The following is a 72,089-nucleotide window of genomic DNA, read 5'->3' as shown; positions in this document are numbered from 1 at the left end:
TATATGTTAACATCGGATTTTGATGCACATGCAACATGAGAGCTTAAGAGTAAAATCATTATGTTGTAATACATCTCACATATCATACATCATCCCTCTTGTAATATCACATTATTTTCCAGTTACCTGCACTACTGTGTAAATCTGAGCCTTATGAAGTTCATATTGTTACCAATATATTCAATATATGGCGAAAACATAATCTAAGAAGAGATTTAACCCTTTATAGGGCATTCATGAAAATACCCTTTGAAAAAGCACTGGAGTGTTATTGGGGGGTTATTACAAGACTTTAGACTTTAACCATAATTGCAATGTACACTACAAAAATGTGTTTCTTACTTAATATTTTGTCTTGTTTCTAGTCCAAATATCTACAAAGTCTTAAATTAAGAAGCATTCTCGTCTTGTTTAAAGAAATAATGTCAAAATTAAATTGAGTTTTTCCTTTAAACAGATTATTTTGCTTGTTTTAAGGGAAAACTCAATTAATTTTGGCATATTATTTCTGAAAAGGAGACTATTTCTTGTTTGTTCAGTTCAGGGACCACAAGATTTCATCTCTGTTATTTGCAGTTGATGTTGTTCTGTTGGCTTCTGTGAACATGGATCTTCAGCATGCACTGTGGCAGTTTGCTGCCAAGAGTGACGCAGGTGGGATGAGAATCAGCACCTTCAAGTCCGAGGTCTTGGTGCTCCACCAGAAAAAGGTGGTTTGCCATCTCCAGGTTGGAGGAAAGTCCTTAACCCAGGTAGAGGAGTTCAAGTATCTTGAGGTTTTTTTCACAAGAGAGGGAAGCATGAAACGTGAAATTGAGAGGTGGATCGTTGCAGCAGCAGCAGTAATGTGGTCGATGTACCGATTTGTTGTGGTAAAGAAGGAGCTTTGCCGAAAAGTAAAGCTCTTGATTTTCAGTCAATCTATGTTCCTACTGTCACCTATGGCCATGAGCTTTGGGCTACAGAAAAGCAGATGAAAATGAATGAATGAATGAATTGAGAAGTTTTCAATATTTGAACAAGAAAGACAAAAACTCAAAGAAGCACCCTTTTTGCAACATAATCAGTTCTGTAATCATTGTTCTTCACCCAATAAAGGGTTAAACAGCCTTACATAGCTCAAGTCAAATATCGAACACATGTGCAGCTAACAAAATCTCTGCTGTTTTCTGTTGTGCTGATTCAGAACAGGCCTGACAGTGAGGAACTACAAGGATTAACTTGTGTTTTCATCGATGACCTTTATATTCCCTCACAAGTTTCCTCGTCACATGGGCATGTGGATAATTAATGTAGTATTTTTTTGCATAGTGCAGCATAAGCTAGCGGCGGTTTCTTGCTACCGGGCTTCAGAGCTGATAAACCCACCCTGGCAGGAAGGCATCGCTATCCTCCGCCGCTCTGCTGCCAGACTCTGGGTCTTGTGGAGTCTAATGGGGTGGTAATGTTGGGTAAATGTTTCCAGCACACATGTGCCAGCAAGACCAAAACTCAATTAGCTTTGCTCCGTTCTGCAGTGTAATCCAATGTGCTCGGGTTTTACACTTTGAATGCAATTACACCTCTGACAGCCGCTTTCTGTCATTTCACTACCAGAGCAGCGGCTGAAAATCGAGTGCAGTTGCTCTCAAAATGATTTCTTTCTTTTCAAAAATATTTTGTATGTAAAACCAGTTACAGCTGGTTTTGACGACTCTCAGAAGGTCAATCAAAAAGAACAGTACGAGGAAGTAAAATGATTGTTTTTGAACGTCTTTACATCTCCTGGTGTAACTCATGGAGCCTAAAAGGAACATACAGTACAGTAGTAGTGTAGCAAACACTGTAAATGCTGGGTTACACACAATCGATTTGTGTTGAGACAACATGAAGGAATTAAGTTAACTTATAGTTTTTACAAATTTAAATGGGGCGACACTGTGGCTGAGTGGTAAGCACTGTCGCCTCACAACAAGAAGGTCGCTGGTTCGAGTACTGGCTGGGTCAGTTGTCTTTTTTGTGTGGAGTTTGCATATTCTCCCCGTGTTGGCATATACATACAGGCCTGATTGGTGGATTGCTGCACAGATGGTTGACCTTCTGTATGGTTCTCCTCTCTCCACAGAAGAACACTGGAGCTCAGACAGAGTGACCATCAGGTTATTGATCACCTCCCTGACTAAGGCCCTTCTCCCCCGATCACTCAGCTAAGATGGCCGGCCAGCTCTAGAAAGAGTCCTGGTGGTTACAAACATCTCCCACAAAAAATATGGAAAAAGTGAAGCGCTACAAATACTTTCCAGATGCACTGTAGATGGATAGATATATGTACAGATGGACAGATGGATGGATGGATGGATGGACGGACAAAAAGATAGATAGGTGGATGTATGAATGGACAGATAGATCGATGGATGGATACATGGATGGACAGTTGGATGGAGAGACAGACAGACAGATAGACGGATTGCTAGATGGACAAATGGATTGATAGATAGTCAGACAGACGGATTGATAGACAGATGGATTAATTGATAGACAGACAGACAAAACTGAAAAAATAGATGCAGACAGTTAAAAGTGTACTCATCAAATAAAAGGCTTTTTTGGTTCATGCTAAACTAAAAGAGTTTTAATAATGTACACAAAGACTGCTTCGATTTCTCCAGCAAAACTGCCGTTACACTACACAACTGCACGTCACCTCCCACTGACAGGAGCCTGAGTATCAGCATTGTGGTTTCACATTGGGTTAAAGGGTTCCCTGGAGATACACTTACCAGTCTGGCTCTGGAAAACTCAGGAGCAGCGACGGTCAAAGCAGAGACAGAACATCCTGCAGCACTGCTGAGTCAGTCTGTGTATGTGTGTGTATGTTGGTGCTGAGGGAGTGAGATCATTTTGTTGATGTGTCTTTCTCTCTTGTTCATTGTTAGTCGAGTCCGCCAGGGAGGGAGGCTTTCCAGACAGGAGTAAGTAGTTTATATGAATTGATGAGGAGAGTTATTTGTCTTTTATGCTTCTTCCAAAGTTTGTTTCTCATATAGCAATGAGATATTGCAAGCTCGGCTCCAGGAGAGCAAAACAAGCCTTTAGATGAGGAGTGGGCTGGGAAATGATACAGTGAGAACACATTACTGTAGACTTCAGGAGAAGCACTGCATTATACAGACCAAAAAACTCAACAATGTCTCTGGTGGATAAACAGCTTGGTTTGCAGGTCTTAGCTAGTTTGAGCTGCTTCCCTGAGGTAAAAAGTACCAAACATACGCTGTAACCATTATACAGTTGAGGTCAGAATCATTAGCCCCCCTGTTTATTTTTTCCCCAATTTCTGTTTAAAAGAGAGAAGATTTTTTCAACACATTTCTAATCATAATAGTTTTATAACTCGTTTCTAAATAGCTGATTTATTTTATCTTTGCCATGATGACAGTAAATAATATTTGACTAGATATTTTTCAAGACACTTCTATACAGCCTAAAGTGACATTTAAAGGCTTAACTAGGTTAATTAGGTTAACTAGGCAGGTTAGGGTCATTAGGCAAGTTATTGTATAACGATGGTTTGTTCTGTAGACTATCGAAAAATATATACAGCTTAAAGGGGCTAATAATTTTGTCCTTAAAATACTATTTAAAAAATTAAAAACTATTTTTATTCTAGCCAAAATAAAACAAACAAGACTTTCTACAGAAGAAAAAAATATTATCAGACATACTGTGAAAATTTCCTTGCTCTGTTAAACATCATTTGGAAAATATTTTAAAAAGAAATTCAAAGGGGGCCTAATAAATGTGACTTCAACTGTATATATCACACTAAGTCTTTAAGATTTACTTAAAAAAAAAATCTTTGTAAGAATTTGCACTAACCGGCAGCATGGTGGCTCAGTGATTAGCACTGTCACCTCACAGCGAGAAAGTCAATGGCTCAAATCCCAGCTGTACCAGTTGGCGTTTCTGTGTGGAGTTTACTATTCTCCGTGTTCGCGTGGGTTTCCTCTGGGTGCTCCAGTTTTCCCTACAGTCCAAAGACATGCGCTATATGAATTGCATAAGCTAAATTGGCTGTAGTGCATGAGTGTGTGTGAATGCATGAGTGTTTCCCAGTACTGGTTTATGGCTGGAAGGGCATCCGTTATGTAAAACATAAGCTGGAAAGAATGAATGAATTTGCACCAAATTTCACCAAGTAAATTTTACTATCTTATGTCAGGTACAATTAACTTGTCAACATCATGCAAAATTTACGTAATGTTTAACCTAAAACTTCTAATTTAAATAGGTAAAAACGTATTCAATATCTTTAAATTTGAGTCTATATTTATAATAATGTCAAGTTCATGTTTTAGCAGAAGGAACATTGCTTTAATCAATTTAAATAAATCATATGAGTAGGCAGACAGAATCTGCTGACATTTTTTACTATTTCTTCACAGAATTTTGTAAATAAATCTGTCAATTTATGCAGAATGACTTTGGGAGTATCGTAACTAAAAATTTAATATATAAAATAAAAAATAAGACCTTTTTAACATTTATTTAATGTTAACAATGCAAATCCAATTAAATCCACTTATTTAGTAAACAAAGCAAGTCTCTCATATACTGTAATATACATCTAAAAGACAGAAAATATGACTTTACAAACTGTATTAAATGATATGAACATTTACATATTAGTCAATAATATTACTGAAATCAACTAAAAATCGCACATTGTGAGCCGAGCTTTAATCTGCACCTTGTGGTAAAATCGCAAACTCTGTTTAACTGGCAGCTTAACTCTCCAGTTTTTACTGAGTTTGCAAGATGGTGAGCTGTTCTAAAGTGACTGAAAGCCTCCGACAGCAGGTTGTCCAGATGAAGACCAAAGGGATGAGCCTTCCAGCCATAGCAAGAGAAGCCAATCATCAAATCTGTGATTTCGAGAATACTGCATCTTTACAATGTCAACAACTCATTCACTTCCCATAAAAAGTTTGGTTGTTTGACAAAAGCACAAAAGAAAAGGAAATTGTGGAGAATCTCAGTGGACAATCACATCAATACTGCATATCTCAGCACATGCGTCTCAACATTTAGAAGAATTTCGACTGAAAGTGCTTTGAGTGACCAAAGAATCAAAAGACAAGATGTCATTTGTTGAAGAGCATGGTGATGTTGGGTGGATAAAATGTTTACCCTCCTGCGAAATTTTCATTATTTTAAAAATATTTCCTAAGTGATGATTGAGAGAGCAAGGACATTTTCACAGTACTTTCAGTTATATATTTTTTTATATATAATTTTTTTTCTTCAAAATATCAAAATCATCAAAATATATTTTTTGCTACTTGTTCAAACAACTTAATTAAAATGAGCTGAATCAACAATTCTTGAGTTTTTTTTGGATTTACTAATTTTTTTTTAAAGTTAAGGGGTTGCAAACAGTTTATTTGGGCTGAATTTAAGTAAGTTGAACATTACTACATTGTTGGGACAACATGAAGAAATTGTGTGGAACCCAACATTTTTACAGTGTATATTGGATACACTCAAAAAAATAAGTTTGCTCTTTGTTCAAACTACTTATTTTAAATAAGCTGAAACAACATAATTCATGAGGTTTTTTTGGGACAACTTAACTGTTTTATGTTCAATCCACTTTCTAAAAACAAAAAAAGTTAGCTTAATTCCTTCACGTTGTCCCAACACAAATTGATTGTATGGAACCCAGCATAATTACAGTGTATATTGCATTTTTAAGGTCAATATTATAAGCCCCATTAAGAACTATTTTCCCAGTTGGCTACAGAGCAAACAACTGTTGTTCAATGACTTGCCTAGTTAACCTAATAAACTAGTTAAGCCTTTAAATGCCTCTTTAAATTGAAAATTAGTATCTTGTAAAATAACTAGCAAAATACACTCACTGTCCAACTGCACGTTTACGCAAATTTCTAATCAACCAGTCACATGGCAGCAACTCGATGCATTTAGACATGTAGACATGGTCAAGACGATCTGCTGCAGTTCAAACCGAGCAACGATTTAAGTGACTTTGAATGGGGTATTGTTGTTTGTGCCAGATGGGCTGGTCTGAGTATTTTAAAAACTGCTGTTCCACTGAGACTTTCATGCACAACCATCTCTAGGGTTTACAGAGAATAGTCCGAAGAAGAGTAAATATCCAGTGAGCGGCAGTTCTGTGGGTGCAAATGCCTTGTTAATATGAGAGGAAAATAGCCAGACTGGTTCGAGCTGATAGAAAGGCAACAGTAACTCAAACAGCAACTTGTACAATGAGCCATGTCATAAAGAGCGAATCTTCTCAGACTGGTTTCTTGACCATGACACTAAGTTCACTGTACTCAAATGGCCTCCACAGTCACCAGCTCTCAATCCAATAGAGCACCTTTGGGATGAGGTGGAATGGAAGATTTGCATCATGGATGTGCAGCCGACAAATTTCCAGTACCTCGTTGAATGTATTCCACGAAAGATTAAGGCAGTTCTGAAGGCAAAAGGGGGTCCAACCCGGGACTAGTAAGGTGTACCTAATAAAGTGGCCGGTAAGTGGATTATGGTCATCATGGCACACACAAAATAAATGAGTTATTAGAAATTAGTTTTAAAACAATTATCTTTAAAATCTCCTTTTCCTTAAACATCACTTGCAAAACATTTGAAATAGAATGAAAATTTCCCAGAAGGGATAATACTTTTGTTTTCAATAGCCCACACAGTCCTTTTTCAGGCAATTATCAGAGAAAGTGATGAAAATATTTGTCCTTCTCACAGTAAAATCCTTAAAACACGCTTGATGAAGAATGTTTCATGCTTGCTTTGATTTCATATAAAGCAGTGTCTCTGTCAAGGAGAAAGATGTATAGTTCCCGCACTAAACAGCTGCAAAGCCCTGTTTTGAAAAGTAAAGAGAGACAAACACACCCTCCCTGATGCATTTTTTATCCTCCAACAGTGTTTTCATGTGGTTTGATCTGGCAACAAGTTCACAGTTCTTAGAACCTCTGTTTCATACTAGGCAGAGTCCCAAGATGCCGAAGTCTAACAAGAAGAAACCAAAGGGTTTCTGGCATCGCCTACAACACAGACCTGATTAAAAACGAGGACAAAGACAACGTGAAATGCTACACTCTGCTACAGCCGCCAAAATCAACGGAAGATTCTGGTAGTCAAACAGAGAGAGAGAGAGCTGTTATGTGGATCAAGAGTAACGTTCTACAGCGCCTTCAGTCAATATCTCATTGCTAATTGGGAAGCTTTATCTCCGCAAACACACATTAGCTCTCTGTCTTTATTACTCAGCTTCAGAGTCATTATCATCTCTCCTCATTGGCTGTTAGCGTCTGTAAAATATAGCTATAGCAATTTCGATCCTCTATCTCTCTTTGGTTCATTTAAATTGAAGCAGGACTCACAACCCACTTGACTTTGGTAATGGGACTGCTCAAAAGCTTGGGGATTTTATAATGTTCTCTTTTTATTGCCAAGACTACATATCTACTGTCTGCTCAAATATATGGCGTAAACGGTAACATTGTGAGAGTTACAGTTCTGATAACTGTAATATTGTGAAATCTTATTGGAGTTGTAGTTCTAATAACCGCAATATTGTGTAATTTTATTAAAATTGAAGTTGTGATGACTGTAATATTGTGAAAACTTATTAGAGATGTAGTTTTAATAACCGTAATATTGTGAAATTTTATTAGAATTGTAGTTCTAATAACCGTAATATTGTGAAATGTAATTAGAGTTGAAGTTGTGATAACTGTAATATTGTGAAATTTTATTAAAGTTGTAGTTCTGATAACTGTAATATTGTGAAATTTTGTTAAAATTGTAGTTCTAATAACCGTAATATTGTGAAATGTATTTAGAGCTTTAGTTCTAATAACCATAATATTGTGAAATTTTATTAGAATCGTAGTTCTGATAACCATAAGATTGTGAAATTGAAGTTGTGATAACTGTAATATTGTGAAATTTTATTAAAGTTGTAGCTCTAATAACCGTAAAACTAAAATTTATTTAGAGTTGTAGTTCTGATAACCATAATATTGTGAAATTTTATTAGAGTTGTAGTTCTGATGACCGTAATATTTTGAAATCATATTAGAGTTGTAGTTCTAATAACTGTAATATTGTGAAATTTTATTAGAGTTGAAGTTGTGATAACTGTAATATTGTGAAATTTCATTAGAATTGTAGTTCTAATAACTGTAATATTGTGAAATTTATTAAGAGTTGTAGTTTTAATAACCATAATATTGTGAAATTTAATTAGAGTTGAAGTTGTGATAACTGTGATATTGTGAATAGTTTTAAAAAGTTGTAGTTTTGATAACTGTAATATTGTGAAATTTTATTACAGTTGTAGTTCTGATAACTGTAATATTGTGAAATTTTGTTAGAATTGTAGTTCTAATAACTGTAATATTGTGAAATTTATTTAGAGCTTTAGTTCTAATAACCATAATATTGTGAAATTTTATTAGAATCGTGGTTCTGATAACCATAAGATTGTGAAATTGAAGTTGTGATAACTGTAATATTGTGAAATTTTATTAAAGTTGTAGCTCTAATAACCGTAAAACTAAAATTTATTTAGAGTTGTAGTTCTGATAACCATAATATTGTGAAATTTTATTAGAGTTGTAGTTCTGATAACCGTAATATTTTGAAATCATATTAGAGTTGTAGTTCTAATAACTGTAATATTGTGAAGTTTTATTAAAGTTGTAGTTTCGATAACTGTAATATTGTGAAATTTCATTAGAATTGTAGTTCTAATAACTGTAATATTGTGAAATTTATTAAGAGTTGTAGTTTTAATAACCATAATATTGTGAAATTTAATTAGAGTTGAAGTTGTGATAACTGTAATATTGTGAATTGTTTTAAAAAGTTGTAGTTTTGATAACTGTAATATTGTGAAATTTTATTACAGTTGTAGTTCTAATGACCGTAATATTGTGAAATTTTATTACAGTTGTAGTTCTAATGACCGTAATATTGTGACATTTTATAGGAGCTGAAGTTCTGATAACCATAATATTGTGAAATTTCATTAAAGTTGTAGTTCTAATAACCGTAACATTGTAAAATTTTATTAGAGTTGAAGTTGTGATAACTGTAACATTGTGAAATTTTATTACAGTTGTAGTTCTAATAACCATAATATTGTGAAATCTTATTGGAGTTGTAGTTCTAATAACCGTAATATTGTGAAATTTTATTCGAGTTGTGGTTCTAATAACTGTAATATTGTGAAATTTCATTAGAATTGTAGTTCTAATAACTGTAATATTGTGAAATTTGCTAACCACTGAGCCACCGTGCCACCCTAACTGTAATATTGTGAAACATTACTAGAATTGGGATGTGTTTTTTAATGTCATGCATTCTAGTGTTGTCAAAGCAGAAGTTTTGTAAAATGTAACATCAGACAGATGTGTTCAATTTAATGTGTCTTGCTGAACAAAAGCAATTCCTTTAATAATTATTTAGTCTATAAATCATATTTTATAATCTCATTTATAACTCATTAAAGTCAGTTTGCAGATGATTTATTAGTTAACGTGCATCCTAACGCTTTTATTAAATTACAATTCTTTAAGAATTGTAAAGTCTTTTACAAATAAATATCTTTGACATGAATAATATAATGCACATCTCCAGTTAAAAATATAATGCTTTATAACATGATCTGCCCAGCCAGGGTTTTGAATTTGATTGTGCGGGTTAAAAAGGCATTGGCGGGTTGACAGAATTTAGGTGGTTTTGAAACATAAAAGTTATATGCAACTTTCTCAACAAAACACAACTGTGTGCTCCTACTCCATTTAGTTAGTAGTGACCAGTGCATAGTGCAAACAGCGTGGGCCCACCTGCAAGAGGAGGTGAAGGAAAGTTGTATCAAAATCTCCCTGGACAAATTTGACTCCCCTTCGCATGCATGCGCATCACACGTCGCCTGCAGTTAATCTCAAAGTGGTTTACCATTATCCTTTTATCAATCTTTTTTTTTTTTTCGCAATTGACAGCAAGAACAGAAAATGAAGTGTTGTCTGATTGACAAGCAGCACCTTATTATGTTCAAAATAAATTAAATGTCTAATAGGAAGAATTTATACTCTATTTCGAAAGTAAAACATACTCTAGTAGGTAGTGTAATCTACACAACATTAGGTGCAGTGTGTGGATGAGAGGGGGGCAGTGTTTCGATGAGACCTGGTTATGTTGTGGTTCTCTGACTGCTGGTGTTGGTTGCTATATGGTTAAACATCATGATAGTTAAAGTAACTAGGTTAATTTCGATTTAAATAAATTAAAATTATACAAAATATTAATCTAATATTTTGGACGTTTTTTTTTTGTGAGTTTGGGCGTTTTTAGACAGCGTTTGGGCTGGAAAAAGTCAGCTATATCTGGCAACATTGTGCCCTGCCCATGAAAAGAATTTACTTTCTGCCACTTCCACAGGAGAAAAAAATTACTCAAAATTTTTTTTCACAATTATGAAAAAAACACTTTTTTTCCCCTGAAAATGTTAATTTTTTTTAAAATTACCAATTACTTTTTGCCACAGGAGGGAAAAAAAAGGGTAATTTCTCTTAAATTGTACATTTTCCCCTATGAGAACTTAAAAAAAAATCTAATTCTTTATAATATATTTATAATTTATATTTTACAATTCAGTTTTTGTTTTCTTAATTTTTTTCTCCTTTCAACAGCGTCGCTGTATATTCTAGAAAAATAACTTAATTCGAGCATCAGAGAAAAATAAAAATCGGTCCCGCACACATGCGGTTCTCGTCTTACTGTACACTTCACTTCAAACATTGCTTTACATCTTATAAACCCAACCAAGCCTTAAAAATCTGGACCACCCCTTTACAATTGAGAATCCTAATTCTCAAACACTCAAATCCTAGAAGGCTTTCACAATTCTGCCTTTTCCTGTCATGAGTTATTAGATTTTTCAGATTTTTTTATGCAATAAACAATGGGCTAAAGGAAGACCAGTCCTAGAAACTGCAATAAATATCAACTCAGATTGATATTATCAGTTTCAGATTGTCAATCAATATTTAAACCACATGAAATATCCTATAGCCATATACATAAAGCACACACACACCTGAATCTACAGAAAAACCACAGAGACACTAGTAAAACCCTGACGTAAAGATGCACAACTCAACCATCTTCTGCTCCAGTGTTACACAAGTGTGCAGAAACAGATCTACACTATTAGCAAAACACCATTGCATAAGCAGGCGTTATCTCCCCTTAGTCAAGCTGCCAACTGATAAAGCACATTTGAGAAAGAGGGCCTGATTTGCAGGGCCCAAAGCACTTAAGGTTCAATACCTTCCATTCAAAACATCTCCATCTCTGAGAAGAATTCACAAAACACGCTTTGCTTTCCCAATTGGTGGAGATATTTTGAAATCACTTTCAAGGATTTTTGTTTTGTTTGTTTTCTCTGGCAATAGCAAAGTAATGTTTTTCTTTTTTTCTCTTTTGTAGGCTACAAAAATGGGAGTGCAATAATATTCTGGTAACTGGAACAGGGTTTTATGATTCAAAAGGCCAGTTTAAGGCCCTCAGGAAAAAAAGGGACAAACATTCATTACCCTTCAGCTTAGTCTCTATTTCAGAGGTCGCCACAGCGGAATGAACTGCCAACTATTCCAGCATATGTTTACGCAGCAGATGCCCTTCCAGATGCAACCCAGTATTGGAAAACACCCACACACACTACGTACAATTTAGTTAATCAAATTCACCTATAGCGCATGGGTTTAAACTGTGGGGGAAACTGTAGCACCCAGAGGAAACCCACGCCAACACAGGGAGAACATGCAAACTCCACACAGAAATGTCAACTGGTCCAGCCAGAACTCGAATGATAATGATAATGCAACTAGTAATAATAAAAATAAATACAAACAATGACAATATCGATGAATGATGATGATGATAATAAGAATAATCAGAAAAATGAATATCTAAATTGTTTTCCTGAAGAATGAGCTGGGGGAAAAGTCAATTAATCAAAATAATTTTGGTGAGAAATAAGTTTATTTTACTTACCCATTGGCAGATAATTTAGCTCGTTTTAAAGAAAACACACTTAATTTGGACTTATTTCTGAAAATAAAACCTTATTTTTACTGTGCTGTGCAATAGATGGTGAAAAAGGAAAAATAAAACACTTTGGTGGAGGTGAAAACAATAATTATATCTGACGAGAGCGGCTGATGTAAAATTGCATGACTGGAGAAGCATCAAGTACCTAAAGGTTACACTGATTCATCAGTGATGGCATCTATTTTAAGAAATTAATATTCTGATTATTAATAAATTCTCATATCTGAATGATAAGAAAGATTAAATCGGCAGCACATCAGTTCCACCTGGTGGGCAGATAGCAAATATAAATACATCATCTTCATTCTGTTGTGTCAGACGTTATTGAGGAATATTTTTACTATGTATTTACGATAGATGGATGGATGGATGGATGGTTGGAATAAAGTATAATACAGAAAAGAAGGCATATAGACAGCTAGGCAGCCAGCCAGGCAGACAGACAGATAGATGGATAGATAGGTCTATGAATGGATAAATGGATGGATGGATGAGAATGCAAATAGACAGACAGACAGACAGACAGACACACAGACAGGATGGACTGACAGACAGACAAATGAATGGATAGATGGATAAGAAGGCAAATAGACAGACAGACAGATAAATAGACTGATAATAAATAGATACATAGACAGATAAGAAGGCAAACAGACAGACAAATAGACAGACATAAATAGACAGATAATAAATAGATAAAGAGACAGATAAGAAGGCAAGTCGGACAGATGGACGGATGGATGGATAGATAGATGGATGAGAAGGCAAATAAACAGACAGACAGATAAATAGGCAAATAGGATGGATGGATGGACGGACGGACAAAAAGCAGATAGACAGCATTTATAAGTTTAAGTATTTAAATAATTTTAAAATGTACATTATTTTAATATTACAATTATGTGTGTACATTTGCATGTATAGTCTTAATAATGTGAAACTGTTTAGAAAACTGACATAAAATAAATTCAATATAGAACAATATAAGTATCCTAATAAATCCATTTGATTTGTATTTTATACAGTCATGTTTAATTTATTAATATTTTACATGCTTTAAATATTTAAAAATGAAGATTTTTCACATTATGATTTTAATGTGTGTTCCCTACAGAAAGTAAACAAAGAGAGATTTAAATACTTATTATAATACAACCAGAATTTAACTCTAAATTAGCAGTCAGATCAATATTGTTGCTTTTTAAGAACTCGACTATGACAAACCAACCCTTTATATGAGTTTATTGACATATATACAGCATTAGAACAAATCAAACAACACCAGATCACTAAAATACAGCATATCCACAGAAACAATTGAAAGTAATATTATCCATGGTAATGAAATGTATGTTATAAATCAGCAAAGGCACTTCGTCACAGGTCTGAAATAAACCTGCTTGCGTTTGATAAGACGGGTTATCGCAGAAAGGCACATGAAGAATTTACTCATCTTGCATGTTGTTCCTAATAATAAACCCTCATGCTTGTGTTACTTTGGGAAAAGATCAAATATATGTAATATATACATTACGTACTTCATACTACATAACAGTTTCTTCCAATATGACAGGAAAAGCACAGGCTATACCGAATGACTCGAGTACAATATTTAGAGTTATGAAACTTGTCAACTTTTTGTCACACTTTACTTTCAAAAACGATGTTTCAAAAATGTAAACTGAATGATTTGTCACAAATTACATCATTTTATTTCAGCATGTTTACAAGAATAGCTACAAATAAACAAACTAAAAATATTAATAGTGAAAAAGGAGGGAAATAATTGTGCACCAAGTATCACAGGCAGAAGGACTAACAATCCATTTTTCAGAAACATCTACCCATTAAAAAGATCAATTATTAACATATTATGCAGCCCTGAACTGTTAAATGGAAAGTTCAGCCATAAATGAACATTTTCTGTTAATTTACTGTCATCCATGCTATGCATTAAAGGTAATGTTGTTTCACTTAATTAGACCTCAACGTATCATCAAGAGCCTCAGGTATTAATTATGTTTTGCTTGTGTATGTTTTCTTTTTTTTTTATGTCAACCTGCCAAAAGCCATTATAATTCATAAATATAATATATTGAGATAACGAACATGCATGATATTGTTGTTGTGGGCACTTTAAAATATCTTACATAATTCTTTATCATTTTAACTTTCATAGTGCGTTTTAAGAATATTCAGATTGTTAGAAATGTACTGGTGTTCATAACAGAACCAAACGCTTAAGACTTAATAGCAGGGTTCCCACTCTTTCATAAACAGCTAATTCAAGGACTTTTTAAAGCACCAATTTCAAATCAAGCAGATTTGTAATTCACACCATATGTGCAGCATAAGTAGTGCCATTCTTTACTGCACTTCACATTTCACTTACATTTAATATTTACATTAAAATACCAGAGTAATGAGGATGTTTTGAATGTGTTATTTTCAAAAATGTAGACCATGTTCAGTCATGTTCAAAGAACTTTAATCAAATTGGTTGAATTCAGTACTCCTAATATTTAGGGATGCTCAGATCGATTAGCCAGAGATTGGTATCGGCCTATAATCACATTTCATCACTCAATCGGTACTCGCTGATCTGGCCGATCTCCTGAACCAATCATAAGTGTTCGTTTAAGAGTTTAAAAGCGGAGGAAAACGCACGTGCATGCTCTGGGTTATACATCCACAGCGCTATAACACGTGAGCAATGTTTCCCAATTGTATTGTTAGTATTTTTTTTTCCCAATTTTTCTTATAATCTATTTTATCTTTTATTTTTTGTAGATCCTTAATTTATTCTCTTAGGTAAGGCGAGATCTCGTACATAGAGGCAAAGTTAAATAAAGTTTGAAACATCAGAATCTGTAATTGCTATCAGCCGATCACCATGACAAGGAATCAGCACTAAATATCAGCAGCAAAAATCCTGATTGGAACATCCCTAGTAATATTCAAATGCGGTTTCTGAAATATTGATCAAATGTGCATCATTCGTCATAGTTTTATATAAAATTTCAATCTAAGATTAAGTTACCAATTCCTCTTTTGTTCCTCGTTTTGTTGGAATTGTTAAAACACCATAAACAAATTTCAAACTTAATTGAAGCACTTTTAAGAACCTACACTGTAAAAAATATCCGTTAATTAACAGGTTCCATATTTCATGATTTACAGTTTTTTCTCTGTTTATTTATGGTTGTGAATTGTATTATGGATGTTAATCTCTGCTCTTTCAACTTTTGATGATTAAATTTAACTGCACAATTTATCAAAGTGACTATTAATAAAGTTTTAGTTTTTTAAAACAACATATTGTATAAGAAATAATATATAGAGAATTCTGTGAAATAACATAAAATGTACTGGCAGTTTTTTACCAGGTTTTTGTATCATAATTACAACACTAAACCAGAAAATATATCACAGTATATCACCGTATATAGTATATTACACAGTATATTAGACAGTATATTATACTATTAAAATGTTAAAAATGTCAATAAAAGTCACTATTTCAAAATGTTAAACATCAACATTTGTTGGAGAAAAGATTAAGGTCCCACAACGCAAATAAAAATCATGAATAAATAATAATAATAATGATAATAAAAAATTATGAATCACAAATTATGGAACATTTACAGTGCGTCTTTGCTTTTAAATACTTTCCAGATCTTTAATCTATTGAAATTTAAGTACTTTTAACAAGAACCCTGTAAAAAGGCTATTTATTTTGAAACATAAACATTTTTACATTGTTAATCTGCCCTATTATGTCCCCAGAATACAGATCGAACATGTTTTGATTCATTACAGGCTTTTGTTTGTTAACACTTTACAATAATGCTTTATTTATTAACATTAGTTAACTAAATAGTCTGTCAATGCAGATTAAGGCATTTGCTAATATTAACTTATTATAAACTTATTAATTAATGACTGACTCATTAATAGTGTGTGTGTATATATATATATATATATATATATATATATATATATATATATATATATATATATATATATATATATATATATATATATATATATATATATACACATAACATTTACTCTGAGCACTGTACAGTAAATCAGCACACTATAATATAGAGTTCTTTCTGTTATCGTACCTGTTAAAGTAACACTTTTGTGCATCTTATATGTCAATATTGTTATTATTATATTGGTATAAAAGCTTCATCCGTTACTTCAACAAGAAACGTTAATACATCATATGCCTACAGTAACACTTTTTAATGGTACATGGATATTTCATGTAATCCCCAATGGCCACCGCAGTATCAGCTAAAAAATCTTTGTCAGATCTTGAAAATGTCACCTACATCTTGGATGACCTTGATTACTAAAAAAATATTCAGTTTTGGCTAAACTATCCCTTTAATTTATATTCAGTTCTAAATATTGCTCCACAATAAAGTACCATTTACTTAAGCATTTACAAACGGCAAAAGAAAAAGCTAGATTTATATACCAACGTGTGCTTCAGATGGATTGGCAGCACCATATTCTTTTAATTTGGATCAGCGATTAATATTACAGCAAAGTCTGTGGTTATTGGCAGTGTTAGAGAGCCAGGTCAGTGTGTGTGTGTAGTAAATGTACTGGGGAAGGGTGTGTCAGACTGGGCTTATCAGCTCAATACAGACCTTAAAGAGCTCTAAAGAGGACATAGAGTGAAGACGAGCCCCTGTTTAAGCCCCACAGCCCTCTCTCCCCACAAAAAAGTGCTTAATCTAAATTAAATTGAATATTTTAGTATCTATTGTACAAAGTATCGAAGAAGAACCTGATGTTGAAATGCTATTACGGTTTAAAAAAAAAAGAGAAGGTAGAGTAGGTTTCTAGCAGCAGTTTTTTTAATGCATATTTGTATTCGTGGCTTGGACCACATGGTTGATGGTCTGTAAGACAGTTTATTTGCTGTACTTGAAATGTGTGGCTATAGGTTTGTGTAGCCTAATACCTGTTGAGTGGTGTGGTTACTTTAATGTAATACAAGAGCTACAAATTTTGATTAACAGCCCTATTGAGTTTGAAATGACATCCCTTAAGGCCCTGATATACTAATTTTGAATACAATCAGGCCAAAAGAAGTTCATTTAGAGCACTTAAAACAGACAGCCAAAGCAAGTTTTCTGGAAAAATTCAATCCAGCTGGATTAGAATTCCCATTGGCCACTATCAATTACACAAAATGTAGGTGTGGCTTCAGTTAAATCTGTCTAAATCAGACAGTCGCAAGTAAAATCATGCATCAGAGAGCTTATTTATAGTATAAATTAAAACCAATTCTCACAGAAAGCAATGACTTTTAATTTTCTTTACTATTAAATTACTTTCATTAAAACAGTTAATTGTATAAAGTGATAAAAGTGATGTGTCAGGAGTGCAGAGTTTGTGCAAGCATATTCATATCACTATGATTGGATCTTTTCTTAACTGCGGTTTTCTCACCACTGTCATGTTCTCATTTTCTCTGCTCTCAGCAGTGTTGTAAAGCCATTTTAAAGTTGGTTTCACGCCTAAGCCAAGACTGACACCGTAGTGAATATATCAGGGCCTTTAAGAAATGAATTATTGAGGGGACTGACAACTCCGTATAGGCAAAAAATAAAATAAAAATGATCTAAACTATTTTCTTGACTTATCCATCATACTGTATGTGGGAACACAGTGGCTGCTCACTTGAGAATCACTTCAATACAACAACTTTGTGCAACTGCGTTTTCTCTGTCTTCATGTTATTGGAATCAATGGATTTCACCCAGCAAAAATATCATTTTAAAACTATAATTACAAAAGAAGACATTTTGAAGAATGTTTGAAACCGTAGTAGAAAAAAGTATAAAATTCAACGATTACTGGCTTTCAACGTTCTTCTAAATAGCTTTAACTTCACTTTAGCTGAAGAAAGCAACTCAAATAGATTTGGGACAAGCAGAGGGTGAGTAAATTATGACAATTGTATTCACTTTTGAGCAAACTATCCCTTTAATAAAGCATACAGTCTTATGCAAATGTTTTCCCACCCCTGATAATTTTCATAATTGGAACGATGTACAATGACATTATTAGCAGCAAGATGTTCCTGGAGCTTTTTGGAGGTGGTCTGTGGTCTGTCTGTAACCATTCTTCGTTTTTGCCTTTCAGATATTTTTTCTTGGTCTAGCACATCTTTACTGCACAAGAACTGTTCCTGTTGCCTTCCATTTTCTTACTATATTTTGACTATGAAGATAGAGACTTTAAACTTTTGTGATATCTTTTTGCATCCTTCTCCTAATTCATATTGGAAAATAATCCTAGTTTTTAGGTCATTAGTAAGTTCTTTTGAGGTTCCCATGTTGCTTTTTTCTGGTTCACAATAAGAAGCACAACTAGCAATCTGCAATCTTAAACATCCTTTTTCATGATTGGTTGCACTCCTGTAAGGATTGTTAAGGTTCACTGAGTCACTCAAATCAATTTCATGTTGTTTCAAATAAATTTCATGTCAACATTAGGTGACTACAGGTTTTGAAATCCACACAAAAGAGAGGGTGCCCAAATATTTGCATAGCCAATTTTTCAGTTTTAATTTAATTTCACACATTTAATTTAATCTCAATTTTCATCTCATCCAAATTTTTGCATAAGACTGTATAGATCAGTGATTCCCAATGCTGTTTCTGGAGGCACACCAACAGTACATATTTTTGGATGTCTTCCTAATCTGACCCATTTATTTCCTGTTTTAGAATATCTTCTAATGTTCTGATGAGTTGATTCGGGTGTGTTTGACTAGGAAAAGGTTGAAAATGTGTACTCTTGATGTGCCTTCAGGCATAATGTTGGGAAACACTGATATAGATACTACTTGAAATGTTAAAAGAAATTTGTAATTGTTAATTTTAAGAAATGATTATCTTAAAAACAATTTTAAGCGCATCAAGTGTCAAGACAAGCTGAGACTGGAAATCTAATGATAAATGGCAACTTTTACAGTCGATAATGTCACGTGTCAAATTACCAAACGATTTAAACAGACTTTAGTGTCATTTCTACATTTTGTTTTTAAAATACATGTCACATCGAGGAAGGCATTGTGCCGAAACGTTTGTGTCTTTAAATAACCCAAAGAATGTAAAAAGAAAAAAGAAAAACAGTACGAAGCAATTACTTAATGAGTGCGAATCATTGCCTTTTTGAATATTTTTAAAATACGTGTCATGGCATCATATACTTTTGTTTCTGTCCATGCAATTTGTTTAAATGTACCTACCAGACCTAAGATTAGTCACCAATGCTTTTGTTTTAGATGTGAATTGCCTTCGATCATGCCATTTAATGGTTTATGGAGATTGTACCATTTCTCACACAACACAAACATGGGTATTTGGAACAGGTGAGAGAGAGAGAGTCTCACCCACTCAAGCTTAGCTGAAGTCTCGATTTGAGAAAATGACCGGAGCCACAAGTGTCCACAGGTAGAGCCCTAAACCCAGCCAGCTGGAGCAGATCTTCACCCACACTGCAGGCATCGTGCTCTGCATGGCCTGAGTAGTTGTGTCAGGTCTAAAGATAGATATGGGAAAAAAGGCAGAACAAATTAGCAACATTTAGACCAGTGGTTTTCAAATATCTTTTGTTTAACACACCTGATTCAAGTCCGCCTCACACCGTGCATTTTTTAATAATCCTAAACCACTGTAGGATGTCACACTATAAGATCTCAGTTGTTGTTATGTCAGACTGAATGACAACCAAACAGAAAAACGCAAGAAAACTCACTTTGACGTCATCCATTAATCTGACACGATACCTCACGGCAAACATAAACAAATTGTAGTGGCAATTTGCTGATAGTGTGCCTGAATAATAAAACCAGAAAACAAAAACTGTTTTGACATTTTCCCCACAGTGATTTGAAGTTTTTGGGCTGATTGCATCATCAGATTCTGGGGGAAAATTTGATCGCGAAGGCCATTAAGCAGCTGACGGTGAACATATAAAAAATACGATCAAAGACCACAGACTTTAGAATAACAGGAATCTTTTGGGATTTTCCAAATTTGTCTCAGATGACCAAATGGTGACTGAAATCGCAGAGTGTGAGCAGGGCTTGAGACCAGATCATTAGAAGAGAGTTCCAAGAAAGGAACTGTGTTGAGATTAGGCATGGGTCAATAACCGTTTTCAAGGTATACCACGGTTTGAAAAAGTCAAGGTTTTAAAACCGCCAACATTTTCGGTTTTACTTTTCCTACGGTATATGGAAATTTTTTTTTAATGTTTTTATTTCTTTATTAATTTAGTAAAGATGCCATTTTAAATTGTAAAGAAATCTCTTTTTTGAAACTAATGGAGTTAGCAGACATCAATAATTTATTTGAATTATTTAGCCTGTTGAATTATTTATACTGTTTCTCAAAATAAAATATATTGGCTGCGTCTGAAATCGCTTACTATTCAGTAGGTACTGCATTTGAATTTAAATATACCACTTTAAATATATTACTACTTAGAAAAGTTCGTTCTATACAGTATGCATGTGAGTGGTATGAATGGAGCTTGGGCGTACTACATCCACCATTTTGTCATCATCACATGACATACTTGTGTCAGTTGCGCTGCTTCACTCCCATTCATGAATTCTCTCGTGGTGCATCATGGGATAGCGTAGCATCCATCGGTTCTCAGCGTAATAGTAAGTCATCTGGGTACTTCTCGCATACTGTTTTTTAAATTCTATAAATTCAGACATATTACTCGGCTCGCATACTGTTTTTTGCATACTATATAGTATGGAAGTATGCGATTTCTGATGCAGCAATTGTGTTCAAATCGGAAAAAAAGTTTTTGCTTCTTACCGAAAAATTTAAAAAGAATATATTTTAGAGCAGTAATCACAATACCGTGAAACCGTGATATTTTTATCCAAGGTTATCATACCATCAGAATATTATACCGGCCCATGCCTAGTTGAGATCGGACTGTTCCCTACATAGTGTTCACTGCTCTCTTCCCCCTGAGCATGAGAAATTGGCGTAAGATAACTTCATTAAAAAAATAATAATAATAATAATAACAAAATAAGATTTAAGCTACACAACTCTTTGCAGCATTTTCAATTATTGGCAAACTGTGATAGGTGATTTAATTGTAATAATGTGATAAGTCTCTTTCAATATCCTTTGAATTTAACATGTTTTCAAGCTAAAATTATGGTAGAATATCCTGTGATGTCTACTTCGCAGGGCACTTATAGTCAAATAGATCCAAATTCTGATACAGTAAGAGAAATATATAAAATATGCATAGCTGGGGGCTGTGTGGATCAGGATTGAGAGCCACTGATTTAGACCACCATTATATTCTAATCCTTGTAATTGTATGAATAAATGAACAGTACAGGCCTGTATGGTTATGGTTGATAAATCATAATCATTTTCATTGGAATAATCTTCATCTATTTAAACTGTGACTGGAGAAAGTAGTGGAAAATGTAATGCCTTAGTTGTTTTAACAGGTCTGCAGATGGGAGGAAAGTAAAAAAAAAATATATATATATATTGACCTCAATTATGTTAAAAAATACCAGTGCAGGCTTCAAAATTTCTTCACATTTCTTCAAGATTTGTTCCACATAACTTACACTCATAACCATTGCACTAATATCTAATATTAGCCTTAATATAGCACATAATCATTCCACTACACCGCACATACCCATTTCTAAATGTGCATATACATTTGTAAATGTGTGATATACATGCGTATCTATTTGTAAATCCTGCTTAACAACCTGTAAATTATGTTTATTTATATTTGCATAATCCTGGTTTTTAATAACAACCTGTTCAATATGTTCATCTACCAGTAAATCTCTGATTATAGTCTATTATATACATCCATTTGTAAATATTACCCATAGTTTTCTTTATCAATTGGACTTATATCTACATCCTACCCTTGCTGCTCTTGCACTCCTGGTTAGAACTATTTTGTTGTCTTGAGTGGCGTGGGCAGCTAAAAACATTTGGATGTTTGTAGAAAAGGCCTTTTGTACAATGCAATGATATCGTTATTACGGATGCAACGATTAGCCGATTTCCCAGTTAACTGCGCTTTAATTCGTCATGGTTAGTTAATCGTAAAGGCTTCTCTAAGCCGCATTTCTGTTGCACGGAACGAAACTGCTGCCGTTAAACAAAGTTATGCCAAGTTGCCAACTGTGCGCTAGTTTAAAGTTCCAAGCTTGTACACTGAGGCCAATATGCACACAAACCGGATTAACGATAGCAGTGAGCCGTTCCCAGATCACGTCTTTTCCGTGTGCAAGTTTGCTATTACTAATGTAAGAATATATGGCAATATGCAGGTGCAAGCGGAGCAACGCAGTAGAAACATCTCACGCCGTAGCGGTGACAGTCGTGCGTGCCTCAGTGCAATGTAAACAAAAGATATGTTAGACGAATTATTATTAAAATGATTATGTATGTATGAACGCAGATGATAACAACACTTAATCTAAACAGATACTTAGCTAATATAAAGCTTAAATTTTCATTAGACATGATAACCGTGAAACCATGATTATTCTTCAGACGACATAATCATTCAACCAAAATCCATAATTGTATATATATCTGTTATGCAGTTCAAAACATAACACATGAACGTGTCTGAATGTAGAAGAAGCCTACTTAAGCAATGCACTGCTTTTGTTGTGCTCTGAAATACAACATTTGAATTTGTTTGTAAAAAAAGCCTATATTGTACAATGCGCTGTTATTATGTAGTTTCAAAATACAATATATTAACATTTTAATGTAGAAAAAGCCAATGTAGGTGTCTTAAGGAGCAAAAATACAACATATGGGCTCTTATATGCTGTTGTGTCATCACTCATATTGCAAGTCATATCTCTCCAGCCCTTCGTTTGGGATGCTTTTCATGAACTGGCCCCCATGACAAAATAATTGAATAGCCCTGCTTTGAAGTATGACAGGAGAGTAGTTAAAATTATTAAGTACAACAACAAACACTTACTTGTACCAGTTAGTGAGAGTCATCATGATGTAGAGAGAGGCCAGGAGGAGGTGAAAGTGGAAGAAGGAGTAATTGTATGTGACGCCATCTTCTTCATTATCCACAACACGCCGCAGACCGTCTTCACCCACCTCCTCTCCTCCAACACCGCCTTTCCCCTCCTCTGTCTGCATAAGCCTGTTCACCTGAGCATTACTGGATGATCGGATGCTGAAGAGAGAGAAGACGACACGTGGACACTAGCATGACACTGATGTTTGCTTCCCTCACATTCATATTTAATTAACCATGAGTGGGGATTGGGGAATAGAGTACCAATAGAGAGTGGTAGAAAGCTTGCTTTACTGATTTTTGTTGCATTTAAAATTTAGTTACACTTGCCAGTGGTAGAAGGATTGCGCAAATGTACCAATCGTGTGTTATAAGCTATGTTTATATAATAATAATAATAATAATAATAATTCAGCACAGTATCTACGCGCTGCATTTTCTCACAACACAAAAAAGGACACAACGGAAATGTTTCAAGGAGACCCACAAACGTGATGGACACCGCTGTGCCCTGCCTATTGCTCAGTGAAGTTGTTGTTGAAAGGTGAGTTTTTTGTGTGTATTTTAATATCCCATTTCCTGTGTCTTTAGTATTTATTAGTCTAAACAACCATAACCTTAATAGCCGGGTAAGTCACTTTTTACGGTCTCCTTGAAACATTTCTGTTGTGTTGCGAGAAAATGTAGCGCGTTTTATTAATTGTTTGCGCTGTGTGAAAATGCAGATTGTTTTTTAAAAATGTGTATGCGTTGTGGGATTTTGCAGCACGTGTTCTGACAATATTTTCTCAAATTTCTGGCGTTTTTTGTAATTGCATGCGTTTTCTTAAATTATATTTATTATATAAAATAGTGGTAATATTTAAAAATATAAAATTAATTGGGATTAATTACATCCAAATGAAGTTTGTTTTATTGCATTATCTATCTATCTATCTATCTATCTATCTATCTATCTATCTATCTCTCTCTCTCTCTCTCTCTCTCTCTCTCTCGCTCTCTCTCTCTCTCTCTCTCTCTCTCTATCTCTCTCTCTCTCTCTCTCTCTCTCTCTCTCTCTCTCTCTCTCTCTCTCTCTCTCTCTCTATATATATATATATATATATATTTATTTATTATGTATTTGTGATAAAACTATACAAAACAATTTTGTTAAATAGACATTTAAATTTAAATATAATTTGTATCATATACATATATATTTTATATCTAAATATCAATAAACATTTTCTCAAATATATATATACACATAATGAATATACACATTACACACACTTAAAGTGAAAAAAATAATCAGCACTAATATAAAATAACATTTGTTCAAAATTACAAAAAAGCTGTTTATATTCATTTTTAGACAAAACAATACCAATGTTTTCACTTCAGATGATGTTAAATATCCCTGATTTTTAAATCAAAACAAATGAAAACCTTTGTTATTTTACACAAACACATACTAAGAAAATCCAGAGAACCATAATATAAGAATATGGTTTTCCTCCATACATAAAATTACAATCCAAAAGAAAAGAAACTGGAAGAAACACAAGTAAGATTCTACATCATATAAAGCCATAAATTATACATTTATAACACCAAAATTGTTACACCAAACCCCAAAGTTGAAAGTTATCGTCCAGCTAACAGCTAATGATACTTACTTGCTGAGGCCATTTTGAATGTTAATTTTGGACCCTGCCAACAAATGTCAACATCTGACACTCTATATCAATCAATCAGCCCATGCCCCTGTGCAATTGGCAGCGAATGTCAAATTGTAGTGTGCAATGAATCAGCATGGAAAACTACTGCAGGCGATGTACAAAATGTGCTTAAATATACTAATCCAGATAGTAAGAAGGGCTCAATACAACAAGCAAAACTTACCTGGCATAAAAGGTGCAGAAGAGAAAGATAACCAATCCCACAATGCCTTGAGCGTCCCACCACTGCACCGTCCCGGGGGAGCTTGTGGGAACAGCTTCCGTTGTGCTGATATTGGAAACCAGGCCGAGCAAACTAGGGTTACATTCACGATCTATAGGTGGAGCAGGACAAATGAAAGGTTTACAAGTGAACAAATGAAGGCTGTTATAATATAACTACAGCAATTAATCAGATACTTAACTACAAAAGACTGCAATTAAACAGCTAATCACACACTTAAAGCATATGTAGATTGCTATTGGGTACTTGCTACAACCTTAACACAATGTTGGGATAGCGCGTTAAATTAAGACTGTTTACACCTGGTATTAAAGGGATAGTTCACCCAGAAATGAAAATTCTGACATCATTTAGTTCATTCAAGCCTTAATGAGCTTCTTTCTTCTGTTGATCACATATTTAGGAAAATATTGAGTATTTGTTTTTCCTACTCTGGAAGTCAATGGATACAGGTTTTCAGCTTTCTTTAAAATATTGTCTTTTGTGTTTAACCCCAGCAAGCACAGGACATCAACATGATGTCAGATTGATGCTTTACCCCAACGTTGTGGGTATGTTGCATTTTGTCTGGAAATGAAAATTGGGTTGATGTCAGAACCCAACGTCAGGCAAACATCAATGTCCAAACTAAAAATCAACCAAATATCAACGTCTAATGATGTTATAGCTTAAAGTTGTGTGGACGTTACCACTATGACATCTATCAGATGCTGGATTTTGGTTGCCATACCTGACGAATAAATGTCGGTATTGGATGTCAATATGACGTCGATTAAGATATTGGCTTGACGTTGGATTTTGGTCACTTTCTAACACAACCTAAAATCAACCAAATATCAACATCTAATGATGCTACAGCTTGACGTTGTGTAGACGTTATCACTGAAATCAATCAGACGCTGGATTTTGGTTGCCATACCTGACGAATAAATGTCGGTATTTGATGTCAATATGATGTTGATTAAGATGTTGGCTCAACGTTGGATTTTGGTCACTTTCCAACACAACCTAAAAATCAACCAAATATATCCGTCTAATAATGTTACAGCTTGACGTTATGTAGAGGTCATCACTATGAAATCTAATAGACGCTGGATTTTGGTTGCCATACCTGATGAATAAATGTCGGTATTTCATGTCAATACGACATTGATTAAGTTGTAGGTTCAACATTGGATTTTGGTCACTTTCCTACACAACCTAAAATCAACGTCAGTGTTTCCTCTAGGATTTTTTCCAGCTGTGGCGGCAGGCCGTTTTTACACAGATCTACCAACTACCTGTGATGGTATTTCAATGACAAATGTCGTGAGCGCAGTATTAGAAGTCGAGATCGCATTTATGTAATAGCCCACGAGCAAATGGATCTCCTTGCTTGCGCGCCGATTTTTCTGCTCGTGCACAAAACTTCTTGCACGCCCCCCTCAAATATAAGCCGATTTAAGAGCGATCAGATCTTCTTGTGCGCTCTCAGATAAATGCTGCTGAGGTGTGATTTAGTGCGTTTATGTAGCGAGTATGTCTCCAGCAATTATTAGATTTGCTAGGAATATTTATGAATGCCTCTGCTATTAATGCGTCCTGAAATAAAGTAAAACGGCTATACATCATGTTTGCTGGCCTCACACATCACGCACCGGTCACAGTCAGCCAGTCAGCAAGTAACCTTAAAGGGTTAAGCAAATGACGCACAGCACTACTATGGTTACAGAAAAGTTTGCGCTGTTATAATTCACTTACCTTTTAATACGTTCTGGTGTGATTATCACCCGCTATTAAAAAAATAGAATGTTTTGAATGAGAAGCTGTAATGTAGCCGTGGCGGGATGAAATTCATTCATTCATTCCATGGAAGAATGAATGTAGCGGAAACCATGAACGTCTAACGATACTACAGCTTGACGTTGTGTAGACGTTACCACTATGACATCTATCAAACGTACAATTTTGGTTGCCATATCTGACGAATAAATGTTGGTATTTGACGTCAATATGACGTTGATTAGGATGTTGGATTTTGATCACTTTACAACACAACCTAAAATCAACCAAATATCAATGTCTAATGATGTTACAGCTTGACGTTATATGGAAGTTACCACTATGACATCTATCAGATGCTGGATTTTGGTTGCCATACCTGATGAATAAATATCAGTATTTGACGTCAATATGACACTGATTAAGATGTAGGCTCGACGATGGATTTAGGTCAAAATCCAAATATCATCAACCAAATATCAACGTCATTTGACGTCATTATTGAACATCAAAATAGCATTGTCCTTAGATGCTGTCTAGACATTCACCTGACGTCATGACCTAAATCTAACCTAATATTAATGTCTTATGATGTTGTGTGGCTGCTGGAACAGAAGAGAGAAACTCATTAAAGTTTGAAGGTTTGGAATCACTTGAGGGTGAGTAAATAGTGAGTACATTTGAATTTTTGGGTGAACTATTCCTTTACGATGTGCTTGTGTAGATTCGACCACAAGTGGTTAAACATGGGCTTATTTCCCTTTTTTTTTTACCTGAATACAAACTTCCAACCTACCTTCAAAGAAATCCAGAAAGTGGATAAAGTGGACAAAATAGATGACTTGTGATCTAACTGACCCAAACACCTCTTAAAGGGACAGTTCACCCAAAAACAAAAAATTTACATTGAAGATATTTTGAACAAAGCTGAAACCATTGACTCCAATAGTAGGAAAAACAAATACTATAGAAATTAATGGTTACAGGTTTGCAGCTTTTTCCCAAAAATATCTTCTTTTGTGTTAAACAGAAGAAAGAAACTAATTAAAGTTTGAAACAAGTAAAGGGTGAATAAATGACAGAATTTTTAGCTTTGGGTGAACAATCATTTTGTACCAGGTACTTAATCTGGCATTATAATGTGGATTCTAATGGATAATTTGGCGTTATCTGGCAATAAGCATAAGGAAACTATACATACTGAGCATCTGGTTTTTATTATATCACAAAACTCACCAAAATCGCATCAACCCGAGTAGAAACCAAATGAAGCTCGTTAAAAAGAAAACAGGTAACAAAGACATTCAGTCAGATCGTACATATTTTTTTAGAGAATCTGTTTTGACTTACTAGGATTGTTGGTCATGGCAGACCAGGTGACATACATGGTGTACAGAGTGATAATAGAGGATTGAAGCAGTCCAGATTGAGGTGAGACATCCTAAAACGCACACATAAACAAACATATTCAGATAAGCACTCATCACGTTTGGTCTACCCAGCAATGCTTGTATAAAACAACTGAAAATAAAATGGCTGGCACAGTGCAGAAAGCTTGTGTGTGTTGTGGCAAGCCAGCATTGATATTCCGTATGCAAATAAGGAAACAGAAGTTTCCTTAAAAAACAAAAGCTGGAGGCTAATGTAAACAGTAGATGACCTTCAGTACAACGAAGAAGCTGTTTTGTTATGCACATTAGAAATCAGCATTCATCTCAGGATTTATGTGTCGAGCCAAACACATATTTAGAAAAAGCTAGCTAAAGCAGTTTTGACATTTCATAGTTGTTGCCTTATGTTCAAGGTCTTAATGCCCCTTAAAATGTCATTAGAGGTGTAATCAGAGGTGAATGAAATACTTACAGTATGAAGTATTCGAGTAAAACATGCCCTGATAAAATATCACTTCAGTATAATTACTGATTACTATTATTACTTATTTTAAGGACCCTTTTTAGTTTTTTTGTACTTTAATATTAAATGACTGAACTGTTATCTACAACCTTGCTATGACCAGATCATTTGAATGAGTGAATAGTCGATTGCAGACTCATTCTTATTGGGTCATTTGAATCAATTCAGTCATTACCTGTAGACTTACTCTGACCGAATCATCCGAATCAGTTAATCCTTAAAGAGACAGTTCATGCAAAACTGAAAATTCTGTCATCCATTACCCACCCTTCACTTGTTCCAAACCAGTTTGAGTTTCTTTCTTGTGTTGAACACAAAAGAAGATATTCTGGAAAATGTTGGAAATAGGCGTCACAGTGGTTAAATCGATCGCCTCACAGCAAGAAGGTCGCTGGTTTGAGCCTCGGCTGGGTAAGTTGGCATTTTTGAGTGGAGTTTGCATGTTCTCCCCATGTTCACGTAGGTTTCCTCCGGGTGCTCCGGTTTTACCAAAGTCCAAAGACATGCGCTGTAGGTGAATTCGGGTAAACTAAATTGTCTGTAGTGTATGTGTGTGAATGAGTATGGTGTTTCCCAGTGATGGGTTGCAGCTTGAAGGGCATCCACTGCATAAAACATATGCTGGATAAGTTGGCGGTTGATTCCACTGTGGCGACCCCAGATTAATAAGAGAACTAAAAGAAAATGAATGAATGTTGAAAACTGGTCACCGTCGACTTTGATAGTGTTTGTTTTTCCTACTAGTTACCGGCTTCTTTTGTGTTCAAAAATCCAAAACAAAACAAAAACCTTGAAAGGTTTGAAACTACCTGAGTGTGATTAATATTTCAGTTTTGGAAGAACCATTCCTTTAAAGGCGCAGTATTTAAGATTGATATTGCAGTTTAAATTCACCTCTGACGACTCCACGTAAATGCAGGTTGCCAGATTGACAACACTAACAGGAGCTCAGCTAATGTTTTAACATTTTTCTAAGTAATAACCACCTAATGTGGATTTGTATAACTTTGAATACGTGACTCATTTCGAAGGTTGCTACTGTCCTGCAGAGGTAAGATTTTTGTCTGCGGCTACATAACTTGAAGCAGTTTTCAAGACTGAAATTAAATCTTGCATGTTTTCCACAAATGCAACCCAGAATGCTGAAATTCAATAGAGTAAACTGGCAGTGGGCAGGTTATAGAGATCCAAACATGGTCTGACATTTTGACACCAAACGCACATTTTCAAAAGAGAATAACTGACTTCAGCATTGTTTTTTAGATGAACATGCATGTTCACTTAGCATATTTCTTAAATATATTATGGTATTTTTATCCTTTAGAAAAGTAAAAAATCTACATACAGAACCTTCAACTTAAGAATTACTCTGAACAGACTATTTGAAACAGTGAGTTGTTAACTGGAGTCTTGCTTTAAGTCATTTGAATAAATAAGTCTTTGGATCAGAAACAAAAATGACTCCAATAATCACAAGACACATGATACACTTTACCTGCACTTTTGGAAGAATGGAAACCACAGATATGATGACGCAGAGAATAAGGTTGAAGCTGATGAAGAACTTGTGTTCAGTGCAGTTGTCGGGTTTGGTATAGTACAGATAGAACAGCACAATCGCAGCAAAGGCCAGGGCGTAATGCAGGATGGTAAAAAACAACAGACCTGTGGGTACAGTAAATAGTCTCATGTTTCTCTCAAAGACACACCTGCAAGCCTATTATGATGAACAGAATCTACAATACGTACCTGAGAACCAACATTTACTGTTGCCTTCCTCAGCATTTCTCACCCAAACCTCATTCCAGGAGTGGGCAAAGTCAATCAGGAGGATCAACTGGATCAGGATGAATGCGAAAGAACCCACAATACCAAAGTAGAACCAAACTGTGGCAAAACATGAAGAGAAGTTGTGTTTCAGTAGACTGGATGATGTTTTTAAGATTATTTTTTACGTTTTTGAAAAAAGTACCCTTCCCAAGGTCAGCAATATGGCATTTACTTAATATGTTTTTTATTATTTTTTATAAATTTTAAAGCTGAACGAGCAGTCATTACTTTAGGCCAGGGGTCAACTTTTTTTCAGCAAAGAGCCATTTCATATTCTTTTAAATCTTTTCGCCATCACCACTCATTTCACACCAATCATTTACATGCACGAGGTTACCATAGAAATGCAAGTTGTTTGCCCTTTATTGGCGTCGTGATTCAAGTTATTACACAGAGCCACATTCGCACATTGGACGAACCTTTTATTGTAAACTGAGTTCTTAGTCATTTTGCTGTAAAAAATTATAATAAAAAGGGAATTGTTATTGTATTTTTAATAGGAAACTGATATCTAGTGGCAGGTTTAATTTTTTTAACTTTAAAATATTATTGAAGGGAGACAGCTGGTGAGCCACATGTGACTCGCGAGCCATGGGTTCCCTACCACTGCTTTAGGCTATGGTTCAACATGATGCTTCTGAATTTATACCAAAAAATATGATTTGCTGCTCTAAAAGACATTTTTACTATAATCAATGTTAAAAGATGTTGTGTTGCTTCTTAAATATTTTGTAACACTAAAAGCCAACCTTCTAAATTAAAGTATTAGCGTCTATAAAAATATTACTAATTACTTTTGATTATTATTCTTTACTTAAATATGCAGTATGTGAGTTTGACCGCCAGTGTTTGAACTAGGTATTGCACTCCTGGATTGCATGTTGCCAGATTGAGAACCAACAGGAGTGAGTCTGATGATCGAGCCTAAAGGCTGATTTAAATCGTGTTCTATATAAAAGCAACAAGACGTGATGGAATATTTTCCATATTGAATTAAGTTTTTGTTCTGACCAATACCGCGAACTGATATATTAGAAATGGTTTCTACTGCTCACAGGTGAACAACAGAAAACTGACAATGATCACCGCAGGTAAACCTCATGTGCTTTATTCAGTGTTAAATGCTAAAAATGTGAGTTTGAATGCCATTTTACTTGACATTTCTTGTCATACTACTGAAAGCAGCAGCTGACAGTTCACCTCAGATCTTGAAAATAAAATAAACCATTGGAAAATGAAATTTAGAACTGTGAAATAATGTAAACCAACACATGTGATTCAGTATCTACATTTAATAATGTTAAAGAGATTTAATATGCATTAATTAGATTGTAAACCTTACCATTTTGTGAGTGAGTGCACTATTATGTGCTTCTGAATGGCTGGATTTAAATTTCTGTCGTGTTTCGTCTAGTGCGAACAGCCAAATTGCTTATCACTGCAAATCTAGTCACGTATCGTGTTGTTAGGACACGGGGTAACGATGTAATCTGCTCACCTAAAGTTTACATTGTAATATTTATATTATTTGATAATTGATAACCTCATGTGGAACTCTGAGGGCCCTATCATACACACAGTGCAATGTGGCGCAAGGCGCGATGCAATTGTTGTTTGCTGGTTTCAGCTTGGCGCAAGAGTCGTTTTGACGTTTGATGCCATGTAAATAGCAAATGTGCACTAAGCAAATAGCAATGGTAGTTTCCTAGTTTCAGCTTGACGCAAGAGTCGTTTTGATGTTTGACGCCATGTAAATAGCAAATGTGCTATGGCGCGATGCAACTGACTCTTAAAGGGAAAGGGAGATGAGACTGATTGTTTTTTCTCAAAATACACCTATAACTCATTAAGAAAATAATTTAAACCCTTTTAGACCATGCGCCACGGCGCAAAGTGTATTTTTCCTTCCTTATATTAGCAAAAGTGGATTCTGACACGCCCTTAATGCGTTTGCGCCCTGCGCTTTGCACTTTGCGCATGGATCGTCAAAATAGAGCCTTGAATCTACATCTCCTTTCGGAGTCTGTACTGTCCACCGGAGGTCGCACTTCGTTCACGGGCGCATGCTTTGAGAGCTTATCTGAATGAATTAATGATTTACGAGGTTTTATACCAAGGCAACCCATGGTGCTGAAATATAATTGGCTAAAGTGGCAGTGGGCGGGTTATAAGAACCAAAACAAAGACAGCGTTTTGGCACGTAATGCACATTTTCAAAGCAGAATAACTGACTTCAGCATTGTTTTTTAGATAAACAAGAATGTTCACTTAGCATGTTTCTTAAATATCTGCAAATTATTATGGTATTTTTATGCTTTATAAGAGTCAAAAACTTACATACAGGACTTTTAAATGTTAGAAAACATTCTACACACGCTGTGTATTACATGAATTATTACATTCAGGTAATTACACAAATTACTAGTATTTACTTGTAAGTCATTTGATTTGAATTAAAAAATAAATAAGAAAATCCTCTGGTTAAATTGTGATATTAAGAATACTGTTTCCAGGTCTCAGCCTCTTCTCATTTCAATCGAAAAACTAAATCTAAATAGTCAGTTATGACTAGGGCCAGATGGAATCTGCGGAAGTTTTTTGCTATTTCTGAGGAGAATTTTTGTAAAAATCTGTGAATTTCTGCAGAATTATTATCATAACTAAAACCTTAATATACAAAATAAAAAAATAATATATTTTTTAACTTTTATTTAATGTTTAAAATGTAAATCCAATTAGATTCACTTTATTTGGCAAACAAAGCAAGTTTCTCATATAATATCTCTACTAAAAGACAGAAAATATTACTGTACAAACTGCATTGTACATAAATCAGATGAACATTTTCATATTAGTCAATAATATTACTGTAATTAATTTAAAAACTGAATAAATATAGATTTACACACATTTACTCAAGTAAATAAACAGAATTAATGATGGGCTAAAAATCTGCGGAATTCTGCGTGCAGATTCCATGTGGGCCTAGTTATGACCACTATTTTTTTTATTTCACACATTTAAGCTAATCTTTAAAAAAACTTACGTTTTACAAAACAGTCTGAGCTTAATGAATTCTGGACACCAATATTTTAATGACTCATCAAAGATGAATCACTATCTGGACATCTGAGATTTTGCTGAGGAGATTAAGCTTTAGCTTCATGATTTCCAGCAAGAAACATTTCATAGGGATTTGTTGCTTTAAGCTAAATTTATATCTACATTTAATAAAACATGCTTCTCTGAAGGACCTGCATTTTTATACTTTGATTCGGAATGAAGCATGCTAAAGTCAAAAGTTACATGATCTCTGAACACAACATTCTGCATCTTTAATTCAGCACCCTGAGAATTCTGGCAAGGCAGTAACAATGCGTTCTCACTGCTAATGTAATATGCAATAAAAAAATAATAACATCCAATTGTACTTTCAATACGGCCTTTTCCCACGCATCTCATAACATTCAAAACAGTCATTAAAAAGTAATGGACTTCTTCCCTGAAGGAAACCAGGCGTTTTCGAGGCCTCCTTGAAATTTGACAATATCTTCCCAGAATAACCTCATCATCACTATTGCTGCATTTAGAGTTAACATCATCGTCATGTTGTCATTGCTATGCACTTCCGTATGTGAATATATAGAGATGCAAATAGCTTATTACAGTAAGTGCTGCTAAAGGAATTATTTAACCAAAATATGCACCGTCATGAAATGTTCCATCCGGGATGAAAAAGGCTCCGACGGTGATGCCAACTAAGATCAGAAACTTGAAGAACCAGAACCTGTTGACAAAACAGTCAATGATACAATCAGGCTTTTAAAAACACAATGTTGCAATAACAATGGAAAAACAAAATAACAGTACATGAATTATAAGTCAGACATACCCATTCTGAACAGCCGCACGAGGGTCTTTGCTGCTTTTTACACGAATCATGATGGCAAAAAACAAGAAAAAGAAGCAAGCCATAGCAAAGCACATGCGGTAGACTGATTTGTAGCCGACAATGACGTCACAGTTAACATGGTTCTCGATGCCTGGAATTGTGGTTCCCCCTTGACAAAAACCAGGAATCTGAAGAGATAATAAAAAACTAATTAACATTTTGCACTGAAAGCAAATGTGAGGTTGATAAGGACTGAGAATTGGCCCACCTTGCGAAGCTGCGTCTCCATGCCAGGCAAGATCATGATAACAGACACCAGTGTGCCCAGCAGGAGGAAGAAAGAGAAGATCAGCCGGGTGATGGTGGAGTTGTTAGTAGATGGACAACAGCCACAGAGGAGACATGGAGCAGAGCCACATAAACACGAAGCCTGTAAAACAGAAGGAAGAGAAGTTATTATTTTGCTAGCACTACAAACCATTAAAATGCAGAAATTGCTAAATAACTAACCAGTAACAACATATAAACCAAAAACCCATGCCAATTAAATTATTTATTCTCCTTCTTCTTTAATATCATCTCCACTTTGCATCTAGGCTCCATCTACATACTCTTATTTAGTAAAATTAATAAGCCTCTTATGAAGAAACCACAACTAAACCCAAAAAAGGAGCAAATTATGGAACCATTTACAGTTGAAACTTTCTTTTAGGTCTACAAAAAGTTATGTTTGCTCCATTATGCTCATTTCCTTGGAAGAATGTTATCCATGAAGAATTTCAGTCAGGTTTCAGTACTCTGCAATAGGTAACATTAAAAACTGACTTGTTTTAGGTTAAAGTTGTACTCAGTCTTACACTCGTGATTTAGTAGTTCACCCAAAAACGAAAATATCCACACCATTTCCTCACGCTCAAGTGGATGTGGCTCTAAATTTTTAAAGTTTCTTTATTCTGCTCTATTTTGAATAATGTTGGAAAAAAGCAGCTATTAACAGCAAAAGTAGGAAAAAAGATATGGAAGTCAACATGCTTTAGTATATCCTTCTTCGTGTATAACAGAAGAAAGAAACTCAAACCTGTTTGGAAGTGAAGAATGAGTAAATGATGACAGAAGTTTCATTTTATGGTGAACTACTGCTTTAAATTCTACATGAACAGGAAACTACCTAATTTAACACTGGATGTGCTGCAAGAGTCAGTTTTAAGTCTTTGCTATTTTCAATGTGTATGCTGCTACTGGCAAATAATATTAAAGAATGAGTTTAGTTACTTTCCACTTTTTTTCAATAATGATATCTAGCCATACATTTGATACAAGATCAGATGAAATTTAAAAATTAGTTTAACAGAGAGAGATTGTTGAAAACATGAAAACAAGTTATTTTGTTCTGTTAAAATCTGATAAGACAGAAAGTGTATTAACTGAAAATTGTATACAAAATACAAATTGCATTTAGATGGATAGTGTTCTACATTCATACACCTTGGCATTATATTAGAAAGCAATGCGTTTTTAAAAATCATATCTCCTATGGTACAACACCAGCCCTTCTAAGAAACACCACAGCGCTGAGAAATATGATTTTTTTCAATGCAGAAAAACTTGTTAACGTATTCATGACCTCTAGACTGCATTATTGTAATGCAGTACAAGAAGGTGGTTTTCCTGCATCCTCAATAAACAAGCAGTAGTAAAAAGAAATGCAGTTCATACCAGGTCAAAAAAATATGTTCAACCCAATTTATATATATATGAATAACATAAAATATAAAGAATTACTGCTTAATTATAAGCCCTTGCATGGTTTTGTTGTTTAAAATGACTAAACTCTACATGACCTGACAAAAGTCTTGTCACTTATCCAAGTTTTAGGAACAACAAATAATAACTTGACTTCTAGTTGATCATTTGATATCAGAAGTGGCTTATATGAAAGGCAAAGGCCTCTAGATTAATCTCATTTTAAAATATGATCATGCCTTGATTTTTAATTATTTAATTAGGACAGTAAGGTCTGACTTTGCTTAGACAAAAGTCTTGTCACTTGACAGAAATAATGTACAGTATAGAATATAAGTCACGGTACAGTGAAATTAAAATAATTAATATTAAATTAGTCCAATGAGCTTGGATGACTGCATCCATACATCTCTGCAATGACTCAAATAACTTATTAATAAAGTCATCTGGAATGGCAAAGAACGCGTTTTTGCAGGACTCCCAGAGTTCATCAAGATTCTTCGGATTCATCTTCAATGCTTCCTCCTTCATCTTACCCCAAACATGCTCAATAATGTTCATGTCTGGTGACTGGACTGGCCAATCCTGGAGCACCTTGACCTTCTTTGCTTTAAGGAACTTTGATGTGGAGGCTGAAGTATGAGAAGGAGTGCTATCCTGATGAAGAATCTGCCCTTTCCTAATGGGTAACTGGCAGCACAAATGTCTTGATACCTCAGGCTGTTGATGTTGCCATACACTCTGCAGATCTCTTGCATGTCCCCATACTGAATGTAACCCCAAACCATGATTTTTTATTTACCAAACTTGACTGATATCTATTGGAATCTTGGGTCCATGCGGGTTCCTTATAGGTCTTCTGCAGTATTTGTGATGATTAGGATTCAGTTCAACAAATGATTCATAGGAAAAATCTACCTTCGACCCCTTTTACAAATGAAAATCAGCTAGAAATAAAATTTTTATTTGTTGCTTTTATGACTGGGATCAACAACAAGACTTCTGTCGGGTAGTGTAGACATTTGGTAGTAGCTAGAATAATATAGGCTACCAAATGAAGTAGAGAGTCTAGCTCCGAAACTCTGGAAAGTCTTACTGATAATGATCAGGGTCCACCAGACACACTCTCTTTATGAAAGCCTGAAACATTTTATAGCATTACTGTAAATGAATAGAACATTATAATCTTGCATTGCCTTTTAATGACATTTATGAATGAATATGTATAGACAGAGAAGAAGGAAGAAGGGTTTGTTGACTTCATTTAGGCAAGAAACAGTCTGGAAATCACTGTTTAAGACTTTGACCCCCATAAATGCAGTCATGCATTCTTTATAAAAGTTAAACTAAGGAAATTCACTGTGACGGTTACTCATGCTAAGAATGGCCGGTCAGCTGAACACAGCTGTTGATGTCCAAGCATTACAAAAAATGCCATAGTTACTCAGATTTGTCAAAAGCTCCATGACTGAACAAGTAACTAGGATTCTAGACTGTTCAGAGAAGAGATAAGAAAAGGTGAATCTTACTGGAACAAATGATACGTGTTGAAAACACTGCTTTTACTGTAATCAGTCATAACTATAATGTAAAGTGGAGGGAATATTTCTGGCTATATTTGAGTACTGTAATAAAACAAGTACTGTAGAGAGTCTGTGAAATAAACAGCAACAGAAAGTAGGTCAAGCAGCATATCAAGGATTCCAAATGAAAAACTCGATCTACTAACTGATGAAACTCAAGATGTTTTTCATAATAGTTTTGTGGAAACCTTTATCCTAAAACTAGCATACAAAAGTAGACCCCCCTGGTAATATTTAACCTAGTATGGTTTCCTGTAAAGTCATTTTTTCATCTTCTTTTTCCAATGAACAACTTTAGTGTTGGAAATAACGCATATTACACACAATAGCTATCCTAAGATATTGTATCAGATCTCTAATTCAGAAATCACCTCAAACTAACTTTATACCTTAGAAATAGACCAGAACTTCTCTTCTATACACTTCAAATACTAAACCAAATTAATTGTCTACATTTCTGTTCATGAAAAATAGGCAGGATTACTGCTAAAAGGTGTTACTCTCATTTACGAAATCTAACTGTTTAAACCTGTTTAACCTGACTGATTATGAGCTAATCATCAAATAAACTACGTCTAAACTTCTACACCCAGTGTCATAAAACATGAATTTGTCTTGACTGATGTTGGTTGCTGTAATGGTAATCAAACAATTAATATTCGGTATGAACCTAAAGACTTGCTATAAAGTGCAAATATAAACACACTTCCGACGTTCTTCAAAACTAAACAATTTCTATACATATCGGCGTCTATTGCGTTATTGTTACGTTATATTACGTCTTATCATTCTGTATTTTCGGTCTACCGATTTAGCGATGATGTCATATGAAAGCATACGGTTTCTATAATTATGGTAGTTAACTAAATCATCGTTATGTATTAAAATTCATTAGTATCTGCTATAAAATGTAAATATAAACACACTTCCGTGTCCTGCCGTTTTACAACGAGCAGTTCTTCAAAACCACACATTTTCTATTCAAGTATGGGAGTTTGTTACGTTATTTTTTATAATACGTTTTCTTAGTCTTATTCTGTATTTTTGTTCGGTTAACGATGTAGCGAAGCTGTCTGAAGATAACGTTAACTTAGCTCAATTAGCATGGGAAATAAACCGAATACTTACACAGCTCGCAAGAGAGCATAACGCCATACAGGCTCCCATTTTGCACTTAAAAAAGAAATAAACTACTCCAAATCTTCCGAGGATGAACTGACAGAAAATTACAGTATGATGAGATCTTTCTCAGTTCTGACAATTCGTTCCGTGTGTGAAGGTAAATATAAAAAATGGCAACTCAGCCAATGTCATAATAAAAGTCTTCAGATTTAAAAAAGCACAATGTTTCATCACTGTTGGCTTTCAAACTCTATAAACTGACTGTAGAAATCTTTGTAATGTACTATACAAATATACTTCTAATTCCTCAAGGAAACATCAACATTATATTTTAGCTCAATGTAGTATTGAATTCATGTAAAAAATGTTAAATTGAACGGAAGAGATCCTTGTGAAGCATATACAATTCTACATTCCTTAAAAATAATTATAAAATAAATTATTTTCTTGTTTTATATTATAGCGAGGAAAAATATTTAAATACTCAAAGTACAGGTAGTTTTTTCGAAGCGTTAAACTAAATTACTTTTACTTCAAACTTTTATTTTGAAGCATATCTCATTCATACTCCTCTTAAAACAATTAATTTAATTTAAAATAAGTTAATTCAATAATAATTTAATTGAATTAATAATGCTATTAGAATGTATTGATTAATAATAGCTTACCTGAAATTTCCATTAATGATATGGCCATCTTTTGAAGTAGGCCAGATTTCACAAGCAGAAGTAATTAACCTATATTCATGTTTACTTATTGTAATAGACATTGGAGTGTAAATGGTATTGAATTTATGAACGTGTAATACGATGTTTGTAGATAAGAATTGTAGATATATGATCATAAACATACAGGTGACACAAAGTCTGGGAGGATATCAACAATTGTGAAATAGACCTAACATTACTATAATCATATCTTTCATAATAACCTTGAAATTGCTTTAATTCATAGTAAAAACTAGTTCCAGTGAATAATGTAAGTAATGCAAGGTGGGTCACATGATTCATACAGTTTGTCGATGCCATGGTGGGTCTCTATGACTTTTATTTTATTTTTTCTTTTCTTTTCTTTTCTTTTCTTTTCTTTAATATGTAAAAATAATTACATGTAATCTTACACTGACATTTATCTAAATCTGACAGCATTTTCTTTTAAGACATTTGACTGTACTAAAGGGAATATGTTTTATATTCTATACTATAGTGCCAACATTTTAAGCTGAAATTATATTGTATTAAAGTATACTTCATTTATAACACAGAGGGCCATATGTTTGACTTGTTGATTCGAGGACAAACATATATATTAAAGAATAAAAAAGAATGACGAAATTATTGCTTGGCCGTTTTGACGAGATGCTTGTGAAAAATTACATGAGTTTGACTCCTTGCTCCTTCTCGCTGCAGTGCACGGTCTCCCCTACCAATAAATGAATGGTATCGCCCTCTTTGCTCCTGTCAGTTATTCCACAGAAAGAAATCACGATCGCAAACGGGAGTCGAGATGTTGTCAAACCTTCGGACTGTGGCAGGTGCTTTCAAAACACACCGTCTGCCGTGAAAAAGCAGCATTGGTTTATCAGTACACGAGAATAATCCGCATCAGTCAGGAACTGTGGATCTCTGGCTACAGCGCTGGTGAGTTCTCGCCTTCTCTCTATATGCCATTTGAGCTCGGCATGAGCCTAATCTTCTGTCACTGTGCATTGAATCCCATTCATTATCACTATTACCAAAGGTGAAACACTGACACGTTATTTAAAGCTTTGCATAAATGTTCATTTCACTGTAGATAAATACTAGAATAATGACATAACGAGAGAATGGACACCCTCGACTGCAATGAAATAAGGGTGGTAATGTAATGCTGAACAAATGTGTACCGATTAGATGATTTTCAGTAACTGGTGAATTGCGCTATTTGATGATGACAGATCACAGATGTGAGACATGAAGAGACGTGTGTGTTCAATAAACGATTTTACATGAACACCCATGGGCTTTTATACTGCTGTCAGATCAATTTCAGCTGTAACATGATGGCAACTTTAATATATTTACTGTAAAATGAAAGCACTGTAGCATTATTATATCTAAATATTCCTAAATATAAAAATTCCTAAACTATATATATATATATATATATATATATATATATATATATATATATATATATATATATATATATATATATACAGTTGAACAATTAGCCCCCATTTGAATTAGTTTTACTTTTTACATTTTTCCCAAATGATGTTTAACAGAGCAAGGAAATTTTCACTGTATGTCTGATAATATTTACTTCTTCTGGGGAAAGTCTTATTTGTTTTGTTTCGGCTAAACTAAAAGCAGTAAACCCATTTTAAGGTCAATAATATTGGCCCCTTTAAGCTATATTTTTCTTCGATAGTCTACAGAACCAACCATCATTATACAATAACTTGCCTAATTACCCTTTCCTGCCTAGTTAACCTGATTAACCTAGTTAAGCCTTTAAATGTCACTTTAAGCTGTATAGAAGTGTCTTGAAAATTATCTAGTCAAATATTATTTACTGTCATCATGGCAAAGATGAAAGAAATCAGTTATTGGAAAGTTATTGAAAACTATTATGTTTAGAAATGTGTTGAAAAAAATCATCTCTCCGTTAAACAGAAATTGGGAAATAAAATAAATAGAGGGGCCAATAATTCAGGGGGTTTAATAATTCTGACTTCAACTGTATATATACAGTTGAAGTCAGAATTATTAGGCCCCTTTTGAATTTTTTTTCTTTTTTAAATATTTATCAAATAATGTTTAACAGAGCAAGGAAATTTTCACAGTATGTCTGATAATATTGTTTCTACTGGAGAAAGTCTAATTTGTTTTATTTTGGCTAGAATAAAAGCAGTTTTTAATCTTTTAAAAAACATTTTAAGGTCAACATTTTTAGCCACTTTAAGCTATATTTTTTTGATTATGTACAGAACAAACCATCGATATACAATAACTTGTCTAATTACCTTAACCGTCTAGTTAACCTGATTAACCTAATTAAGCCTTTAAATGTCACTTTAAGCTGTATATAAATGTCTAGAAAAATATCTAGTCAAATATTATTTACTGTCATCATGGCAAAGATAAAATAAATCAGTTATTAGAGATGAGTTATTAAAACTATTATGTTTAGAAATGTGTTGAACAAATCTCTCCGTTAAACAGAAATTGGGGGAAAAAATAAACAGGGGCTCTAATAATTCAAGGGGTTTAATAATTCTGACTTCAACTGTATATAGTATATATATTTGCATCTCACTGAAAAAAGTGTTGCATGCAAAACTGTTGCAAACAATTTATTTGTGTTGAATTTAAACAAACAAATTAAATTAAGCAATGTTCAACTTAATTTGTTTATTTAAATTCAGCCCAAATAAATTGTTTACAACCACTTAACGTAAATAAAATGAGTAAATCCAAGGAATCATCTTTGTATAATTTTTTTTTCAGTATACCAGTCATATCACAAACCTACATTTAAAAGAAAAAGAAAAATGCACATTGCTGCAATAGCTGAAAAAGTATACTGATTCATAAATGTCCACTGATAATCCTTTTTCTTATGATTCTATTTCTAGCAATAGAGTTGGCTGATTATCACTAAAGCTCATGAATTTGTTCCAGATCATTAGACATGACGTTACAGAGCCTATTATGCCTGTGTAAAACCAGTATCCTAAAGAAGTACCTTCATATATAAACACAGCCGGAGAAGTCATTAATTACATGGGCAGTGAGGCAGCAGCTTTGGCTTTCAGACTCAAGCTTTGGCTTTCAGACTCAAGCATTGTCACTATATTTTTATGGTAAAACGTGATTAATAGGATTAACATGACATCATCTGCTTCACTTCAGCTCTGAGTCAGGTTTACACTCTGTTGAGGTTGAGATCATTCCCTTAAAATGAAGGCCTGCATAGTAAAAGATCAACAACATTTTCATCTAAACACAATCATAGAGAAATGAAGCAAAATATTAATCTAGAATAATTGAAAACAAAGATCACTCATAATAGCAGTTCTTCAGATCACTCCAGTGTTATAAGAATATTTCTTAGTACAATGCCCAAATGTGTGTCGTCTAGTTTGAGAGACAGTTTGAGGTCAAGCTCAAAGTGTGGCTACTGCAGTTGTTCATTCTGAATCCTCCGAGAACTGAAGTGACCCCTGCGGTCCACCTCTATTTGTTTACACAGCCTGTCATCTAAAGTCTGTCACTTCTTCTGCATCTAATACAGCACTCTGTCATTGGACATGAGCTGAATAACCACACTGGTGCCTTCTGAAGAGCTGCTTATCACTCAAATTAACTTCTTTCGTAATTAACAGATTTTCTATTTATTGAAGTGATCTGAATCAACACCTGTATTATACATACACCTGTATTATATAATAATGACTCTTTTTAGAGTTTCACAGCAGAATTTCAATTTGGCTTATAATTTGGTGCAGTTTTTATTTGTTTATTTTTATGTAACGTTACTCTGAAGAAATTTCTCATGCAAGTTTTTTCACACTTTTTTAAGAGTAAATGTAATGTCTGGAGTTAAGTCAAATTTGTTTAATTAAGTGAAGTAAATAAATTATGCAAGGATAACAGTTTGTTAACTATTTATTTACAATCTGCAATACTCTGTTTCAAGTACATTTTACTTAATCTAGCAACTATATAAGCCATGCTTTTAAAATGTATGATTTAGTTAGAAAAAATTACTAATAATCTATTTATGATAACATATGTTCGCAACAGAGATAAACAAATCCAACCAACCAAGGCACATCAATACTTGAAACACAATACACCGTGATGTTAACAGTGTTAAAACTAATGTTTATGTGGTGTGAATGTGTCATCATGAGTAGAAAATTGACTCCAGATGTCGTAAAACAGCAAGTTATTGCACCTAAGAATGAAAGCAACTGGACAACTGCCCCAGTGCATGATGGAAGCACCAGTATCAAAAAGTTGAGTAGGCTTTACCTAATTTTAGTACTTGGGTTTTTTCCTCAAGTAATCACTGTAAACATAATAAATAGTGGTGTAGTGTCACAAAGCTCACGGTTGTGATCACATTATGTCTTTTAGTCACGAATCAGTCCCTTTTTCGGATCAGACAAAAAGGGGAGGAGACAAATGTAATTTGCTTTCCATTTATTACAAAAACAGTACTGCAAGACACTTTTGGTTTTAACAAACAACTTAGAACCTGTAATTTTATTCAAAATAAAATGAAGAAATAATCAGCTGAATAAAAATAAATTAAAATATTCAGTACTGTGAAAAATTCACTGTTATACTACTACTGTTGCTGATTACACTAAATGTATGAATCTAACAAAATAATTTGTATTTATTTTAGTCTCATTTTTAATAACCAATTCAGTTATTAACTCAAAAATCTTCATGTTTCATTGCTACATGTGTCTTTTATGAAGAATTATTCAGTGGCATAGTTAAATGTAATTGCTGCCTACAACTTTCATTTTTGAGCATCAAGTTAAATGCATATGATGATGATTTTAATCTTTACCATAAACATCAGTGGTTTTATCTAAACTATAAAATGTTATCTCAGTACTTCTGTGGTTTTTGACTGTAACGTCATAACTTACTCAAAAGTCTAAAGACTCAATCTCTTTCTTGATTTTTGCATTTTTCAAACACAGATTTGAATGCAGCGATTCGAAGGATTATTAAAAATATGTAAATCACCATCATTTATAATTTATGTTGCGTGGGTGTCTCAAACTACCTACCACAACTTCATCATTATATTTTACAGGAAAGCCAAAATGGTTTTTATACATGTGATTTAAATGGCGCGGGAGGCGACCTCTCTGTGATCGTTAAAAATTGAGGATTAATCTACAAGTAAAAAAAGTATTAATCCGCGGATAGCGTGTGTTCTGAATTGTGGGTTGTGATTCGTATGAATCACAGATCAACCGTGATCCGTTACACCCCTAATAACATTAAAATTCCAAATAAAATATATTTTATTTAAGTTTAAGCATCAATTCCTATAAGCTTGAATTGAGCACTTCTATATAAATGTGTGAGAATCACTTGTATGAACTAAACTAATTCAGAAATGCATGTTTTTTCTGTAGCAATTACTAAATCATAGAATCTCTTTAAAGCATATTACCGTCAAGCTGCATTGAAACAATCCATACTGTTATATGAATAAAAATAACTTGACTCTTGTGTGATGGACACTGAGAGTGATGAACATCTGGCCTGATATTTAGCTTTTCTCTGTGGATATACAGTAGAACAATCACAAAATGAGATCTGTCAAGAGAATCAGTAATCTGGCTGTGCCGTGTCTCCTCTAACAGAATTAGGTTTTCAGTGGGAAGGTCGTTGCTTTGGCCTTCCAGCTGTTGCATGGCTGATCATGTGAGTCTAATAGAAAAACAAACACATCAATCAAAAGAGTCCATACGGCAATCTGTGTCACGTTTAACATACTGCAGGTTAGCTTTTGTTTCCCAAACACAGATTAGCCTATTTGGCTACTCGTTTAGGTTTTGGGGTTGTTTACAGTATGATTCATCCTTGAGCATCAACAACACACAAGTTGTCAGATACAATATAAATAAGTTAACTGTTATATACAGCTTACAGTATATCATCTTCTTCCTAAAAATACATTTAATATAGTTTTAGTTTTAAAGGGCATATGTTTTACCCTTTTCAAGATTTAAGACAAATCTTTTGTGTCTCCAGAATGTGTCTGTAAAGTTTCAGCTCAAAACACCCATCAGATTATTTATGATACCTTTCAGAATATTGGACAACAGAACACAATGTAGCTGTTTTTGTTGCCCGTGCCTTCATTGCTAGTTCTTCCCACCCACTGTTCCCTCGTGCCTGTCAGAGTGTGCCTCAATCTACGCCTCGGCTGCGTCAGATAAACAGCACAGTGACAGACAAGAAGGAAGCAGATCTCACGTAACATTTGTGAGAAACCCCACAGTAAGAATGTTCCCAATGTTTATTTGATGTATGTGTTGTGTATCATTCTTTGTACCAGGCTATAAACACCTTTTTTCTGCAGTAAAGTTGGCCTTTTAAACAGTGGGCTCAATAGAAATTTGCTCTATTATGGAGCCAGGACTAGCGGAATTTCGCTGAATTGCAGAGTCAGTTACTTCCGTATTTGCTTCTTGGGGGAGAGCGGGAGGTTGCCGCTTGGTGTATACTAGACTTTAAATGACAACCAATTGCATACAAAATAAAAGTTTGCATTTACATAGTACTGTTGTGTGATATGCATATTTATTATGTATATTTAAATACACACATCCATGTGTACAGTATATGTATAAACATGTTTTTATATAACATACAATTTCATATAAAAAATTAATACATATGTAATTTTTTAAAGTATATACACGTAAGTGTGCATTTATACATAATAAATATACAGGGTACACATTATATATTATATAAATACAAAAATTTTTTGCGATTATTCAACAGAAAAAAATAAAACAGTACTATTCTTATATACATGTTCATCTCTATAATGGTTAATAATTACAAAATGTCATTTATTTTAGCTACTATATCTAATGGTTAGTCTATCACAATAATCTATCATGTGTTTGAGCAAATATTTCACTGAAAACAAAGTTAATATTTTTACGTAACTTTAATCCTGAAAACTTACATTTTTTTCTAAAATACTTAATAAAAAAAGTATTGAGAAATATTCTCTTTGTTAATAATAGTAATGTTGACTTTATATCAGATGGCAGTGAGAAAATATAAGTAAATCACAAAGACTTTTAAATTCAAAGGGACTGAAACAGGGTTATTTAAAAGTGAATAGTTCACCCAAAACTGAAAATTCTGTCATCGTTTACTCATCGTCCACTCGTTACAAACCTGTTTGACCCTCCCTTCTGTTGAACACAAAAGAAAATATTTGGAATAAAGCTAGAAACCTGTAACCATTGAATTAGTATTTGTTTTCCTACTACGGAAGTCAATGGTTACAGGATTTCAGCATTCTTCAAAATATCTTCTTTTGTGTTCAACAGAAGAAAGAAACTCAAACAGGTTTAGAACTGCCTGAGGTCGAGCTTTTTGGGTAAAATATCCCTCTAATCTTCACCTCCCACAAAGCCTTGTTACACACAACTAACAAATACATTGGTCATAATATTATGAGTAGATACTATAATAGTGATCACAATCCAAATCAGAAGTTTAAATGAAATCTTTACGAAGATGAGATTGACCTGAAGAATGAAAGCTGATGCAGGTAATCACATTTACGTTGATCACTTTCTCATTATTCTCTGCATAATTCAATGAAGCAACATTCCTTTGTGGCCCTAATATTATTGTTTCAAATTAGCAATGAAGGCTTGGGCTCAGCTGTTAAACTGTGAACCTGAGATTTTAATCCACAAAGTAGTTTATGATGCAAAAGATACTTGGAGGTTGTTGTTTTTTTTTTCCAGGGCTGCACAAGATATCGCAAAATTCTAATTATTGAGATAATAGAATATGCAATATACATATCGCAGAAATGTGTGATAAATTATATTTATTTTATGCATAGGGTATGGTTGTATTTTTTAATTTGTCCAATCAAATGAGGCCTTACTATCTTTAGCGCCGCCTCTCCAGTAGTTTCTGTTTTGCTATTGGCTGAAGTGGCCTTAAGGGGAACCCACAGCTGAAAAGAAATAATTATGGTAGGTGACACTATACTGTAAGTGAACATCTCATCTGAATGATTAGTCTACTCATTTAATAAAATGTAATATGCGATTCTTTATTCCTTCAGAAGATATTTTAATATAGCCGTCTTTCGTATGAGATGTTAAACCGTGGTCCTGACTCTCTGTGGTCATTAAAAATGCCATGGAACTTCTCGTAAAGAGTAGGGGTGTAACCCTGCTGTCCTGGTCAAATTTCCTCCATTCCTTACTGATCACAGCCTCCCAGTCATTCCCATTCACTGAATTGGCTCTATCACTGTCTCTCTATTCCACCAATAGCCGGTATGTGGTGAGCGCACTGGTGCTGTTGTCCTGTGATTGCCGTTGCATCATCCAAGTGGATGCTGCACACTGGTGGTGGTGTCGAAAGACCCCCCTCATGATTGTAAAGCGATATGAGTGTATGGCCATATACAATCAATGCACTATGTAAATAAATTTTACATTATATCTATCAGGGCTGCACAATATTGGCAAAATATGACATTGTGATGTTTTGTTCTTCTGCTATATATATTGCGATATGAATACAATTTCGCCAGATAGCTGGAATAGCTATAAAATAATTCATTAATTTCGACTGATTGCGATGATTTTGTTGGAGAGAGAATAGTGCGTGAAAAATAATAAACAAATTAAAGGCCTAGATGAACAGTAGAGCGAAGATAAATGTGAAATAAACAGCACTTTGTGGTTTTCTGGGGAGTTTAACAGTATTCAGCTACGGAAATTAGATAATTAAATGTAAAAAAACACTATACTGTTTCATTGAATAAATAATTCAATAAAATAAATCTTTATTATTAAAGTTACAAATGGTACAATTTCTTGTGCCTGAATTTTCACACAGTGACAGAACTGACAGTGCAATCACACGGGGCTTCAGCGTCAACGCTTGACCGAGAGCGTGTCTGAAGTTGGGGCTTACGCGAACGTCATACTAGCGTCAGCCAATGAAATTAGTCCGCAACCGGCTATTGTCTGAGCTGGGGTATTTGCATAAAGCGATCTGATTGGCTGACGCTTCCGAAAAGGTGAGAATTTCCCAACTTCTGCAGCGAGTAACGCCACTGAAGTGGCAACAACAGATTCACAATGCAGTTCGACAACACCTGACGTCACCCAGTCAAATTGAATGGGAAGCGTTGACGCTGACGCCATGCTTGCGTTAGGTTGGGAAATTAATCGAAATCGACATTTAGCACCTATAATCAATCAAATTTTTCTAGGTCAATTTTTTTTATTATTTTCCCTATACTGCATGTGTGTCACACCTGTTGCAGTGCCCTCTTTTGGACACTTGAAGGCACTAGTTTGTTTTGTAGTTTAACTTCATTATGTCACGAGAATGAGAATCACATAACACAAAAAATGCGTACCTTTCAAAAAAATGTAACTACGCCAGTGCCGATAGCCTAGTGGTACTGTGCACTGACAAATAGCACCGACATGCTCACGGCGACCCGGGTTTGATTCCTGTCTCGAGGTCCTTTGCCGATCCTTCCCCTCTGTCTGCTCCCAGTGCTTTCCTGTCTGAAATCTCTACTGTCCTATCATAATAAAGGTGAATACAAAATAATTATAAAAATGTAACTACATGTTGTTATTTATTTTCACTTTTTATAGGAAAAAAGTGACTGTTTTAGGCTGTGTGTTTTAATGTCAGTTGTTCAGCGTTGATGTTCACTCTTCATTCAAATTATCTCACTTGTAATATGTGAGCATATTAACTGTACATAGCTTGTCAGTGAACTATAAGGGCAAAATTAATTAAATAATCGTTTATTAATCGTAATCGAGTTAAAATGTTATTGAGTAACCGAGTTAAAATGAATTAATCGAGAATTAGATTTTAGGCCAAATAGCCCAGCCCTAAACCCAAATGATAATTTTTCAATCCATTATGTTTGAACTCTGCATTAACACAACAAATATCATGTGTTCTGAACTGGGGCTTCCGCTCAACTCTAATCCTAACATATAAATTCAACATTGCACGTCCTGTGATGTGCGAATCGATGCTGAAATGATACATTGTGCAGGCCTATAGTCTACTGTATAATGATCAAAGACGGCCCTCCCTATAAGCGAACTAAGCGTTCTGTTTTCTCATGGTTCTAGTTCATTCTTCCAAGGTAACCAGCAAGACAGACCGGGTCACTACATGAACACGAATCTGTGCGCAGACACAGCCGTGGCCTTTGCTTTATTTCCTGCCCATCACCTTATTTTTTGTTTTAAAAATTGGACAGTGAAAATGAAACGAATCTATTCTTCAGGCGGAGGAGCAGAACATGATGACAAGAAGAGATAAGCACAAGATAATTTTTAAGTGGATATAAACAATGTTAAAGACATAATCTAGTAGCACATTTATTGAAAATAAGCAATTAGAAATGAATAAACTTCGTCTGAAATATTTGATCTTTGCCCAGTTTTACAGATGAAGCTTAAACTTCTAAAACGCATTTTACTGAATTGCAATTTTACTGAAGTGTCTTTCACTGGCATATTTTCCACACTGATCATTTACTGAGACATGTTTATAAGATTTTTGTCCTAATTGAATGAATCCTAGTTTAATGTCTGAAACTTGCATCTCAAAAATCTTGACACCAATTAGAAAATAAGTCATGGGAAGGAACAGGGAATAATAAATACTTGCTTATTTATTTTATTTATGGATCAATCTTTGCATTCTCTGATGTTAATTGTTGTTGGTTTTTTTATGTAATGATGTAATGTAATGTTTTTATGTAACATTTAAATAATGTTTTTTTTTAATGAGTATATATATTATTTTTAAACACTCTAAAGATGTAAAGTGAATCACTGGTTCCTTTATTAAAGATTTTTAAAGCTGCTAAAAATATTGCTGTTTTAAAATGTCCAAGTGATTCAGACAGTTATTTAGTAGAAGAAATGTGGCAAATCTTTAAGCTTTACTTTCTGTTTTATTGACTGTATTTAATAAGCAATAAAACCATTGTGGGCTGATATGCCATGGCATTACTCCACTATAAAGAACAAGGATGGGCTCCAAAATTATTCTGCTTAGGGCCCCCAAATGTTCAGGGCCGGCCCTAATAATGATAACTATATTTGCATCGACTCAGCCAACAATAACATCGAACCTGCTGCTGCTTTGGGATTCCCCAAAGGAAAATACAATGGAAATTCCCAACGGAAAATGCAAATGCTTCCGTGTGCACAAGATCCTTCATAGACAAGGAGTCAGGAAAAATCCATTGCACTAATTAAAGAGTTACCATCTTCTGAAGCTCATTTTATAAGTCTGTATCTGTGAGGTTTGAAATCACAAGACTTGAACAGTGACATCTAGTTTAATTAGAGATTAAGCAAGTATGGATTGGGGAGAAGTTTAAATAAGAGCTTTAAATAAATGATAATAAATAAGGGTTGGAAGGGAGGTGGATCCACTCTGGTGCCGTCTCTCATCCGTAATCCTCCAGCTTCATACAATATGGATTATAAAACTACAAGAGCCTCAGCTAGTCAGGCTCCCTGCCAGGAGACAGATACACAGAATGAGAGAGGAAGAGCGAAAGAGATAGATGCTGTTTTTAGTTAGCCAATACCTGTTAATGGTATTTAATAGCTGGAGAAGAGATCTCGAGGATCAGTCGCTGCCTGAGAGAGCCTCGAATAACCTTTTCATATTTTACAGGATTAGTAGGCAGTAAAACAAAGCCCATATGTCACCGTGATTTAAGGATGTTGTGTGCCATTGGCAAGGTCTTGTTGTGTGGTTGTTAAAGGGATAGTTCACCCAAAAATGACCAGTTGCTGTTAATATACTCAGCTTCAAGCTGTGTTAGATGTAGCTGACTTTTCTTCAGTGGAACATTAAAGACATGTGGATAAAACTGTGGTCTATTGTATAAAGCCAAAATTGGTCCAAAATTAAAACATTTGCAACACAAAAATCTCAATTTACATTTTTAAAATCTAATTTGTAATTTCAAAACACAATTCACAAATACTAAACGTATTTTTGAGGCTTGTTCAAACAACTAATATTTAACATTATTTAACTATTATTTTTGGGGCGACAACTTATTTGTTTTATGTTCAAACCTGTGCAGAAATTTGTAAAAACAATTGGGTCAACTTAAAGAGCCCCTATTATGGGTTTTTGAAAATGACCGTCCATGCAGTGTGCAAAACAGCTCTAAGTAAATAAAAACATCCAGCTGAGGTTTAAATCTGAAAGTGCACCTAATTTAAAAATATTGATTTTTTAAAAGAAGTTTCAACTCAGAGCCATTTAAATGATTCGTCGTTCGCCCGGATCTTTTGCCTGATCGTATCAACACGAAACAATACCAAATATGTTTTGTGCTGGGTCCGATAAAACGTGAATGCGCCTTTCCCTTCAAACGCTAGCAGAGTGCGTGTGTGTTTGGGACTGATCATGACTGAAAATGAGTGAACATTAATGAGTAAACGTTCTGGTGATTAATGCAATAATCTACCCTGCAACAGGGGATTCGGGGCTCTTTAATCGATTTGTGTTGGGACATGAAGGTTTTATTTACCTAAATAAATGTAAACTATTTGCAAACATATGTATGATGATGTTACATGTTTATGGATCCTTCAATCTGCATTTGCAGACTGTCCCATGTGTGGACTGCTAAATATCTTTATTTTCTTTTTTTGGTGCTGTTTGGCCAATCACAGTGAGCTTTAAATTTCCCGATCAAAATGCTCCTTACCGACTCAAGAAGCTTGGTGTTCTGTGATTATATTAAAATACATTTTAATTTTTTTTAGATTACAAATATAATTAGTTTCTACAAAATTATGATTTATCTTGTTTGCATAAAATACAGTGATCTGGTTAGCCTGCTGATTCATAATATGCTTACTGTTATGTACCATTTTGCTTGATAAGACCTAAGTGCATCATCAAGAGCCATAGTTTTATAACCTTAAACTATGGTTTCAGTTAACAATCTAATATTGTACTGAATAAAAATAGTCTCCTACCACTTAGATTTCACTCCAATCTCAAAATAAAATTCCAGTGTCTTCATGTAATGTAAATCTATGATATGGTTTAGCATCCAGCAGGTGAAAAGGTATTTCAAGAGTTCACACTTAGCTGATAATCAATAAAGCGTATTTGGCATGCTGTCCCGGGAGAGAGCCCTGAGCTCGTAATATCCTCGAGCCCAGGGCTCCGTCCCGTTAGAAGGGCGAGAGCGGAGTTCGAGCTCAGGTAGGTCTCGAGGACTCCCCTGCTTGTCGCCACGTGAGGTGTAAACTATTGTTGTTTTCGGTGATAATTTGGTTTAGTCGATTGGCTATGGTTTATGTTTTTGGACGGTGGGAGGAAACTGGGGGACCCGGGTGAAACCCACGCGAACCCGGGGAGAACAAGTAAACTCCACACAGAAACACCAACCAGCCCGATAGGAGGTTGGACCAGCGGTGTTCTTGTTGTGAGGCAACAGTGCTAGCCACTGGGCCACCGTGTCGCCCTATCGGAAAAAGGGGGAGGAAGTAGGGGTGGAAGGGGGGGAGCTTCAAGACGAAGATAACTGGAGTGAAAACCTCTGGTTATTTATAATGCTTCCATATAATCATCTAATGGGTCAGATTACGGAACTAATGAGGAGCCAGCCGTGTTGATCATAAGCACGTGATCCTCTCGAAATTAGTTTATAAATGAACCACACTTAGGAAATTTGGGGAAAACAATCCTCAAAAACAGCATGATTTGTGACATTTTTTAAAGGGATGAGTAGATGAATTCAGTCCTTTAAAGCTCTCATCTACACAGCATACATCTGAAACGAAATAGCAGACACAGCAACCCACACACTCACATTCATTCTCATACATTACGGCCAATTTAGTTTATTCAATTCACCTATAGTGCATGTCTTTGGAAACCGCACCCAGAGGAAACCCACACGAACAGGGAAAACATACAAACTGACCCAGCTGGGACTCGAACCAGTGACTTTCTTGTTGCGAGGCAACAGTGATAACCACTGAGCCACCTTGTCGCTCTTGTAAAAAAAACACTTAATTTTATTTAATACATTATTTACAATGTATAAACAACAATTGTGATTCTCAGAAGGGTCAGGGTTCATTAAAAAACAGTGTTTGAATGTTACCTTCACAAGGCAATAAACACTTGAATTATGCTATCAAAACAAATAAAGTGATAAATGTTTTACGTCCGCTATCATTAAGATATGTTATCTTTGATGATATATTTGACTGAAAATCGTTTGCCTCAAAGACCTACTTTAATTTTCCAGTTCCTGTTAACCATGGCCTTGGGTGTCAATGATTTATTTATGCATATAAAACATTGATTTATTAGTAGTTTTTTTTAAAGTTGCTTTGACCATGTGCACGAATGAGTACATTTTTTAAAATATTTTTTTATAGTTTTTATATTTTGAATTCAGTTTATTATTATTATTATTATTATTATTATTATTATTATTATTATTATTAGGTATATTATATTGTTTTGTTAATGTTTTATCGTTGTCCTCTTGATGTTATATATTATTTTTATTATTATTGTATTATTGTTATATTAATATATATATATATATATATATATATATATATATATATATATATTATGTATTTTATTATTATTACTTTTTTGTTATTTATTTATTTTTATAATGTTTTCTATTTAAATATGTTTTTTAATACTTTTTTTTTCATTTATAGTAATATTTTAGTGCTTCAAGTTTAAATGAACAAAGATAAGATGTACCTTTTAGCTACTTGCAGAACTAAAATAAGTTATATTTCAATATTATAATTTAGACAGATATTCCTGTGTGGAGTTTGCATGTTCTCCCCATGTTTGTGTGGGTTTCCTCCGGGTGCTCTGATTTCCCCCACAAGTCCAAAGACATGCGCTATAGGTAAATTAAGTAAGCTAAATTGTCCGTAGTGTATGAGTGTGAATGAGTGTGTATGGATGTTTCCCAGTAATGGGTTGCAGATGGAAGGGTATCCTCTGCGTAAAACATATGCTGGATAAGTTGGCGGTTCATTCAACTGTGGCGACCCCAGATTAATAAAGGGACTAAGCCGTAAAGAAAAGGAATGAATGAATTTTAGACATATTTTATAACATCTATTTTAGTAGACGGACTAGGCCGTATGCTTAAATCAATAGATTGTTGCAGATGTGAATGGTCTGAACATGCTCTGTCTAGTCCCATCTGAATAATGCTATATTTATGAGCAGACATATGTTTGGGCAAGCACATGCTAAGACTGTGTGTGAGCACATCCATGCATATGGCCAGCCAATTGTTCGCATTCACATGTATGTGCGTGCATACACACAGAGAGACTGGCCTCACGTGGATAAATAGCTTGTGTGCAAAGTGCATCTCAGGCTTGGTATATAATGCACTGAATTTTCTTGTTGTGCAAATTATTCATTCATCCATTTATTTTCTTTTTAGCTTATTCTCTTTATCAATCAGGGGTTGCCACAGTGGAATGAACCGCCAACTTATTCAGCATATGTTTTACGCAGCGGATGCCCTTCCAGCTGCAACCTATCACTGGGAAACACCAATACACTCTCATTCACACACATACACTACGGACAATTTAGCTTATCCAATTCACCTATAGCACATGTCTTTGGACTGTGGGGGAAACTGGAGCACCTGGAGTAAAACGCACACCAACATGGGAGAACATGCAAACTCCACACAGAAATGCCAACTGACCCGACCGAGGCTCGAACCAGCGACCTTCTTGCTGTGAGGTGACAGCGCTACAGGTGCGCCACCCTGTTGTGAAAATTACTGAAGTTTTATTCACAAAATTAGTTTAGCATAACATTTTTGTATATTATTGTACATAAAAGCTCTGAATTAACGAATGTTTGGAACCAATTACATTTTAAAAGGATTATAAAGTACAATAGGTAACACTTCACACTAAGATCTCATTAGTAAAAGGCATTAACTAATATCAAAAGTGATCAGTAATAGCTACATTTGTTAAAGCTATGTTAAAATTATTCAGTCTAATAAAAAAAGCTATGAATTTTAATGAATTGTTATACATTAAGACATGACCATTAATGTCACAATCACCAGCGATCTAATCCTTGCAGATCGCTGGCAAACACCCAAAACACTTAAGTCTACAAATCCGCCATTATATGGACCACATATCCAGTCATGCACCACAAACACACACACCTGTTCCAGATCACGATTGATTACACACACACAGCCGGAGGATTGTGAAAGACTGATTACCAGGATTATATACTCAGCTAGGGCTGCACGATTAATCGAAAAAAGATTGCGATCTCGATTCTACCCTACACGCGCTCTTAATTCAGCTTTTCTACAATTGAGCCAATTATATTATTTAAGGCCAGGAGAGAAGCGTGAAGGTGAAAGCACAAGTTTTAACAGCAACTTCGACACCTCCAAATGGCGTTAAAAGTGTCATATACTGTATTTATAAGGTATAATTCACCTAAAAATATCATTTCTGTCTTCATGTAATGATGTATTTGGGGCTGTGAAATCACACATAAAGACCACGAGCTGTTTGTTTATTACAGAGAAGATGTGCGCATTGCACCACAGTGGCGCAGTGGGTAGCACGTTCGCCTCACAGCAAGAAGGTCGCTGGTTCGAGCCTCGCCTGGGTCAGTTGACATTTCTGTGTGGAGTTTCCATGTTCTCCCCGTCTTCACGTGGGTTTCCTCCGGGTGCTCCGGTTTCCCCCACAAGTCCAAAGACATGTGGTACATGTGAATTGGGTATGCTAAAATTGACCAAGTGTATGAGTGTGTATTGATGTTTCCCAGTGATGGGATGCGACTGGAAGGGCATCCGCTGCATAAAATCATATGCTGGATAAGTTGGCGGTTCATTCCGCTCTGGCGACCCCAGATTAATAAAGGGACTAAGCCAAAAAGAAAATGAATGAATGAATGAAGACATGCGTGTGCTCGCCAATGATGCTTACTTTAGTGAACAGAACCAGCACAGGCTGTGAATAACAAGTATAAAGTTGTAAATAATGTTCCGTTTGTTGCACAGAGCGATCGAGCCGCGCGAGAAGTATGATTTGCATGTGTGTTTTTTTTTTCTCACAGTGACGGCAGCCTTGAGCCGCACTCAGAAGTGAAAGTAAAACTGGCCGCACATCATTTAAATGATCATATCACATTTTAGAGTTATGATTATGACAAGCATTTAATACTTTTTTCTTTCATAGCGAACACAAAGTGTTTTGCATGAAAATAAATGTTTAACAATGTCAGTATAACTGTTCTAGCATATAATGTTGAATATAATGCAAGAGTTGAATCTGATATTGACAAATGTCTCATTTTACCAGTGAAAAAAAAGAGTCTAATAATGTTGTCAATAACAAATGACAAGCGTATGTCTCAAATACAATAATTCAACTTTATAATTATGAATAGGTATATTCTGATGTCATCACTTTACTGGGAATAAACGATCAGGACATATTTAAAGTCTGTTCAAGTTCACCAATCCAAGTCTATACAAAATGCAGCCTTTTAACCGACAGTAGATCTACACATAAGCCTAATATTATTACTGTTGTTTTACCATATGTTTGAGAAATAAAAAATAATAATAACCTACTCATATTAACCTTTATTCTACATATATAGAATCCTGTGAAAATCGTGATTTTGATTTTAAGCAAAAAAATTAAATAAATCTGGATTCTCATTTTAGCCAGAATCGTGCAGCCCTATACAGAGCACACACGCACACATCAGTGCTGAGTCTTGTTTATCTCTTTGTGAACTTTACGACGCGGTGTCCTTGCCTTGCCGTGTTAAACCCGTATTGTTTATTCCTCTCTGCTGCCTGCCTTTTGACCATCGGCCTGTTTACTGACCACGACTCTGGATTCCCTACATTTATATCTGTTTACTCCTGTGTTGACCGTTGCTTGACCATTAAATAACCCTGCATTTGTATCCGCACTCCTCTGTCAGCGTCCCTTTACATTACAATTAGATTAATACATGCTATTTTTCATAAGTTTCACTTAATTAACTAATGTTACAATCGGAGCTATATTGGAAGGTGTTAATGAACAAAGTTATATAAAGAATCAGACCATTTTCAGTCCATACCTCGACCATGTTATAGGCCAGATTACATAAACATATTTATGTTTGAAAATAAATACTCTTTAATAATAATAGCCTGTAATAAATAGCCTGCTGCTGTGATAAACAATGCTTAAACAACCATTTGAATAGGAACTCTAATAAATGTTGAAATAAAAGTTATTAACAGAATTTGTCATGATAAAATATCCTGCATGTTCAATAACATCACAATATGTTGTATTTTTGAAACTCAGCACATGTCCACTCAGCACTGTATGCAGAAGAGATTACCTGTTGCTATGCAGTATAGGTGATCCGTCTTGTTGCTAATAGCAACCTCTTCCTGACTGAGCGAGATGGATAAATTCAGAAAGGCTCTTGGTTGAGTCGAGTGGCCTGTTTGGTTTGTGCTTGTGAAAGACGCGCCTCGAGCCACGGCCGAACCATCAGGATGGGTCAAGCATGAAAATGTTCGCTTATATAATTTTGTTGTCCCTCCTGTGGGCAAGAAAGCATTTCTGGGGTGTGACCTCCACCTAGTGGTCAGAAAAGGCATGTGTTTTGGAGAATGATCTGTTTTGTTGTAATGACTGTGTAATGATGTGAGCTCTGTGTTGTTTTTAGAGATGACAGAAGTGGAGCCGGTGTTGGATTTCGCCTCATCGGGACGCTCTGGCCGTCGTAATGCACTGCCGGACATCCTAGGCTCTCCTGTTGGAGTCCCACCTGACCTGCCGCTAAAACTGGCAGAACTGTCCCTCACAGGTCTCTTTCGTCATTTCTGCATATAATTACAAAGTTATGATACATATACAGTAGTTTAATAATACACTGTGAACGTAATGACAAAAAGTCAACAACAAATATTTCTATGTTGCTTTAGAAAAAAAAGTTCATTTGATTCACCTAAAAAGAAAAATAAGTCAGCAAGAATTGTTTACAGTATAAAAGTAATGGCTGTATTATAAAGTAATATTCAATGTAATAAATATCAATAATATTGAAAATCATATATAATATAATAACTTATTGTAAAAGTTTAATAAATGAAGTTATTTTAAAATGTTTGAATGCATGTACAGGTGAAGTCAGAATTATTAGCCCCCTTTGAATTTTTTTTCTTTTTTAAGTATTTCCCAAATGATGTTTAACAGAGCAAGGAAATTTTCACAGTATGTCTGATAATATTTTTTCTTCTGGAGAAAGTCTTATTTGTTTTATTTCGGCTTGAATAAAAGCAGTTTTTATTTTTTATAAACCATTTTAAGGTCAAAATTATTGGCCCCTTTAAGCTAATTTTGTTTTCGATAGTCTACAGAACAAACCATCGTTATACAATAACTTGCCTAATTACCCTAACCTGCCTAGTTATCTTAATTAACCTAGTTAAGCCTTTAAATGTCACTTTAAGCTGTATAGAAGTGTCTTGAAAAATATCTAGTCAAATATTATTTACTGTCATCATGGCAAAGATCAAATAAATCAGTTATTAGAAATGAGTTATTAAAACTATGTTTAGAAATGTGTTGAAAAAAATCTCTGTTAAACAGAAATTGGGGAAAAAAATAAACAGGGGGCTAATAATTCTGATTTCATCTTTATGTATGTGTGTGTGTGTGTGTTTATAGGTATATACACACATTCATACAGTACACACACAAAACATTTTGTAAAAATCTGTAACGATCAAGTACATTTAGGAAAGTCAACCGAGATGCAAAAATAATAAATAAATTGAAAAATAATATGACTGGATTTACAAATTATTTAACTAAAAGATTGAAATAAAGTTTATATATAGGTCATTTTTAGTATTGTATGTAAATATATTGTTGATTAACCCTTATGTGCCGTTGGGGATGTTTTCATCCGCTCTGGGCTGATTTTGAGTATTAATTAGGCCATAACTATTTCTGTGTTTCAGCTAGTGGAATGTTTTTGGTGACAAATCTTTTTTAGATTTTTTTTTTTAAATCTCAACACTACATTCATCAACTACCCTTTTGTTATGTTAGGGATGAAAACATCCACTGATTTTAACTGCTGTAAAAATGCATCAGATAAATAATTTTTTTCTGTTTAATCAACTTCAGTCCTCGTCAAAACTTGAATTTTAATTCTTTAATTAATTCATAAATGATGTCACTGATTTGGTGAAAACACACGCACGCACACACACGCACACACACACACACACACACACAAAGACGTATTTTCAATATAAAAGTAATTGTGGACTGACTTTTTTCTACCTTTTATCAAAGTCTTGTTCACGTGAAACAACATTGCCTTTGATGAATTGTTTTTGATTGCTTTTCTTTTTTTCTCTCTAATTTACTGTTGCTGGCTGTTTTTGCCCCATTGACTTTCATTATAACCACATTCTTTTTAATTGCAAAACCATGACACCATATAATCATTTATTGTTGATTGTTGGTGGTTTTCCCTGTTGGGAAGAGGTACATTTTGTCATTTTTACTGTTGATCATCAGTTGGCACCATTAACCCTTTAGACCCATTAATTCTTTTGGCCTGTGCAAAAAAGCTTAGTTTATGGATTTTATGTGGAGTATAACAGCAAATTAAAGTGTGTGCATGTGTGTCTGTGAGTGTGTGAGGGTGACCTTTACACACGTACCTTGATGTGTCTGAGGAAATCAAAATATGCATCTCAGCTCTCAGAATTACATGGAGTAAACAAAAACAAAGACTGTATTTATCCACCATCAAATGTGCTTATAGTGGAAGTCAGTGAGGCGAAAACAGCCACCAACAGTAAATTAGGGAGAATTTTATTTTTTAAATCTAACAATGCAAAGTCAATGCTGTTAGTAATCGTCCACTTCCAAAACTGCGATAAAAGGTGGAAAAAAATCCAGTCCACAATCACTATTTATATTGAAAATACGTCATTTTGTGTGTTTTCTTTTCACCAAATCAGTGACATCATTGGTGAACTTGGCAATTAAAGTGTTAAAATCCTGTAATTTTCTGAACAATTTAGTAGTTTTGATCAGGACTGAGGTTGATTAACAGATTTATGCACAGAAATTTGAATAAATATTTATCTAATGCATTTTTACAGCGGTTTCATTCAGTTTTCATCCCTAACATAACAAAAGGGTGGTCAATCTGAACAGTGCACAATGGTTAAAAAAGCAATCTGCAAAACACTAAATGTTTGAATATCTATTATTCCATTATTGAATATTTAAATATTGAATATTTATTAAAGTATTAAAGCTTTTTTTTAGAATAATTTTGTTAATCATTGCATTACTAATATATCACTAAAACTTGCAACTACGCAATGGATACAGTGTTTTGTCAAAACATAGAACTATCACAGATTAAAATGTCCTAATTTTCAAGTCGCAGAAATGTTTCAAATAAGAATGAGATTTTATTTGAAAAATGATTTTTAAGATGTTAGTATCAGCATTGTTAGTGTTTAGGATATCTAAAACCTAGTGCGCTCTAAAGCAGTGAAAAAACTCAAGTTTAGAAGGTGTAAAACAGATATAAGCATGTAAAGCTTGTAGTTTGTCACATCCGCCTAAATGGATCAACGGTTTTATTCACGTCACCTCATACTTCCGTTCTCATCAAATCTTGACTCATCAAATGCTCTTTAGCATCTGACATGCCCTGCCCTTTTCAAGACGCTTCACATTTGATGCGCTTGAGCTCAAGCACTCTCACTGGCAGAGCTTTTATAAAACAAAACGCTATTGGCTGTTTTATAAAAAGGGGAGGGGCTACACTGTCCCACCCTCTCTTTGTGTTTCGGTTGAGATTACATCAAACATTGAATAAAAAGGCACATTTCAAAGCACTTTCTCAAACCTTTAATGAATTTGCCACTGACTCACCAATGACTTATTTCTGAATCATTCTTTATACCTGTAAAAACCTAGGAAATTGAGAGCATCTGGTATTGTATTGTTCATTTTAGTCCTGTAATTTAAAAGTCTTCTATTAATCCTCAGCTTTTTTTCTGCATGTTCCAGATGGTCCAGGTGATGCTCAGTCCCCGTCTGCAGAGGAGGCCCCGACTCCCACAGAGAGCCCAGAGGTGAAGGAGGGCTCCTAGGTGTCCTAACAAATGCCTGGACCGCAGAGATGGGGCTCGATCGGCCCTGCCTTTCCCCTGGAGCTCATCCTCTACCGACTGTTCCTGATGCCTGTCAGACTGCATTATAGGACGCAACCGAGGGCAGCTAAATGTGAGATGAAGGACAAGGTCTTCAAAGGGTTCGTGCAATAAAAAAATAATAGAATGTCCAAAAAAACTGGAGGCAGAATATTGCAAGAGGATGGGAAAGAGCAATCCTCCTTTTTAAAACACAAGCCAAAACGCAGGGGGGAACCTGCTCGAGAACGCTTTAATCAATTGTGCGCATTTGTTTGACAAAATGCTGTTCTTTTTATGAGCTTTCTATCCAATAATGACTATTGTGAGTTCTGTAGACATCCAGTTGTGATTTGATATTGTATGATATTGTGTGATCTTAGTAATGTGTCTTTGAAAAAAAAAAACGCCTCAGTCTTTGGAAAGGGTTTATCGTGAAGCGTTATGAGCAGATCTGTGCGAATATTCAATGAAGCGTCATGTAGCATAATAAAGGACAAAAGAAAAATTACTTTGCGCTAAAACATGATCATAACTGCCAAACTGGAAATGCAATATGAAAAGACATTAAATCAGAAAGGGAAAAATAATGAGTAAAACGAGAAAAAAATCTGCCTGATCTCACGAGGAAACGTAACTAGTTTACGTTTTGTCAGTTTAATGGCTAATTTGTATGAGTTTAGTCGTTCGAATATGTATGATTCTAAAAAGGAGGCGTGGCACCAAAACCCTGCCCCTAAATCCAACTGTCATTGGGGGATGAGCAAATCGTAGAGCCTTGCACGGACCTTAAATCTAAGCCCTAACCTGGCCCTGGCCCGAGACACACAGGCTGTAGCCCTGCCCTTGTCCAACAGCTTATCAAAATTTTGGCCCGAGTCTGACCCGAAGCCCGACTTTTTGTCACCAAACAGCTTACACTGTTACAGCCATGAAAATAGACTAGATTTGTATTAAATAGAAAGTAGATTTTTTTTGTTTAGTTTTTTTTTCCAGAATAATTTAGAGAATTATTTGGAGTTTTTTTGTTTGTTTTTTAAATGTAAGTTTTAGTTTTTTAAGTGACATCGATATCCAAGCGGTATGTGGTCCACATTGAGTTTACTTAATTACAAGTTGTGCATAACCAGTTGGTTCATCATTTAAAGTTGTCACTATTTAAAAAGTTGCCCAGAAGTTTGCCTTTCTTCTAGCGTTTTTCACAGTTTTAAGTTCACCACTGGCAATTTTTCTCTTTATGTTCTTTATTGTATGTGGCTGGAAATCTCTTCACGCAAGGCATCACTGGTGCTTCTGGACTGCACACATTAGATCTCATTAAAGTTTTTTTTGTTTGTTTTTTCTAAAGCAGGTCTGAAGCCTAAAATGCATGCTAGCTATGATGTGAAAATTGTCCCGAAACCCTGCCCTAGGGGCATAAAATCAAGTCAGGCCCCGACGGGCTCCAGGCTTAAATGCAGGGCTCTAGCAAATCGTAATAAATTTTATCAATAATATTGTACAAATACATACGAATTAGCCACTAAATCAAAAAGTTATGAATTGCTGTGAGAACACGTAAAATATATAGTTTGTTTTATTGTAAAAGGATAATTCATACAAAAATGAAAATTTGCTGTTAATTGTAGGTGACTATTTTCTTTGGTAAAACATTAAAGAACATTTTTGCTAAAATGTTTCATAAAATGAAAGTAAACAGCAACTGGGACCTTGAGAATAAACAAAAAACAACATATACAGGCAAAATTAAATGAATCTTGACAATACCTTAACGTTGAATGAAGCAAAACAGTCAGCCTGTGTAGGAAACTACAATATTTACAACATTATAATCTCTAATCTACAGTAATGTTACAAAATAATGAATGAGCTGATCATTATGCTTCTTAACATGTCAAAGTATCATCAGGAGCCATGAGTAGGCCCACATGGAATCTGCGCGCAAAAATCTCATTGTCTATTTGGTTAGTTGTATAAATGTGTGTCATTTTATATTTATTTAGTTTTTAAACTAATTTCAGTAATATTATTGACAAATATGAAAATGTTCATATGATTTATTTACAGTACAGTTTGTAAGGTAATATTTTCTGTCTTCTATTAGATATATTATATAAGAGACTTGCTTTGTTTACTAATTAAGTGGATCTAATTGGATTTACATTGTAAAAATGAAATATATATTGAAAAGGTATTATTTTTAATTTTATATATTAAGTTTTCAGTTATGCTACACCCAAAATCCTTCTGCATAAATTCTGTGCAGAAATAGCAAAAATTGTCCGCAGATTCTGTCTGGCCCTAACGTTGAGCTATGTAATTTTGCCTGAATATTTTGTGCTGTCTTGCATTTTATGAATCACCAAGGATCACAATTGTGTTTTATGTTCTACCAAACAACAAAAATTACCTAAAAAAATTATATGACAAAACAATTCTTATGAAAAACCACAAATGTTACTTATTTTAATGTTAATCAAGTTTCAGCAATTTTTTTTAATTTATACAAAGCTTAACTTCTTTATTATTTTTAGTCAGTTTGATTAATTAATGTTGAAATGACTAGAAAAGTTCATTTATTCAACAACAACAACAACAACAACGACAAAATAGGCAGCATTTTAAAATAATTATTTACAGTGCATTAAATGGTCTGAGCGAGAATAACCTAACAGCAAACATTCATTTTTGGGTGAACTATCTCATTAATAAATATTGAAAACATGCTCTCCGCCAACAGAATTTACCAACACTAAACTTATGTAATCTCAGTGTGCAAACACTTTTATATCTTAAAAAAAAAAATCAAGTACACTTTGTATTCTCTATAAACTCTAATACCGTCTGTGATGTATAGAGTTTTGTATAGAGTGTCCTTATACTGAAGAGAGTGTGTTTACTATACAAGTATATGTTTAGATCTTTGATGTCAGTTCAAAATACATGTTCACGATAATCAAGGTTGGATAATTGAGCTAATTGAAAGTATTGGATAAAAAAAAAAAAAAAAGGACTTTTTTTTTTTTACATGTGGGGGTGTGAGGGTGTCAAAGAGCCATAGCCTTTTTTTTAAAGGTCTGTATAGACTAAACATGCAAACTGAAGGGAGGGATTATGACTGTGATGTTTGACGAAATTTTTGCGTGTGTGTGTGTCTGTCAAAGTGTGAAAGTGGTATTATTTATTAAGGGGTTTTGGGATGTCAGTTTTCATCTATTTTAATACTCTGTGTTCATTTCTACTCTACGCTGATGACTGCTGATGATGTATCAGTGCAAAATTATTGTAATTGCCAAACTGGGATGAAATTGCCTTTCTTTGTATGTTTTTACACTGCAGTACTTGTGCTGTTAAAAAACACATCAACAAAGTCACACAATGTGTGTATTGTATTCGACATCGCAAAGACATTGAAATCTCTGAAGCTCTTCATGTATATACACCAATATCAAAAAGCCCAGAAAGTGGCTCGTTTCTGAAAATGAATCGATACCTGCTGTACCTCAGAATCGTTTCAACGCATTACATTTGTTCATCACCAGGTGGCGCCACCATTCACACGTGGACATTGCAAGCTATACGTCATTTGTTGTCAATATAAAACAATAAGAGGGTGACCATGTGTTTCTCTGCAATAAACGTCTAATGTCATAACATATATGCCGTAATATATTTAGCGTGGCTTTTTACAGGAAGCAAAGAGGCATGTGATGATGTTCTTAAGTACACAATCAATACAAATGGACTGATCTTATTTATTTCTGGGAAGGGCATAGAAGCATTGAATGTAAACATCAAGTCAGGGTGAAACAATGTTTGAGGCTAAGCGATATATATGATGCCTGGCTGTCAGTGTTAATTTAAAAGCATCTTTAATTAATTAATTAATATTTTTTTGTATATTTAATATGGAAAATATCCTTGAGATTGTTATACAAAAACAACCAGTGCCGCATGCATAGGGCATATAGCATGAAGCTAATTTGCAGCCCTCGTCCCTGGTTAGGCTTTACATAAAATTATTTATAATAATTAATAAATAATTAACAATGTTTTTTTTTTTTTTTTAACAAATAAAAACAGTACAACAAGCATCTACAGTATCTACAGAGCCACAATTATAAAATGTAAGTCAATCCGCATACTAAAAAGAAATGTAAACCTGACCAACCTGAAAGAATAATACCTAACGTTCACATTGCTGTTAAGATTTCAACCATTCTTTCAGAAATATCTGGGAGTTCTGATTGTAACTTTAAATCAACGGGCAAGGCATTCCATATATGTGAACCTTTCACTGAAAAGGAAGACTGATCTATAGTGGTACTGCCCCTCTAGTCTTTGTCCCGTCACTGCTGTATTTATGTATCAATTTACAGACTACCTTAGGGGCAAGACCATGTATACACTTAAACATGTTTTTTTTTAATTGAAAACTTAAAAAAAAAAAAAAGCATAAAATTTTAAGTTATATAATTTTTATGATTCAAACTTTTTTATTGATTTTTCTTATTTCAAACAATGCAGATGAATATTAAATACAGAGCATTAACAATAAAGCACAACAATACAAAATAAATAATACAATAAATAAATAACATCATATAAATTGAGTAAATAAACCAAACCAAAACACATACAAGAAAGAAAGGGGGTGGGGGGTTGCTAATATCATGGCCTTAATTATTATTTTGTCGCATTGCTGTCACGTTTGGCATGTCTCGGCATGGCGAAGACAAAAGAGGTAGGATCCAAGTGCAGCTTAATAATAATTTGCTAAAGAAAGTATTCTTGCAGATAATTCTTGCACCACCACCCCTCAAACAATGTGTGATTGTTGGCAAGGAGAATATAAGACAGACTAGGTCATCGGTTAGAGGTGATTGTTCAGTTAAGCTTAGGAGAACTGCTTTTGGACAATCAGTTTTTTCAGTTAAAGCACCAGAAAGATGGAAAAAAATACCAGTGCATATCAGAGAGAGTACCACTTTTAATCATTTTAAAATTGTTCTTAAAATTTGGCCTAAACAAAATCAGATATGTAGCCACTAATTTGATTTTATTTTATTGACAATGATGTATTGTATGTATTGTACTGTAAGTGTATATTGTATTATTTTTTTACTGTTAAATTTGTTACAAATTCCTGCCCAGGGACTGCAGATGTAAATTAGCTAACTCTGGCACAACATGTAATGTTGTACATTGTCCCTGTATAAATAAATAAAATAAATAAATAAATAATAATAATCATAGACGAAAATGGGGGGGGGGGGGGGGGGGGGGGGCGCTCGGGGAATCACACAGGGCAATCCAAAATCATAGTCAACGCAGTCATAAGGTCATAAACAACGCTTCGATCCAAAAGTATAACCAAAACAAACAACAAACTTAGACTAAGGCAAAAACACAGTGACAGGAATTTACATGACGGGAAACAACAAAGGCTGCAGACTGATGTGTGTAGAGTGTATATATATAGACCGGATAATCAATAATATCGAGAGTCAGCTGTGCATGTTTGAGCAGTGGAGAATAATGACTGGTGTGTGTAACGGCATGCAGGGATTTGTAGTTCATGGATGGGTTTGTAGTTCACCACCGATCTTCCAAGAAGTGATCGCTGGTGATTATGACAGTTACATGTTTGCTAGCATTGTCGATCAGAGAAATGTAGAAATTTTCCCCATTTATCAAAATAAATTTCAATCCTTCCATGTAAACGGGAGGGTTTTTCAAAAGCTGCAACTCGTCCTAAGTCTGAGATCCACTCAAAGATCTGAGGTCTACTGGAAGATTTCCAGTTTTTAACAATAACAAGTAATATTTTTTTCAAAATTAGGCTATGATGCCATTTTATCGGTTTCTGATCCATTACTTTTAAAGTTTGTTTGTAGAGTGTCATGCAGGCTTAACAACTGACTGAGAAGCTTGACCCCAGATTATTGCATAATAAGACATACGTGGTAAAATCATAGCATGCACAAATATTTGCGATATATATGGTCTTATCAAACGAAAGCAGAAACGCCTTTTGGACAAAAAGTCAATAACTGTTTAAAGAAACATGATTTTATTTAATTGTGAAATGCTAGCTTAGTCATGCTAATTCAAACACAGCTCATCATATATAAGTACACCCCTCACAAATCTGTCTTTTAAATTCATATTTTTAATTAGATTAGATTAGATTAGATTTAATTTAATTAGATTAATTAGTACTGTAGCCAAATCTGGAGCTTAGCTAACAAAGTAACTTACGATAACGGTCTAAAAACTAGTACTCCCAAATGTATATGTTATATTAAAATATAAATACAAATTTGAAAAAAAGAGGAAAAATCAAGAGAAGCAAACATAATTGAAAAATGTAGTTGAAATTTTGTAGGTTGTATTTTTTTGCGATATTTTGCTTGAATTTAATTATATTATCTTTCAATTTCTAAATATGTTTGGTGATTAAAATATTAATTTAATAAATATATCTGTTTAATATGTTTTGTTTAAATGCACCAAAATGCATTGCCTATATTCAGAAATGAATCAAAATATTCATTTTTCAAAAGGGTGTGTACTTAATTATGCTGAGCACTGTAGATATTTTCCTTACACTGAAAGTACATTGTGCTCAGGGGGGATTATGAGTTTTGAATTGAACACTATGAGATATACATACTCTGTGTGTGTGTGCTGACACTTTAAAAGTGCAATACATTTTTTAAATTATATAGGAAAAGTTTAATTAATATTCATGGCTCTTTACTACTTTGAGGTCTAATGAAGCGAGACCATCAGCTAATGTATAAAACTGTACAATATTTAAAACACAATTTCCTTTAATCTGCAGCCTGTTACAAAACGATTATACTTCATAAGCATTAAAAATATTATCAGGAGCCATGGGTATTAAATAATGTTTATTGACTCTCGAGTGCTGACTTGCACCATCATGCTAACGTTATTCTTTAATACGCTAAAAGTAAATTGTGCTATGGAATTTTAAGCTATTTCCCAGTGATGGGCTGCGGCTAAAAGGGCATCCGCTGCTTAAAACATATGCTGCAAAAGTTGGCGGTTCATTCTGCTGTGGTGACCCCAAATTAATAAAGGGATTAAGCAGAAAAGAAAATAAATGAATGAATGAATTTCAAGCTGCTAAAAACAACAACAACAACAACAGCAGCAACAACAACAACACCAGCAAAACACACCATAAAAGTACCAACACAAATTAAGTTAACTTAATCATTTTAACAAATGTAAGTGGATTGAACAAAAAACATTTAAGTATTCAAAACAACCCTTAATTAAGAATTGTGTTGTTTTAACTCATTTTAAATTAGTTTGACAACGCAAGTCCTTTTTTGAGTGCAAGTATACTGTATGAATGTTGTAATTTAATGGAATAATGCACTCAAAAATGAAAGTTTACTCGCTTTTCACTCTCAAGTGTTTCCAAATTTTTATGAATTTATTCCGTTGAACAAAAAAGACGATATCTTGAAGAAAGTTTAAAATTTGTAACCCTTGCCTTTCATAGAATAGGAAAAAACAAACACTATAGAAATCAATGTTTACAGGTTTTCAGCATTCTTCTAAATATATCCTTTAGTGTTCGACAGATGAAACGTTAACAGACGAAAAGAAATCCTAAAGGTTTAAAACCAGGGAGAATTTTTTGGCAAACTATCCTTGTAAATTTTGTTGTGAAAGGTAAACGGACAACCCTTGTTATTCCAGACCTGTGAATTCTATCTTTACAAAATCTCATTCAAGTTCTCAAAATGGATAGTTGTCTATGAACGACGAATGAAGACAAAGTATAGAATCTAAATGGCTCACCATTTCAACGCTGAAGAAAGTGTAAGGATCTGCTTCACACACACAAATAATTCAATTCGGAAAGGTGAATTAGAATCAATGACATACAGTCATGCAATGTTTTTTTCTTGACACTGTCATTTAATAATCCTTGACATGTTGATAATGCTCATCGTACGTCCTCTGTCTCACTGATCTCTAAGCAGCGCTGCATGACACAGTGATGATGTAATGTCTGGTGCAGGCTTGGTGAGGGCAGCATCCAGTACAGATTAAAGGAGACTTCTAATCATGATAAGACGCTTCTTAAACCTCTGCCCATCTGTGCCTTTCTGACAGTATGAGATGACAACATCTGTGACCAATTTGCAATGAAAACGACACTTCTGACCCTTATTGTTCAGTCCCTTATTGTTCAGTCCCTTATTGTTCAGCCCTTATTGTTCAATCCAATCATATTTTTTTTTTATATTAAACAGGTTTACTTCCAAACCAGAAGCATAAATAATATGAAGGTTTGTGTCTTTCATACTAATCTTTCTATCAGAAGGTTCATCTGGGACTGGAAATACAGTTAGTATTGGGTAAACTCATTTGTTTGTGAACTAATGTCCATATATGAACTCTCGTCTCTACATGGACTCTGGTCTCTTATAGTATCTTGTTTTTGTGTATAAAGCTACACAGTAAAAAAAAAATGCTGGGTTCCACATAATTTCCTCATGTTGTTTATACAACATTATACGCCTTGTATCAGCCTTTTTAATGTAATAAATTGGCATTTTTGGAGCTTTGGTGTTGCCGCCTTTTTTATTATATATTTTACACAGTGGAAGTCCTTCCAGCTGCAACCCAGCACTGGGAAACATCCATACACATGCTCATACACTGCAACCAATTTAGTTTATTCAATTCACCTATAGCAAATGTCTTTGGAAAGTGGTGAAACCGGAGCACATGGAGGAAACTCACACGAACATGGGGAGAACATGCAAACTCCACACAGAAATGCCAACTGGCCCAGCTAGGACTCAAACTAATGACCTTTTTATTGTGAGGCCACTGAGCTGCCATGTCGCCCTATTGGTATTGTATTGTGCGAAATTAATGCAATATAAACAATGTCTAAACAATGCGCACTATTGCTATCTTATGCAATGAAAGCAATGCATTTATTATGATGTTTATAATTAAAAAAAAAAATTGCTTTAATATATTAGAAAGGATGACAAAATGTACAATTATTGAACGCTAACCATCTCTAACATGTAAAGATGGCAGATTCAGTGACACATCAAATATTAATATACAATGACTCCCTCCCTTGACGCATGAATCACATGCACTGACTTTGTGTCTGGCTGTCTGATCCTGCTGCTGGCTTGCATGATTCCACCCCCCTAAAAAAAGCAGCAAGGGAGTGTATAGTGCCACCCTCCACTCCTTACACTTGTATAACACGCCAGCCAAAAGATGGTGCCTGTGCCGTTGCTATGGGAACACGTTGCCAAGGAAACCAGCTCAGCTAAAAATGCCCTGCATTACTAAATACACCCTCTTACAGATGTGTGCATGCTTTATATTTCACACACACACACACACACAAAAAGATGCTCAGGACTATGTCATTGAGTTGGAAATCTTGCAGGGCCTGATGAGAACTGGGGAAAAATAGCTGAGAATTTAAAATTAAAGTCTAGAGATGTTAGAAGACGTCTTATACAGTTTAGAATTTTACATGGATTTTAATGAACTCCTAAGAGACTGTTCAGGGGTGCGTTTTCCAAACAACGACGTAACTCGCGGCTGAACTATCATAGTACGATGCATCGGTTGGGAAAAGAATGATGTAGTGACGAGTGTTTCCCAAAATCCGTAATTTCTCTATTGCAGATCCTTCATTTGAACCATGTTAGTTATAGCATAAAACGTCCACAATGATGCTCTAAACGGGGTGGAGTAACAACTTCTTTAGAGAAGAACTCCATCATTTTTTTGTGCAAATTATATTGTTTTACAGGCACACGCATTTAAAATAAAATCCAATATTAGTTTTGGTAAAAACATGCACTTGCTTTCCATATTAACTGAAATATATGTAAATGGCACATTTAGGGCCTGTGTTTGCTTTACAAATATTATTGAGAATATTCCAT

The 72,089-nt window shown here is 34.5% G+C and overlaps 1 protein-coding gene across 1 annotated transcript; it reads right to left on the bottom strand.

The window, feature by feature from the left end:
* Nucleotides 1-18,625: 18,625 nt before the first annotated feature.
* Nucleotides 18,626-39,210, bottom strand: serinc2l (serine incorporator 2, like). Its single transcript, XM_056476129.1, has 10 exons — nt 39,052-39,210; nt 34,866-35,027; nt 34,598-34,785; nt 34,413-34,492; nt 30,625-30,762; nt 30,371-30,540; nt 28,312-28,402; nt 25,141-25,291; nt 23,203-23,412; nt 18,626-19,725 (listed from the first exon to the last, which is right to left on the bottom strand). Exons 1-10 carry the CDS (start codon nt 39,088-39,090, stop codon nt 19,587-19,589), a joined length of 1,368 nt encoding a protein of 455 aa, XP_056332104.1. The 5' UTR covers nt 39,091-39,210; the 3' UTR covers nt 18,626-19,586.
* Between the last annotated feature and the right edge of the window lie 32,879 nt (nt 39,211-72,089).

The sequence above is a fragment of the Danio aesculapii genome, chromosome 16 (genome assembly GCF_903798145.1).
Source record: "Danio aesculapii chromosome 16, fDanAes4.1, whole genome shotgun sequence".
Taxonomy (NCBI): Eukaryota; Metazoa; Chordata; class Actinopteri; order Cypriniformes; family Danionidae; genus Danio; species Danio aesculapii.
This window is presented reverse-complemented; position numbering and strand designations above follow the sequence as displayed.

Coding starts and splice junctions, on each gene's coding strand:
- serinc2l (XM_056476129.1), bottom strand. CDS start 39,090: ATGGGAGCCTGTATGGCGTTATGCTCTCTTGCGAGCTGT. Junction 34,786..34,865: donor TGGAGACGCAGCTTCGCAAG/GTGGGCCAATTC, acceptor TTATCTCTTCAG/ATTCCTGGTTTTTGTCAAGG. Junction 23,413..25,140: donor TTCTGCACCTTTTATGCCAG/GTAAGTTTTGCT, acceptor CTCTCTCTTCAG/CATCCGATCATCCAGTAATG.